The sequence below is a fragment of the Plectropomus leopardus genome, chromosome 8 (genome assembly GCF_026936395.1).
Source record: "Plectropomus leopardus strain MGB_pleo_1.0 chromosome 8, ASM2693639v1, whole genome shotgun sequence".
Classification (NCBI taxonomy): Eukaryota; Metazoa; Chordata; class Actinopteri; order Perciformes; family Serranidae; genus Plectropomus; species Plectropomus leopardus.
This window is the reverse complement of record NC_142183.1, coordinates 37811521-37883609: the sequence shown is the minus strand read 5'-3', so window position 1 is coordinate 37883609 and position 72089 is coordinate 37811521. Positions and strand designations below refer to the sequence as shown.

Below are 72089 nucleotides of genomic sequence, written 5' to 3'. Positions count from 1 at the left end.
AGGGCTAGGCACACACTGCCAGAATACTCGGTTATGAGATATTTAGATACTGGGTTAAATAGATAATGCAGCAGTGGCCATCACTTCTGCAGAGTGCTGTAGAGTGGCAAAGTGTCTCTGAGTAGTGATTACCTAAAGGCTGCAGCTTTGATCTGTGAGTGTTTAAGATCACTTATGACTTATGAATGACACAACCATCAAATCATACCAAATGTTGAGTGAAGTTCAGTCTGTGCCTCTGTACCTTTTGAATGTGTCTGTTTGTGTCACCTCCCTCTGTGGCAACGAGGTGGAGCAGTCTTCATTCAGACAGATAATAACCCTAACCTAACCCTAACCCCTAACCCTAACACCATCCAGCAAAATGCTGAATATGCCTTAACTCGTGCCACAACAGACTGTGACTTTATATTCCAGCACACTTCGTTGGCTAATCAAATATGTGCAGGCACAATTCCCAGTAGACGAATTTGTGATGTGAACTGTGTAAGTGTACAATTTACCTCGTGAGCAGCTCCTCCAACACAGCCCTCTTCAGCTTTTAAAACCACTGTTGTTTTTGTCTGAATGCCAATGTTTTTACCCAATCATTACACTCGTGGCCCAGTGGTTTCCTTTTTTAGTACTGACAGTCAATACATGTCAAGTTGGCAGGTCTTAAGGCTGTCAGACAGTGGTGCTGAGAGAATGAAGGAATAAAAGAAAAGAGTTGGCATGCTGCACAATAGGGAGCAACTCTTGCTGGGATATACGTTGATTGCAGTGATCTCTAAAGTTTGTTAAATGTCTGTCTGTGTTTATATGTTAACCCTTTCATCTCTGTAATATAAATGGTCCTCCAGTGCCTACATTGGTATTTTTGCTTATTGTGATGTAATTTCTTGGATTATCTTTAGATAATTCACATCCCGGAAATCTGTACAATCTAAAATGAAAGGTTATGTAAGTCAATAAACCAGAATTATTACTGAAATTGTTTCATTTAAAAAAAAAAAAAAAAGATCCATGAGATTTTTTAATGTAGGAACATAAACTAAGCACTTCACAAGGTTTCTGAACTATTCACATTATTTATCTATTTAGATATGATCATTGTGATTTATGAACAGAGTGCAAAGACACTATAGTGAAATCATAATTCATTCATCTAGCACCACTGTGCCTCTTTGCACCAGAGGAGAAGGTAATGAAGTGATGACATGAAAGACAAAAGCCTTAGCTTTCTGTTGTAAAAAGAATAGATGCTCTAGCTATTATGGTTGTTATTTTACAGCGTTTTATATGCAGGATTATGGAAACAGCGATCTCCCCCTGCCACATGTTTACATGTTGTAAGATAAGGAAACATGAGGTCATGATGTGATGACAAGGAAGACAGATGCCTAAAGCTGGACATACAACTGCATGATTTTAGAAATAAGGTCGTTTATTCCAACTCATACTGTACGGGTAAATGGTCTGCAATGTAAAGCCAAAGCCCACAACCAACATGCTCACGCTGTACGGTCTAATCGTCAAGTCACAACCTGAGAGCTTACACTGTACGTGTAAAAACAGACTGTCGGCACAGTGAGAAAAACAAGCACTCACATTAGGAAACTGACTTGTGATTTTGCTTCAACTGTGCAAGAGCCATAAACATAGAATTAATTTAATGTGGAATTAACGGTTAAGGGGTATGAATACACCAATGGACCAAGGTGCAAGGTGACAGCTGAGCTATTCCTGACTCGCTAATCTGTGGCTGAGCAGGGGTGGATTTTGATTTACTGTCCCAGGGCGAGATAGAAGTGACCCTTAACTGACACCAGTATGAATAATCTCTGTCTTGAGACCCCTCACGTGCAACCACTCATTTCACACACATGCACACTGGAACAAAAAACATCACATTTGTTATACAGGCATTTTGGGAAAACACCGTTGTAGCAGTTGAGGTCATTCTGCATAATAATTAGCCATGTGCTTCTGTTTAGGAGAGTGTGTGGCATATTTTTGGAGTAATGGTTGTTTGTTTTCAGGATGACAGACTGTACAACAAATAGGCTGTCAGTCCATTTGTTCTGTTAGCAGCTATTATTGGTAGTTCTGTGGAGAGAGAGGTGTGGGTAAGTAGTCAGGAGTTATGGGGCCATGATGCTGAGGGTAGCACAATGGAACAGTACCCCCAAAACTTAAGATGTCCAGTTTTACATTCCAACATATCTGTTGGTTCCTTACGGCAACGCTGCCGGCATGTAAGCAAGTCATCCCAGTCAGTAAGCATCTGTCAGTCTGGGTCTATTGGCTGGAAACTGGGAAAAAAATGTGTAAGCAAACACACAAGTTGAACAACAATGTTTCTCTGCGCAAAAGAGACTTTCAGATTTTGCCATCTACAATCCATGATATTACCAAAAGCTTTGGAGAATCTGGAGAAGTCTCTGCTATCAAACAGCATGGCTTAAAACCAATTTTGAATGCATGTGACCCTTGATCCCTCAGGATGCACTGCATTAAAATCCAACATGACTGTAGTAGAAGTACATTACTACATCTACAAATGCAAGTTCAGATTCTACCATGCAAAGTGAAAGCCAAATAACAATATCCAGAAACACGACAGACCTTTCTGAGCTCATCTGATATGGACTGACAAAAAGTGAAAAAGTGTGCTGTGGTATGAGGAGTCCATATTTAAAATTGTTTTTGGAAATCATGGATGTCGTGTCCTCAGGGTTGAGGAGGAAAAGGGCCATCCAGACTGTTACCATCTCAAAGTTCAAAGCCAGCATCTATGATGGTATGTGGGGGTGTTAGTGCCCATGGCATCATGGGTAACTCGTTAATTTCTGACATTACCATGAACGTTACCAAGGTACGTATATCTTTTGGAGCAACATACGCTGCCATCTAAACAATGTCTGTCTAATGAAACAAAAAATACGACAACAGAAACCCTTGACTGTTGAGCAACTGAAGTTGTATAAAAAGCAAGGGTGGAACGAATTTCACTTTCAGAGCTTTAGTTAGTTATCATAGTTCCTAACACCTATGTTATGTATAACAGAGGGTTTTGACCTCCAAGCACACTCAGATGACTCAGCACTATTTGCACATACATGAACAAACTAAGATCCCTCTGAAATCAACTGTACTGAGACCACCTGGGCAAAAGTTCTGAGTTCAAGTCTGCAGCACAGTTTGTTTTAATTGTGCATTGTCAACACAAAGGGGAACACATGGGTTCCATGTGACGTCACTGTGCCTTAGCGCCGCAATATTTGTGAGCTGCTCACCACAGCCCTAATTGAGAAGAGGAAGACACGTTACTGACATTAGGACGAAACAGAAATTGACACAAAAAAATAAAGGTCATACAATGTGCCCAGAATATGTTGCACAGTTGGCTGTAAAAACAGTCATTAGACAAAACCTGAGCTGCAGTTTTATTCCATTCTGAAGCAGCTAGATTGGCAGAATAAACAAACAGAAATTTTTAACAAATGAATAGTGTTGAAGTAACTTAATCCCTGTTCACACAGGACTAGAATTATGTGGGGACCTCTGCTAATTAATAATAATTGTGGGGGATGTCTGTGATTTAAATCCCCTGCCAAACAGACATGTCTGTGATGTGTAAAGGGCGGCTGTGGCTCAGATTTATCAGTTCTTTGGTTCATTACACAGTTAATATCTCCTCCTGTTATAATCAAATCCTCAGCGTTAGCAGCTAAAAGAGCTGAAATTTCTTTGAAGAAACCAGTGTCAACTTCATTTAGATGATACAAGTTTAAAAGTGTTATTTTAGTGTCTCCAACTGAACCCACACCCATAACATAGCACCCAATTTTTATCATCAATTACTCTCTCAGATAGGGGACCAAGTGATTTGCGGCATAAAATTGCCACTACTTTTTTTCACATTCTCACAAGATGTTATGTAAACCAGCCCCACCCATTCCCATCTTCACTTTTTGTGTTCATTGACATTTAAATGGATCTTTTGGAGAAAAGCGATTGAGCATTTTTTTTTTCAACTGGTTCATAATTTTCTTCCTCGTAATAGGATGGTTAAGTCTATATTGTAACTAACACAATTCAGTGTATTAATTTCTTCATAACTTTTAACTTAATATATATAGATAAGCTTTTACATTCCTATTTTTAACGTTAACATTCTTGTTCCCCCTTGTTAGTTTTGACACTTGTAAATGAAATTGAAGTGAAATTCCTGGTGATAGCATTATAAAGATGTTTGCCAAAAAAGTCTTAACAATAGAAACAAATGAACTGTGGTGGTTATTGTTTTTTGGAGTGTTTGTGTGGGTGTTTTGTGTTCTTTATCCTGTGTTGCAGGGGCTGGGCATGGCTTCTGGGGTGCTGGAGCTCAGAGCATACGTCCTCACCTGCGCCTCGTCAGCAACCACCTCCCTCACTGCATTTAAGCATCAGCCTGACCCGACCTCGGCGTCAGATGGTTTACACTCCTACCGTGGTAGATTGACCGTCTCTCTCATGAGATTCTCTTTTGTAATTTCTGCGCTTCTTGTTGTTTCGTGTTTTCATGCTCTTTGTTTTTTTGCCTTCCTGCTTCCAGTGCATACCACCTTCGAGCTCCAGAGCCATGCCGCCCAGCCCTCGCCTTCGTGCCCTGCCACTCACCTCTACCCCATTCTCAAATTCTAACCACCCTCTGCTCCACTGACCTCACCACCATCCTGTGCCAACCGACTTGGAGATCCCCAGCTCCCATTCCACGACCACCATTCCTCACCCTTACCTCCTCAACTTCATAAAAACCCTTTGTTTGTGCACCTCGATCCTGTCTGTGTCCGCTTTTGGGTCCACCTCTCACGCACATGGTGTTGACACACCGCAACATGAACAATAGAACATTTTTAAAAGTAAGTTATTACTAAGGGGTGGCTGTGGCTCAGAGGTAGAGAGGGTCGTCCTCTATTCAGAAGGTCAGCAGTTCAATCCCCAGCTCCTCCGGGCAACATGCCAAAGTATCCTTGGTAGTGTGAATGATTACTGAGTAGCAGGTGGCACCTTATACAGTAGCCTCAGCCACCAGTGTGTGAATGTGTGTGTGAATGGGTGAACATGACATGTAGTGTTAAAGCACTTTGAGTGGTCAGTAAGACTAGAAAAGAGCTATACATGTATAATTAATTTACCATTTACCATTTAAAACTGCAAATCACCCTCCACATTTTAGCAAACACAGAGGTCATTGAATAATATTAGTCCCATGCAAAATCGGCATCTCTATGATTTGCTGGTACTTTGGAGTTGTTTGGGTTTTTTGTTTGGTTTTCCTCCTTCATATGCACACCTTAGTGACTGGACCAGGTGCTCGGTGTGTGTTTCCCTTGTCACTGTGCTGGCCTCCTAGGGACTGTTTGTTATTTCTTAGGGGAAAGGAGTGCTGCAAAACGCGTCAGGCATTTTTTTAAAAAAAGGAAACACTAAGGAGGGACTTTTTTCATTTTGGCTTAGGTGAGGGACATACAACTTGAAAAGGTAGTATTTGATAGTTATATTACATTTAGAAAGTCACATTCCGGCCACACCAGTCTTCTGACAAATAAAATACATTCATACCACACCAGCATGGAAGCTAAGCGATGTCCTGCTGTGGACGAGGCCGCAGCAAAACAGATTTTAAGATTAGAAGGCAGAAGAAAGGTAGAAGGTAGATTTATTGGTCATTTCTTAAACCAAAATTAAAACACAAAATTACTTTTGTCCTTGATCCTGCTACATTACTATACTATATTTGAATATTTTCTCCTCTTTAACTCACACAATATGCTTGTGTAAACCAGCAGCTCAGTGGAGTAAAATGCCTGTTTTTCTCAACTGAGTCTGGTGTTTTTCATGTAAGGGCTCCAAATCTGTAAGGGCTGTCTTACAGCAAGGTATAGTGGTGGAAATATTGAAAATATATCATACACTTAAACTAGTTTTTTAGATAGAGTCAAAAGGCAAAGTTTGCTCAGCGCCATTTGATTATATGTACGTGTCGCAGTGGTTTTCTTCTACAGTTATAATTGTATTGCGGTCTATATAAAAACTGCATAAATAATAGAGATTTTTTGCAACTAGCTGAAAGGGGGCACATCTCCAACTGCCAGGTGTAGTGCACATAATTGTTTCCCTCCTGCTTGTACACTGGGACAAGGACAGTGGTCCAATTAAATGGACGGACCGTAGCTTGATTTAACTGTGCATGAAAACATACTGAATTATCATAAATATGAGTGAACTACAAAAATGGCTTATCCAGTGTGCATGTGCTGCATGAAACACAGACGTGGGGATGGTTTCTAAATTACATGAAGTCCCCTGGTAATATTAGTCCAATGTAAAGAGAGCTCTGTCTCATTTAGATGAGCTGTGTTTGCAGTCATGACAGTCAGGGTAAGTCTGCTGTCGGTTACAAATATGGCGCTGGGCAATGCAGAAGTTACATATTCGGTACCCATGGATATGGCTGTCTGCACAGACATTAATGACATTAATGACAACAAATGCTGAAGAAATGCTGCTGCTATTTGGTTTCTGTACCACATCGTGTATCTAAAAATGTGTCAATTATGGCTAAAGCGGATTTTGTGAGAAAGGAGAATAAGAATCTACTTCCCTGCTCTTGTAAATGTGCTCAGCTTGATTTCACATGAGTGGAGTCCACACTTCAGATGCCTTAAGCAAAGACAGACAGTGTGCTGGGTGGAAAGAGAGAGATGGAGAGAGGGGAAACAGTGGGCAGAAAGATAAAAGATGGAGAGAAATGCTCCAGTCCCACAGCAGATGGTTATGGAGCCTCTCGGGATGTCACATTATCAACAAGAACTGCAGTGGCTTTCAAATCAAAATGCAGTTTTCTGAGAACTTCCACTTACGTCATGGCCGAGGCAGACGCATGAATTCTTAGCTCCGCTGGACCCTTAAATATTTAGCCTTAAAAACATATAGAATTGGCAAATGAATACCAGACTGCAGGATAAGAATTCCAGCAAGATGAGTTTTAACCACAGAACAAACAACAGAGACAAACAAAATCAGGCCCGAAGCAGCTAACGCTAGTGCAGGCTACACCATTGAAAGACAACAGTGGAGGTAGCTGTGAGCCGGCGATGCTAGCGAAGTTGAGGAAACTTCAACAGGAGAATAGTGCAGTGTTTCCTCTACACTCATTTAGAAGTGGCGGCCCGCCACTAAATCCTACCCGCCGCTCCTTCAAATGTCGTTTTTTTTTTTTTTTTAAATTGCAAATACACCACCGCTGCATCACAGCACAGTCCTGCACTGCGTTGGGTGTCGCGAGTGCTGAGACAGATAACTATCTTGCTCCATATCTACTCTTTGGGGTAGATACCACTGCCCCCTCCCACCCCCCAACAGAACTAATTGGTGCTGACGTTAATTAGCTACTCGCATCCAGGCATCAGGTCGGAGAGTCAGAGGAGTGTCGGCTTGAAAATAGCGTGCAACTTACTGGAGAAAAGGTAGACTTATTAGAAAACTTATAATAGATTTTATTCGTTAAATAAACATTCGCAAAATTTTGCCAGCTAAGGTTACGTAGCTTAAGTTAATTGGGCCCGGTGCCAACTCAACTCAGTGTCGCTAACGTGAGTAAACTAATTGATAGCATTAAGCGATATACACGCCATGATGTAACTGCTGACTGCATTTTCAGATGAGCTTGTTCAAATATTTTTCAAAGAAGAGAAAGACACCTGATGAGGATGGCACTAGTCAGGTATCATTAGCCTTTTTACTGACTCAAATTATGATGGTTAGGTAAAAAATTATGTTCAGACTTGTAATCAAATGTGACGTGAGTGTAAATTATCTAACGTTAATGTTTTATGTAATCGTATAAGACAAGTAACAGACAGGGAGGAGCAGTGGAACAAAGTGAAGAAGAGCAGAGTACAGGAGGGGGAGTGCCGAGTGAAGGAGCAGGAGAGCAAAGTGATGGGGCAAGAGAGAGAAATGAGAGTAGAGGAGAAAAACATAAAGGGAAATCAGAACTCAGAAATTATTATTTATTGTTTTTATTATTTTATTGTTGAATTTTTGTTATTACATTTTATTTTTACATTCAGCCTTTAAAAAGCGTCATTTGTTTACGCCGCCACGGCTCCCCGGAGAGCCTGCCCCCGCTGCTGAAAAAAATCCTAGAGGAAACACTGTAGTGTCCCTTTTAAAAACATGAAAACCTCCCTCCACAGACTAGAATAGTCCATGGGTGAAATAAAACAACAAATGGAGATACTGGACAAAAGAGTGACTGAAATGGAGAACAGAGTGAGTGCCACAGAGGATAGGAGCATGCAACAGGAGAGAATGTTGGGCTACCTGCTAAGGAGAGACGCTAACCTAGCAGCGAAATGTGATGACATGGAAAACAGACTACGCCACAACAATATCAGGCTTTATGGTGTGCCAGAAGGAGCCGAGGAGAACAACATGGTTAGTTTATCACTGACTTTCTGAACACCTTGCTAGAGCTACAGGATGATGTAGATTTTAAACTAGAAAGAGTGCACAGGGCACTCATGCCGAAGCCGAGGGATGCAGCTGTACCCCCAAGGTCTATTGTCTATTATTGCACGGTTCCTGGACTTTAAGGTGAAATGACTTTAATCTTCAGTACCAGGAACACTGTGGTGTTTTGAACGTTATGACTGTTTGTGAGTGTTTGGGAGGTTCTGTGTGTGCTTGGGTTTTCTTTTCTGTCTGGCTGTGTTGCAGGGGCTGGGCGTGGCTTCCAGGTGCTGGAGCTCTGGGCACACTCTCACCTGCACATCATCTGCAATCAACCTCTCACAGCTTAAATACCCGGACTTCACATCTCCTCTGCGCCAGATTATTGCCTGCTCCACAAGTGGTAGATTGGCCGTCTCAGTCTGAGATTCTCTCTGTGTTTTTGTTTTTCACTGTGGCTGTGGCTCAGAGGTAAAGTGGGTTGTCCTCTAATCAGAAGGTCAGCAGTCCAATCCCCAGCTCCTCTGGACAACATGTCGAACTATCCTTGGGCAAGATACTGAACCCCAAATTGCTCCTGATGCTGTGTCATCGGAGTGTGAGTGTGTGTGAATAATTACTGAGTAGCAGGTGGCACCCTGTATGATAGCCTCGGCCACCAGTGTGTGAATGTGTGTGTGAATGGGTGAATGTGACATGTAGTGTTAAAGTGCTTTGAGTGGTTAATAAGACTAGAAAAGTGCTTTACAAGTATAGTCCATTTACCATTTACCACTTTTAGTGCCTCTTGGATTTTTTGCTCATTGTGCTTCTTTGTGTTTCCTCCAGTGCCTCTCGTCTCCATGCTCCAGCGCCTCACCACCCAGCCCCTTGTCTTCGTGTTCAGCCACCACCTCGGGATCTTCACTACCCTCCACCTCAGTGAGAGGGTAGACCGCTCACCCGACTTGTAGAGGAAAAGAAAGAAAGTAAGAGAGGTAATAAAAAAGCTGAAAGAAAAGAACGTGAAAGCCCAGTCACCATACCCAGCCAAGCTCAAGCTCTTCCTGGACAATGGCGTGAAAGTTTTCTCCTCCCTTCTGGAGGCACAGGCGACACTGAAAGAGCTTTGTACTGAAATGACAATAGAGGATCAAGACATGTTGGAAAGAGAGCTGAGGCAGGATGGATGGACAACACAGAAAAGTCAGAGCAGGAACCAGCAGCCGGACCCACCAGAGGTCAGGGCCATCATTCATGGGGATGACAAGAAACTGAATGGATGGGACATGGGTAATATCAAGAGGGATCTAACCATGATCCATATATGGACAAAGAGTGTAAGAGACAATCATTTGTTAATTATAATGAAGAGATCATCTCACATTTAGGCTAAGGACATAATTGACTTCACAACATTTAAATGAGTGCCAGGGTCTATGCTGGTAGGAGGGTGAATATGGGCCATGCTTACTCCTCGGAGAACTCTGCCAACATGGCGTCGTGAATTCGACCCTGGGTCAACCCGGAGGACCGTTGCACCAGCACTTGGTGCTTTTCACCCAGAGAGCCATGGCTTCCTGCCCACTGGAGGCCGGGAATGGAGAGCCCCTGACATCATTATGTGGAAGAAAAATGCTGACATCATTTTATTTCATAGGCAATCTACTGGACTATTGGAAGTTCATAAATGGTAAATGGATTATACTTGTATAACGCTATTCTAGTCTCACTGACCACTCAAACCACTTTAACTCTACATGTCACATTCATCCATTCACACACTGGTGGCTGAGGCTACTGTACAAGGTGCCACCTGCTACTCAGTAATCATTCACACTACCAAGGATACTTTGGCATGTTGCCCGGAGGAGCTGGGGATCGAACTGCTGACCTTCCGATTAGAGGACGACCCACTCTACCTCTGAGCCACAGCCGCCCCTTAGTAATAACTTACTTTTAAAAATGTTCTACTGTTCATGTTGCATGTTTGTCCCAAAAGTGGACACAGACAGGATTGAGGTGCACAAACAAAGGGTTTTTATGAAGTTGAGGAGGTAGGGGTGAGGAATGGTGGTCGTGGAATGGGAGCTGGGGATCTCCAAGTCGGTTGGCACAGGATGGTGGTGAGGTCGGTGGAGCAGAGGGTGGTTAGGATTCGAGAATGGGGTAAAGGTGAGTGGCTGGGCACGAAGGCGAGGGCTGGGCGGCATGGCTCTGGAGCTCAGAGGTGGTATGCACTGGAAGCAGGAAGGCAAAAAAACAAAGAGCATGAAAACACGAAACAACAAGAAGCACAGAAATTACAAAAGAGAATCTCATGAGAGAGACAGTCAATCTACCACGGTAGGAGTGTAAACCATCTGTTGCCGAGGTCGGGTCAGGCTTAAATGCAGTGAGGGAGGTGATTGCTGACGAGGCGCAGGTGAGGACGTATGCTCTGAGCTCCAGCACCCCAGAAGCCATGCCCAGCCCCTGCAACACAGGATAAAGAACACAAAACACCCACACAAACACTCCAAAAAAACAATAACCACCACAGTTCATTTGTTTCTATTGTTAAGACTTTTTTGGCAAACATCTTTATAATGCTATCACCAGGAATTTCACTTCAATTTAATTTACAAGTGTCAAAACTAACAAGGGGGAACAAGAATGTTAACGTTAAAAATAGGAATGTAAAAGCTTATCTAAGTTAAAAGTTGTGAAGAAATTAATACACTGAATTGTGTTAGTTACAATATAAATAGACTTAACCATCCTATTACGAGGAAGAAAATTATGAACCAGTTGAAAAAAAAAAATGCTCAATCGCTTTTCTCCAAAAGATCCATTTAAATGTCAATGAACACAAAAGTGAAGATGGGAATGGGTGGGGCTGGTTTACATCACATCTTGTGAGAATGTGAAAAAAAGGAGTGGCAATTTTATGCCACAAATCACTAGGTCTCCTGTCTGAAAGAGTAATTGATGATAAAAATTGGGTGCTATGTTATGGGTGTGGGTTCAGTTGGAGACACTAAAATAACACTTTTAAACATGCTCCAAATGAAGTTGACACTGGTTTCTTCAAAGAAATTTCAGCTCCGAGGATTTGATTATAACAGAAGGAGATATTAACTGTGTAATGAACCAAAGAATTGATAAACGCCAACTTGAACAAGGACCAAAGTTCCAAAAAAGAAAAACATTATGTAACATGATAGAGGAGCTTGGACTGGTAGATATACTGTATGGCACCACATACATTCTAGAGAGAGAGATTATACGTTCTTTTCAAAAGTGCATATAAGTTACTAATTGATTTTTTTCTGTGTATCAAAAAGGGATGCCTATAAAGTCAAAGAGTGCCATATTGAACCTATAGCAATATCACGCCATGGACCAGTGGTAATATTGATAAATTAGGACAAGAATAACAGTTTAAACACTGGAGAATGAATGTCTCACTCCTAATCCAGAGGTAGTCCAAAATATAAAAAAAAAGAATGGGATAACTTTCTTGAACATAATGATGATGGAGAGGTTTCTTTGTCCACTTTATGGGAAACTTTGAAAGTAGTCCTTAGGGGTAAACAAATAGCACTCTCTTCCAAACTAAAATAAGAAGGAATCAGGGAACAGGAAAAATTAGAAAAACTCATACAGAAACTAGAGCAGGAGCACAAAAGGACAAGCAATGATAATAATTTAAAAGCTCTTAATCAATATAGACAATCATTAAATGATCTTTTGACGTATAAAGCAAAGGGTTACGATTTGCCAGCCAGAAATATTATGTATCCGGTAATAGAGCTTGCAGAGCTTGCTTAAAGTTTACTGCTATTCCAGTTACGCAGAGCTGAAGCAAGTCGAATAGTCTCTAAAATGATGGATTGCTCCTAAAACGACAGTGTCTCATCCTAAAGACATAGCAGATGCTTTTCTCTGGGAAAATTAAACTACCTAAATTAACTGAAAGGGAGTCCAAAACAATGCGGGACCCAATCACAAAGGAAGAAACTGAGGAAATTTGAAAAATAACAAAATGCCGGGAATAGACGGGGTCTCACTCCTCTTACAAAGAGTATTTAATTTTGTTCTGAATACAAAAGATCCACCTAAAACATGGTCTGAATCATTAATTATTGTGATTCCCAAAGAGGGAAAAGACCCCACAACCCGTGCCTCATATAGATAAGCTTACTCTGCAGTGATGTTAAAATTCTAAGCACTATAATGGCAAAACGGAAGAAGTGCATCATAAGATATTCAAACCAGATCATACCGGTTTTAACCCCAGGAGACAGGGAATAAACAACATTAGAAGAACCTTAAATATAATTTTAACTGCAAGACAGAACAATAAGACTTCAATGCTTTTGATAGAGTTGACTGGCTTTACTTGGAACATCCCATCCATCCATTTTCTTCCGCTTATCCGGGGTCGGGTCGCGGGGGCAGCAGCCTAAGCAGGGAAACCCAGACTTCCCTCTCCCCGGCCACTTCATCCAGCTCTTCGGGGGACCCGAGGCGTTCCCAGGCCAGCTGAGAGACGTAGTCTCCAGCGTGTCCTGGGTCTTCCAGGGCCTCCTACCGGTGGACGTGCCCTGAACACCTCACCAGGGAGGCGTCCTGGAGGCATCCTAATTAGATGCCCGAGCCACCTCATCTGGCTCTTCTCAATGCGGAGGAGCAGCGGCTCTACTCCGAGCTCCTCCCGGATGACCGAGCTTCTCACCCTATCTCTAAGGGAGAGCCCAGCCACCCTACGGAGGAAACTCATTTCGGCCGCTTGTACCCGCGATCTAGTTCTTTCGGTCACTACCCAAAGCTCGTGACCATAGGTGAGGGTAGGAACGAAGATCGACTGGTAAATCGAGAGCTTTGCCTTTCGGCTCAGCTCCCTCTTCACCAAGACAGACCGGTGCAGAGTCCGCATTACTGCAGACGCCGCACCGATCCGCCTGTCGATCTCCGTTCCTTCCTTCCCTCACTCGTGAACAAGACCCCGACGTACTTAAACTCCTCCACTTGGGGCAGGACTTCATCCCCGATCCGGAGGGGGCACGCCACCCTTTTCCGGCTGAGAACCATGGTCTCGGATTTGGAGGTGCTGATTTTCATTCCAGCCGCTTCACACTCGGCTGCGAACCGATCCAGTGAGAGCTGGAGGTCGCGGCCCGATGAAGCCAACAGGACCACATCATCTGCAAAGAGCAGAGACCTAATCCTGAGGTCACCAAACCGGACCCCCTCAACACCCTGGCTGCTCCTAGAAATTCTGTCCATAAAAGTTATGAACAGAATCGGTGACAAAGGGCAGCCCTGGCGGAGTCCAACCCTCACCGGAAACGAGTTCGACTTACTGCCGGCAATGCGGACCAAGCTCCGGCACCGGTCATACAGGGAACGGACAGCCCGTATCAGGGAGTCCGAAACCCCATATTCCCGGAGAACCCCCCACAGGACTCCCCGAGGGACACGGTCGAATGCCTTCTCCAAGTCCACAAAGCACATGTGGACTGGTTGGGCAAACTCCCAAGCACCCTCAAGGATCCTGCCAAGGGTCCAGAGCTGGTCCACAGTTCCACGACCGGGCGAAACCGCATTGCTCCTCCTGAATCCGGGATTCGACTATCCGGCGGACCCTCCTCTCTAGTACCCCCGAATAGACCTTACCAGGGAGGCTGAGGAGTGTGATCCCTCTGTAGTTGGAACACACCCTCCGGTCCCCCTTCTTGAAAAGAGGGACCACCACCCCAGTCTGCCAGTCCAAGGGCACTGCCCCCGATGTCCACGCAATGTTGCAGAGTCGTGTCAGCCACGACAGCCCCACAACATCCAGGGCCTTGAGGAACTCCGGGCGGACCTCGTCCACCCCCGGGGCCCTGCCACCGAGGAGCTTTTTGACCACCTCGGTAACCTCAGCCCCAGAGATAGAGGAGCCCACCCCCGGGGTCCCCAGGCCCTGCTTCTCCAACAGAAGGCGTGTCGGTGGGATTGAGGAGGTCTCGGTATTCCTTCCACCGATCCATTAACGTCCAGTCGCGGTCAGCAGCGCCCCGTCGCCACCATACACAGTGTTGACGGAGCACTGCTTCCCCCTCCTGAGACGCCGGATGGTGGTCCAGAACCTCTTCGAAGCCGTCCGGAAGTCGTTTTCCATGGCCTCGCTGAACTCCTCCCATGCCCGGGTTTTCGCCTCGCGACCGCCGCCGCACTCCGCTTGGCCTGTCGGTACCTGTCTGCTGCCTCCGGAGTCCCACAGGCCAAGAAGGCCCGATAGGACTCCTTCTTCAGCTTGACGGCTTACCGCCGGAGTCCACCAGCAGGTTCGGGTGTTGCCGCCCCGACAGGCACCAACCACCTTACGGCCACAGCACCGGTTGGCCGCCTCAGCAATGGAGGCATGGAACCACGGCCCACTTTCCGGACTCAATGTCCCCAGCCTCCCCGGGACATGGTCGAAGCTCTTCCGGAGGTGGGAGTTGAAGCTCCTTCTGACGGGAGACTCTGCCAGACGTTCCCAGCAGACCCTCACTATGCGTTTGGGTCTGCCAGGTCTGACCAGCGTCCTCCCCACCATCGGAGCCAACCCACCACCAGATGGCGACCGGTTGACAGCTCCGCCCCTCTTCACCCAAGTGTCCAAGACATACGGCCGCAAGTCCAACGATACGACTACAAAGTCGATCATTGAACTGCGGCCTAGGGTGTCCTGATGCCGCGCGCATATGGACACCCTTATGTTTGAACATGGTGTTCGTTATGGACAATCCGTGGCGAGCACAGAAGTCCAATAACAAAACACCACTCAGGTTCAGATCGGGGGGGCCATTCCTCCCGATCACGCCCCTCCAGGTCTCACTGTCGTTGCCAACGTGAGCGTTGAAGTCCCCCAGCAGAACGAGGGAGTCCCCAGAAGGAGCACTCTCCAGCACCCCCTCTAAGGACTCCAAAAAGGGTGGATACTCTGAACTGCTGTTTGGACCATAGGCACAAACAACAGTCAGGATCCGTCCCCCAACCCGAAGGCGGAGGGAGGCTACCCTCTCATTCACCGGCGTAAACTCCAACGTGCAGGCACCGAGCTGGGGGGCAATAAGTATTGCCACCCCTGCCCGGGCGCCTCACCAGTGGCAACTCCAGAGTGGAAGAGAGTCCATCCCCTCTCAAGAAGACTGGTTTCGGAGCCCAAGCCATGCGTCGAGGTGAGGCCGACTATATCTAGTCGGAACTTCTCAACCTCGCGCACCAGCTCAGGCTCCTTCCCCACCAGAGAGGTGACATTCCACGTCCCCAGAGCTAGCTTCTGCAGCCGAGGATCGGACCGCCAAGGTCCCCGCCTTCGGCTGCCGCCCAGCTCACATTGCACCCGACCCCTACGGCCCCTCCTATGGGTGGTGAGCCCACGGGAAGGGGGTCCCATGTCACCTCTTCGGGCTGTGCCCGGCCGGGCCCCATGGGTAAAGGCCCGGCCACCAGGCGCTCGCCATCGAGCCCCACCCCCAGGCCTGGCTCCAGGGGGGGGCCCCGGTGACCCGCGTCCGGGCGAAGGGAACTCTGGACCATCGGTTGATGTCATCATAGGGGTCTTGTGAGCTACGCTTTGTCTGGTCCCTCCCCTAGGACCTGTTTGCCATGGGTGACCCTACCAGGGGCATGAAGCCCCCGACAACTGAGCTCCTAGGATCACTGGGACACGCAAACCCCTCCACCACGATAAGGTGGTAGCTCAGGGAGGGGACTTGGAACTTGGAACTTGGAACATACGCTTGAAAAAATGGGATTTCACTCAGACTTTGATAGTTGGATTAGAGTGCTTTCTTGTGGACCCATATCAAGAGTGAGAGTGAATGGACACACATCTAATGATTTTCGTCTGAAAAGGGGAACCAGACAGGGGTGCCCCTTCTCGCCCTTATGTCAAAGTGGGATAGTATAATCATCAGCAAATGTTACTCATGTACTCAGCCCTGTGTGATTTATGATTTATTTTACTATTTATTATATTGAGTTTGGCTATGTATTTTGTTGTGTGATATGGTCTGCAGAGTCTTATTGCATGACTTATGGTGGTTACTGCATGATTTTTATTACTGCATGTTTGGGACATTTTCTTTTAACCTGAGTTAATGAGAAACAGCTGCTTGCAATTGGACACCACACCCCTCGCATCGAGGATTGGACGGTGCGCAACAGCTTTGTGCTTTTAAGCGACTGACACAGGAAGAGGGGGAGGGGGGGGAATAACACAGGAAGAGCGGCGGAAACAGAGGAGGCACAAATGGAGGACGCACGTGAGCCACAGGAGGAAGACAGGGAGACAGACGGAGCAGTGCGGCGAGAGGACGGCACCCTGGCAGATTGGTTCAACGCCTACTAATGAACTAAGTAAAGGAAAGCGACCACGTCTTCCTGCCAGAAAGTTTATGCTGTTGCTAGCCCTGTGGCCTTGAGCTAGACCACACCTGAGACCCCTCCTTTCTTTCCCCACAGCCGCTCCACGGGGAAGAGGGACAGCGAGACACTGGAGCGAGACGCAGCGTGTGAGACGCCAGAGCGAGACGCCAGAGCGAGACGCAGCGGGCGAGACACAGCGTGCGAGACGCAGTGAGCGAGGCGCAGCGCGTGAGATGCCGGAGCGAGACGCAGTGTGTGACGTCGGAGCGAGAGGCGGTGGGCGAGACGCCGGAGTGATCGTAGGCCAGAGTAGCTGCATGGGATAGGAGCCAACCAGCCATACCCGTGCCCCTGAATCATCCTAAAACTGCAGTAGGACAGTGCCTCTTTCTCCAGTGTGCCTCCCCCTGTTTATTGAACTGATTTTTCTCTTTGTTTTACTTACTTTTATTTTTTTAAAGGGACAGCTCCCACGGAGTTTTATTTCTTTTAATTGTTTTATAAGTCTCATATTGTTGTTTGTTAAAAAATAAATGTTTTAGAACTTACCTTTGCCCCCCTAGTTTTTTTTAACAGTGGAAACACTTTTTAAAGTGCTGGTATTAAATATAGATAGATATTGAAGAACCTTCACAGACCTTTGTGTGACACTTACTGTTCACAATTAGCGTAGAATACCTTGCAGAAATGATAAGAGAACACTAAAATACTTGGAATAAGAGATGGAGGAGGTACTTATAAAATATCACTGTATGCAGAAGATGTTATTCTGTATATTACCGACCCACTAACCTCTATACTGACACTCTTAGATTACTTGTATGATTTGAGGAAAGTATCCGGTTACAAAGTCAACTAAGCTAAATCAGAGGCCATGATGCTAGTTGGTACATGGCCGTCTGAGGTAGGGAAAAAAGTTAGATTAAATTGGTCAGCGCAGGGATTCAGATACTTAGGTATCATGATCACTCAGGATACCTCACTGTTATATAAAGCAAGTTATGGTTAATTAATTTTTACAGATTAAATCTTACTTGAAAGATGGGAGCTACTCCCTCTCTCACGTCTTTTTCTCTCAGGATTGAAACAATCCGGATGAACATATTGCCCAGGTTAATGTATCTCTTTCAGGCATTACCCATTTGCACACCAGCGTCTAATTTCAAAATGCTAGACAAAATGCTAGACAAAATGCTTACCGCATTTATTTGACAGAAAAAAATGATTCGACAAAAGCTATTATTTAATTAAAAAAAAAAAAACAAGGGGGCCTCAATGTTCTTGACTTAAAATCATACTACTGGGCTGCACAACTTTGTGGTATGGTTGAATGGGTACTACAAGATGAGGAAAAAAACTAGCCTGAATTGGAGAAACAAGCATGCCCATCGGTACCTCTTGAGACCATCTCATTTCTGGAACAAAAGAAATGGAGGGAGGTGCCGGAGCTTGGTCCGCATTGCCGGCAGTAACTGCACTGATGAACTGCATTCAAATAGTGTGGTCCTTGTCAGAAAAAAGATGGGTGCACCTTTAACAATATCAAGAGCAGCGAAGATTGCCAAAAATATTTATTTTTTGCCAAATAAATTGGATGCTGGTTTTAAGATGTGGGCAGAAGGGATTAATAACTGTTAACCAAATGTTTGATGGAGAAACCCTTAAGTCATTTAAGCATTTAAGCGGTTAAGCAGGATAAGTTTGGTTTGCTGTCCAATGATTTTGGTAGATATTTACAATTAAGAAATTAATTAATGTCACATAATGAATGGAACACACTGAAACAACCACCCACATCCATAGAACAATTTCTAATACGATGTATAGAAGAAAAACAGTTTCAAATATGTACAAATATCTACAAGCACACTTATCGGGAAATTCTCTGGATACAAAAGAAAGATAGGAGTTTGAGATGAATGTTATTACTGAAGATGGAAAATGGGAAAGAGTTTGTGAAAAAGGACATAAAATCACCGCCAGTCTTATATTGAAAGAATTTAACCGGAAATTAAAATTGAGGTACTTTTAAACTGCTATGATTACATCAAAATACGACAGAAATAGATTAAATTTGTGTTGGAGGAACTGCAAACAAGTTGGAGATCAAACACACATTTTTTGGAACTAAAAAACTTCTGGCTGGGGATTTGAATAGAAATTCAATCAATGCATGAATATTGATTTACCGTTGGACCAACCGTACTATATAATAGGTTTAGTTCAGGAGGGTGCTATGGACAAAAAAAGTTCACTTGTTACATATCCTCGTACTAGTAGCTAGGAAAATGATAACACTATCTTGGCTTAAACCACTACACTCCACCCTTCACCAATGGCGAGAGAGGTTAAAGCAAGTATACCTGATGGAAAAGATAACAGCAAAACTTTGAAACTTTGCGAATGGATTTGTTCTTGACTTTGTGGGCTCCTGTAATTATCCACCTTAAACTGCCAAACAGACAAGAAGGAGTGGCTTGAGAAGAGAGTGAGAAATAGGAGGGGAGGAGGGAAGGGATAGGGGAGAAGGGCTAAGGGAGAAGAAGGAAAGGAAAGAAAAAAGGGGGAAAAAAAGGAAGAGATGGGGAAAAAAAGTTTTGTTTTTTTTAATTATTTTTATTTATTTATCATCTCGTGGCATCTGTTTAATTTCCTTTTTTCTTGCTACCTAGTTTGCAAAGAACATGCTCTTGTTGGTGAAGATATATTGTGTGTGTGTGTGTTTATGCGGGTACATAGCAGGTGCACCAATATGAGTCCATTATTATTTATTTCTATTATCAGCGTATTATTAATTTACTATTACTTTTATTTGCAATTTCATCTTATTTATTTATTTATTTATTTTTGTGATGTGTATATGTATTTAAATGTGTATGTGTGTATGTATGTATGCATGCATGCTTATTTGTATGTATATGTATATATATATATATATACATATATATATATATATATACACATATATACATATATACACACACACACACACACACACACACACACATATATATATATATATATATATATATATATACACACATATTATTATTTTATTGTATATATATATATATATATTTATATTTATATTTATACAATACATTGTTTTATTTATACTGTATTTTATTTGTCAAGCACTTATTTATTTTGAGGCCTTCGTCTTTGTCTGTCTGTCATGGATCAAAGCCATGAAATTATGGATATATAAATGTTTGCCAAATTGTATAAACTTTATTTTTCCTTTAACGTACATTGTAATCCACTATGTGCATAACTTTAAATTAAAAAAAAAATTGTCCAAAAAAAATGCAATACAGGGAGTATTGCATTTTTTTTGGACAATTTTGCTTCTGCTTCACTGCTGCTATTTATCATAGCAGTAGCTAATTATCTGAATCAAAAGCACATATTTTATAACCGTAAGAAACCCAACTTTCAAACAATATTTCAATATCTTATCATAAGGGGTGATAGTAACTATATATATACAGTCACTATTAACTAGTTAGAAGTCCAAGCCAATTAATTCATAATCTAATTTTACTAGTAGCAGTTCTAATCAAGGATATCTACAGTTCAGTTCTCATTAGTCAAAATGTTTATTAATGGAAATGTTCATTATCTCTCTCTCTTTCTCTCTCTCTATATATGTGTGTGTGTGTGTGTGTGTGTGTGTGTGTGTGTGTGTGTTAAAAACTTAATTAGAACCATTCAGGTTTCAGTGTTGGCTTTATTCAAACTCAATATGATGATATAATGATACCTATAACTCAATCTTCACTAGTCACACTGTTAAAGGGGAACAGCACCTAATTAAAGAATTCCACTTTGTTATTTCCATGGAGGAAAGTTCAATCAATATTTGTGAACATGAGCTGCTCTTTCAGAGCCAGAAACCAGAGCAGGAGGTCTCAGACTTGTGATGTCATAGGGTTTAAAGTCACTCTATAGATTTGTGGACCCACAGCATGTTTGTTTTCTTTCATACACACATACAGAAAATTCTTATTCCAAAATATGTAGACAACTTAGAGATGACGAAGATAGATTTTCAGTCACAGTAACTGTTGTGGTGGTGGTGGAGGGCTTTCTCTTCTGAGCTGTCAGTTTCTGAAGTAGATTATGAAAGCTCCATGTACTTCGTGGTGCAGTAGTGACACTTAAACTGAAACTCAACTCGATTTGAAAAATTAAGCCCAGTGACAGTTCAATCAATACCTCGTTCATAAATGTTTCCATCAATGAGACTCCCCCCATCAGTAAAGTCACTGTGGTGCTCATATTTTAAATACATGAATAAATAATCATAAATGACCTCAGCACTATCCAAGACAGTGGAGCGCCCTTCAGCCTAACACTGTTTTGTTCCAAATGTCCACTGTTATTTACAGCATAGTTTCACAATCCAATTTATTTACTTAATTCAAGTCAACATTTGACAACACCTTTAAAAAGCATCTGACATACAGTACAATCTTTACTACACTTCACAAGACTGAAAAACATGGATTTCACAGTCTTTGCTCCTCAGTTAAAAGAGCACAGCCGCATGGTTAACAACCCAGCTGTGCTGCTTTGTACCAAAGCAAACCAAGAGGAACAGAGAGGCAAAAGATCTGACATGTGTGAGTCCAGCCTTCTGTGGACACACTGCTGCTGAGGAGACAGTGGACAAAAATAGATGAATTGAAACTCCAAACGAAGACTTTCCACCGTGCCTATAACTGGCACTGCAAATTCATTTAAGAATGTCGTGTGTTTCTGTTGCAGCTCCAGTTTCTGTGACAGATGTCCTGGTTGTTGATGTTTGCTAGCTTATGAAATTTGCTTTTGTTAAGGCCTTGACTAGTTCATATCATGCTGATACATTATATATATATACATACATAATTTTAACAATGGAGACAACATATGTGCACACTCCTTCAGCCCCAAAAAACAGTAGCATAAATTTGTATTTTAATGCATACTTTTCTCTGTAGACTATAGCTAAAAACATGTATGTGTGGTGCTCTGTGAAAGCAGAGTGAAGGGGAAGGACCCAGGAGCAAACACACAGACATTAGATGAACAATAAACAAAGTTTTAATGATAATAATGAAGGGAATGGGGGATGGGAAGCCTGGGAGCACGTGGCTCAGAGTGGCTGAGGTTTGTCCGTGAAGAGGGAGAGCATGAGGCTTGTGGTGGCTAAGTGCTCAGAGAGTCCATGAGGAAGGAAGCTGGAGGTGACTGAGTCCGAAGGCGAGGAGCTGGGCGGCGAGGCACTGGAGCATGGCGAGGAGAAACACTAGAGAAAGCACAGAGAAAACATGCGTGAGCACAAAAAATCCAAGAAGTCACTAGGAGTGAGAGTAGCAAAAAGGTACAGAGAGAGTCGGCCGATATACCACTGGTATGGCGGAAAACAATCTGACGCCCGAGAAGAGTGCAGCAGGTGACTCTATACTGCAAGGAGAGGTGAGTGGTAATCAGGCACAGGTGAGGAAGTGTGTGTAGAGCTCCAGTGGTCAGAGGCCATGCCCAGCCCCTGCAACACAGGGAGAGAAACAGCCAAGCCATCCAGCACACAAAACACCACCCCACCAGCCCCAACAATGTACCAGGCACCACAGTATGCTGTGTTTGTTTGCGGGACTGTACAGTATCTTTATTTATTTTATTTGTTTCTATTCAACCCATACATAATCCAGAAAAGTCCTGTTTAGATAAACTGTCTCTTCTTATTTATTTATTTTTTTTAAATTTTATTATATATATTTTTTATTTCGACCATGTAAAAAAGGAAATAAAGAAATATAGCACAAAAACAGGCTAACAAAAAGCAAAGTAATAATTACAACACTTAAAAACATAAAAGCAAACCCAAAAAATACAAAATGACCTGCTTCACTTATTGGAAAAGGAGTGAGAAGAAGTAAAAAATTGCATTCAATCCCACCCCTTCCTCATAAGTCATTGATTTTATTTAACTTGTTTCCTTAGCCATTTATACCTATACTATAAGTAATTAAATATATACATACAGCCAATTTCAAAATTAAATGTCTAGAATTTTTCAATATTGTTTACACAAAAAGAGAGAGATAAAGCAGGCAAAGAATAAGCAAAACTGCATCCCCGGTAAACACCCTGTGATTGTCAAAGCCCCTCTTTATCCCTGTACCTTGTGAATTTTTTTATACAGAATTTTAAACTGATTTATATCTGGACGTTGCTTTAGTTCAACACATAAACTGTTCAATATTTTAACTCCACAGACTGATAAACAAAAACTTTTTCTAATGGTCCTAAAACCATGTGATTTAAAATTAGATGTTTCTCGTAAATTGTAACCACCCTCCCGAACACTGAACAGTGTGGGCAGTGGGCACAGCCAGAACATATGCATTAAGACGGCTGGATGGCCCTTGCAACGAGGGCATAGTGGGTTAGCGGTCAGGTAGATCTTTGCAAGCCTGGCATTAGTGAGAAGGGCCCTCTGTACCAATTTTAACTGCATTAGGTCATGTATTTAACTGTTTAGCGGACATGGAAGAGGTATGTATCAAGTTCAATAGAGAGTTCCATTGGTTATCTATAAGGACTGCTCCTAGATCAGAGTCCCAGGTTCTTTTTAAATTTTCATTGGAGTACAGGTTAATTCATGAGTTCATAAATCCGGGAATTCAAACCTTTGCAATCTGGTTTCAAAGGATATCATCCACATGTGATTTTGTCGGCATTCCTGGAAATGAGTCAAATGTCTTTTACATAAAGCTGCTGACCTGCAAATAACAGCAAAAGTGGTTCTTAGGTGGGTCATAATTTTGAGATAGCTGGGTTGCAAATGTATTATATATATAAATTATAAATTGCTCTAAGCCCTTTGTTAGACCATAGCGTAACTGCAGGGCATGGCAAGAGGGATGGAACGTGATTTGACTTGACGGAGATAAGAAAAAGGCTCAGTGGAGCCAATATTCTTAATGAGTGGCTGACTAAAATATTTGAGCTTGTTTGTGTAGCTTTTGCCAAGAGAGGCAAAGCTATACAAACAAGTGAGCTCAAATGGTGCCGGCTTGGTGAAAACTCAAATTGTACCCAGTCTGCCTTTTCAGTGATTGGTTTGTCTTCAGACCAGTGGATCAGGTTCTGAATGTTGCATGACCAATAACAAAAAACAAATTTGGGCAACGCAAGGCCTCCCAAGCGTTTGGGACTCTAGAGGTGACTAGGTTTATTCCCCCATATGAAAAGAAAAATACTTTTATCAAGAATTTTAAATTCTTTTAATGAGTATGGAGATATTATGGAAAATATATAAAACATTAAGCTCAACAATCATTTTAATCAAATTAACACATCCCACCAGAGACAAAGGCAATGAGGCCCAATGATTCATATCCTGCTTACAAACACGGAGGAGAGTGGTCATTTTTTTGTAAAAGTCGTTAAGAAGGAGTGAGTGACCTCAATCCCCAAATATTTAAAACCTTCTTGCACCTTTTTGAAGGGGAAAATGCTGGGGGAAGGGCATGTGCCTCAGGGTTCAGAGGGAGGAGCTCACTCTTTTATAAATTTAACTTTAAACCCGAGATTTTGCCAACTTGGCCTAGAATGTTTAAAATACAAGAGACTGACTGAGTTGGATTCGAGACATACAAAAGCAAATTGTCCACATAAAGAGAGACTTTGAATTCCTGCCCATTGCAATGTATGCCTCTAAAACCGCCACAGAGCCGCTGTGGAGGTTCATGGCTAAAGTAAACAGGAGAGGGAAGAGTGGAAACCCCTGCCTTGTCCCCCTGCCTAGAGGAAAATAGTCAGATCAAGTGTTATCAGAGATCACAGAAAGTCTCTTTTTCAAAAGACAACCGGTCAAGACAGCAGCATAAAAAGAGTTACAGATAAATAACAAAACCACAACAAAAATATAAAAGATACACAGTAACATGCAGAAATATTACAAACACCTAAACACAATGAAAAGTACCAACCGATGAATTTACTCTTGTACTTAGAGCTATAAAATCAGGCAGAGACTAGTTGTTGCAGTTTCAAATCTTTTTGGAGACTATTCCAAGAGAGGGGAGCGGAGCACATAAAGCTTTTTCCCAGCTCAGTCCGTGCACAAGGAACACACAATAAGACTAACTCTTGAGATTGCAGACTGTGGCTACAGTCAGATATCTGTTCAATCAAAGTGCAAATGTAAGAGGGGAATTTACCTAGTAAGGCTTTATAAATGACCAAATACCAATAACTGAGCCTCTGGTCAAAGTAAGGTCAAAGATGGCCAACTATTACTGGAATTAAGTGTACAATAGGCCAGTTTCCATTAACCCTCAAGCATATTGAAATTGTGAATATTAAATACATCTAATGGGAAACATAAAAAAAAAAAAACAAAAAAAAAACAACACTTTAATCGCAGAAGTATTTACGCTCCCATGAGGTGATTCGAAAAAGCCATATTTTGCAAAACTGCAATGGAAACACTTTTCACTTTTATAGGTCACGCGATGCTATGGCTATGTACTTGTCAGAAGGAACTGGCTCCCTCGGACATGATGCACCAGGAGCTACAAGAGGTGTTATTGAATTGCATAACTCTTTAAAAGTTGAGCGAATCATCTGAAAGTTTTAAATCCACAATTCCTCTGTGAAATCTTGGATTATCACCTCCCAGAAATCCCCCATATGTGGCCGCTCCCACACATATGGGACTTGCCTTTCCATTATTACTCTCATAACACGCCTACGTGGCCTTGGATTGGAAATAATGACGACTAGTGGTGGTGGCTGCAATAGAAATAAAGCTGCTAATGTTTTGAACATCCATCACCATGCTTCCTGGAATGTTATCACCAGAGGAGAAGTTGCATAAAATCACTCAACGGAAACGCAGTCATGTCGCAATTGTGTTTTACAGCATTTTGAAAATATCACTTAAGTTTTGTAATGGAAACCCCCCTGGTGATGAGTGATAGCTTTACAGTTTAGAGCAAATCTCAATGCGCTCTGACATGCAGCATCTAACATATGCAAGCAATGTCCAGATGCATTCATGTACAACAGATTACTGTGATCCGAATGTGCAAAAACGTAGCAGCGACCTGTTTATTTCTGGCCTCAGAGGAGAAACAGGACTTATTTCTGCAATAAAACCTTAACTTCAGCCTCAGTTTTTTTTCAGAAGATAATCAACCTGAGGTTTAAAAGAAAGGGAGCCATCGAGCCAAATGCTAAGATATATGTAATAACAGACAACTTCTAACTTATTTCCCTGATCAGTGAGAATATCAGGATTGTTCAAAGGCTTTTTCTTGACATTAAAGTAATCAATTACAGTAGTTTTCTCAGCATTTAAAACTACCTTAAACTGTGAAAACTAAATCTGGATTAAGTTAAAGTCTGCAATTTAGCCACAGCCTCAGCAATGACTGAACCTGCACAACACATCACAGTGTCATAAGCATAAAAATGACAGCTGGCAATGAACCAATCCCAGTCTAATCATTAGCAGTATACAGCACACCTGGTCAGAACCCTGGTGGGGAAGCTCCACCCCCTGGAAATGATAGTTTTTTCTATACTGACTGGAGAACTGTGAGATGTACAAATGGAAGCACTATTTCCTATAAATTACCAAAAATATAATAAAATAAATGATAAATAATAAAAAAGAGACAAAACCAGCACAAAGTCTGTGTGTCTTGCTCCTATAGGACAGGTTGTGGGGCGTTTTGTATCTAGGCCCAGGGGTCCACTGTCTCATGATCCGTCCATGCATGTGTGAGAGCATGTGAAAAGTGTCAATTGTGTGAGTGTCAGACTCAGTTGAGATTTGGCAGCCTTGCAGGTAAAAATGATGACATTTCCGAGGACAGGTCTGGCCAGGGACATGCAACCAAAACACCGGGACTGTCCATGGAAAACAGGGTTGTCTGGTCACCCTATTATTGTCCCACATTTGACTTATTGGGATCACCTTTTCTCAGTCTCTAATTTCAAAACTGACAAGTTATAAAGCCCTGGGATAAGTGCAATTCTCTTGCTCCAGTTGAGACCTCTTTGACTCAAGCAGATGCACCTTTGCCCCAGGGTGCCTAAGCATCAATGGATAATGTGTATAATCAGTCTGCCTCAAAAATTATATGTATTCAGTCTGGAAACAGTGTATCACTGTTTCTTTAGCTTTAGTCCCCCTATCATTTCATCAGAAAGCTTGGAGACTTAACGAAACCTTTACTTACCTTTACTGTGAAAACTTTTTTTTTTTTTTTGCATTATTTATTATTTGTGATTTGGGAGGAGAGAATAAAGCCTATATACAGCACTGACAGGTCAACTTTAAAATTCAAACTTGCTTATTTTAACATCCAACAGTCAGGGAGCAACATCAGCAGCTATATAGAGATGTACTTTTAACTTGCACACAGCATTGGACGCAGGACCCCATTTATTCCTTTGAAAGCTGCTCAGTGGCTCAGGAGGCCAAAAATGCTCTATGTCCGTGGGATGAAAATACCTGAATCTTCTACATTATGGGGCCCATAGAGCAGGCACACTGGAGACTTGCGGCTCCTGACCGTGGCCAAGTGTGCTAGAGCGGATAACTTCCAGTTTAGTGCTCCCCTCACTTGAATTAAATAATTGTTTAATCTTGCAGCTGTTCTGGGCTTTTTAAATGTTATCTGACCCAGTGGATTAAATCTTAATAGTGGAAAGAACGATTTTGCAGGTGTTTGGATGCTCAGAAAAAGGTATCCATTGAATTACAGACATCTCTTTCCCAATATAAGTCAATGGAGAAAAGTCTTCTGGGCCCCACGGCATCACGTGACAGATCCAGAAGGTGTAATTCTACTTTTGGCTACTATGTAGAAAAAAGTCCAGCGCTGATCCTGGAGACTTGGTATTCACTCATAAAGATGTGGATTATTAGCTACCACATGTTTAGCAAAGCCCACCATGCTAGCTTTGCTGCTTTGCAGTGGACTTGTGCGTCTATATATTATTCTCTTCTGCGTCTGCTGTCGACATTCCAGGTAGCAGCTACTATGGCATCAACACAAGCACATGGTGGGATGACACTGCACGTGGTTATGTTTAGACAACACCAGTACATGGCAACCTATGCTGCCCTAATGGAACATTTGTGCACCTTATATTAGGTGGGAGGGTTTCAGCTTAACACTGTCCTACCAGATATCCATGCAGACATGACAGGTTCCATTGGGTCGCATTGTCTAGTGACACCATCCATACGCATTGTCTGCAGCTTCTGTCCGGTTGTCCGCCAGCATATGATAACACCTGGATGAGTTTTTTTTAACCAATTTTTGGTTTTTACATTTTTACCTTACATATATCAAATGTACCATCTGGCAGCTTAATTGAATGACTGAGGGTGTTTTCACACAGGAATTGTTTAGGTCAGCCCCATTGAAGTTTTGGCCCAAGCGTGGTGCTTCTGGGCTGGTGTGAACACAGCAGTCGCACTCTGGTGCAGACCAAAACGGCCGTAACGGCTACCAGCGAACTCTGGTGCGGTCCGTTTGTGGTGTGAAAGCACCCGACCTTCATCCGCCCCAACTATCTTGTGTACTCCATTAATTTGAGCTAAACAGGCTCCTGAGGTAACGTCTAATGAGGAGGTCACAGTTTAGGAGGATTAATCTGTGTTTCCTCCTGAACTGTCAATGCACATTCTGCGACCGCAGTGAATAAACACAATATTGTTAAGCTGCAGCCGCACTTCACTTTCAATCTGTATTGTTTTTTGTACATATAAAAAATAACAAATACAACAACCAGCACCAGGAACAACATGCGTAGTTGTTGTGGCTCCATTGTGCACATTTATTTCTCTTTATTTCTCAGCACTTCTTTTTCTGGTTGGGACGCGGGAGTCATGGAAACATGACACTCCTCCAGTGGTGTGGCGTTTGGACCAAAAAACAAAGTAAAAACAAAGGTGTTTGAAAGCGAGCTGCACTAGCTGAAAACTGAAACAATGTATAACTTTCGCATCTGGTGCACACCAAAAGGACCACTCTAACATATGTGAAAACTGCCTGAATGTCTCTGGATTGTTTTGATGATTCAGTGGTTAAACTGGTTAGTTGAGTGTGAGACTGATGGATTGGTTAGTAAGCTGACTGATGAATGAGATAATATGAGTTATGGTTTATTGGAGTTTATTATTCATACGTTGACAAGAGTTGCAGCTCCTCTACAAGTATTACACTGTGAATTCTAACAGGATTTTTTCCTTTGTGAAAACTATAGTGTCCCAGCTGCAGTGCGATGACTGCTGGTTTTAATTAAAAAGGGAATTATCACACCTTTCAAAATGTCACTGCATGATTTATCTTAGACCCACTTTTTACAACTCTGTCAACATCTCACAATAGTAATTTCAGTTCTATTTACCTCCCTCAACTGATAATTCATTGCCTTTGTCTTAGACCACCCACTTTCATCAGCCATTCATGTGTTAATGTGCTATTTAAATTTCTTTTCACACAGTAGTGATTCCTGCTGTATCTATGAGACCTAATTGTGCATGCTGTTACAATCCTGACTGAAAAGTTGTGCTCTCCTGGCAATTGTAAGAAAACACAATTTGGGCTTTTGTAAAGCTGAGACATGACTTGCACTCATATTTGTGCTGGGATGGAGCGAGTATTACAGCAGTGTTTAGCTCACATGACATCCATTTGGCTAAACCTTGAAACCCTTCATTACTGCATTACAGCAGTCTATGCTGGGTAAAGTGTTATGTCAGGGTCAGCACTTCAGAGAAAACAAGTGTGAATTGTTAACCCACGACAGCCCATGTCTTTTTCTGCACTGAAACTGAATAATGTTTTGTAAAAAGCCTCAATGACTTTAAAGCATCATTCAGTTAATAAATCCAGATCTGATAATCATTTCATAATTTGTTTGTGAGCATGAACTGCAGGTTTACAAACAGAGGTTTAGTCATACTTTATCACAGCTTAAGGCAGTGTCATGACAATAAATAGACAGACCTGAACAATATTTGTCTGAGTTTTAATATGCCGTTAGAGTGCCATCAGTTCTTAAATAGAAAATGTCCCATTAAACAGAATGAGCCTGGAATCTGTCAGAGCCACTTAACACTGTTTCCAGTTCACGTTCTTCAGAGCTGTGCATTAATACAACATCAGAGGTTAGATGATGACACACCTGCTCTCACGAGTATTGAATTAAAACTGACCTTTTTCAGCAACAGAGCCTGTTAATAAAACAGAAGTAAACTGAAGGCTCTACACTGTGGCTGTCCTCTCCACATTGTCAGCCAAAATCTCTTTCAGTTCTGGCAGACTCTATCTCTCTTTCTCTCTTAAGTCTGACCCTGTGGCCAAAGTTACATACACACTAGCATTCCCATACAGTTCCAAAAATGACAATATTCTGAATTAAATGCATTTCATAAAACAGCATATTCCATTGAAATATTCAGAATTATGCCGGTTTTGAATTGAGAATTTTCAGATTAAGATATGTGGGCTTTGCCAGCTCATTCTCATTCTGACCTTGTCAAATACCACCGCTTTGACAATGCATTCAGCGTAAGATCCCCACACCAAAGAGCACCTTTCACATCCACATAATATGCCCCTGGATGGCATCAATTGAAAACACTCCTGGACAGAATGGGTCCTGTCGTCATATGCTGCCGAATAGCACCTGCCAAGCGCCCTCAAATGATACATCGAAGGGTGGCGTCACTTGAGACTGCAGTCAGACAGAACCTGTTGCGTGCACATGAAACATGGCAGGATGGTGTCAGATTGAAAAGCTGCCGTAATAACATAATATAAGCAGCACAAGGGCACGTATAGCGTGGGCGGAAGGGGCAGTGGATGAGTCCAACAAACCCTGGACTTTTGTGTGGGAGTTTGATGTTTTCTTCCAATCTGAATGTGAGAAGGGTTTTTCCAACACCTTACCATGTGCCTCCTTCCCTTAATCCCAAGCATTCATGCTAACATTTGCATTGGTTGCCATGTGCCGTTGTTGCCCAAACATAACCAAGTGCAGTGTCATCCAACTATGTCCTTGTGTTGACATCATGGTAACGGCATCCCAGAAAGCAAAGAGCAGACACAGAAGGATACCTACAGTGTAATGAAGATGCAAAGGTGATGGCATGAGAACATGTTGACTACCGCTAACTGAAGCTGCTGGCTAACACAGTGTAAATACTGTGTAATGACCTCAGTGTGTCTTGCGGTAATGTGCGGATACCACTTATGCCCCACGAAAGCTGCTCGGCCTTGCAGCAAATTTTTACCAGTGGTCACTGGGGCCCTGAAAGCATTTTTCCCATTGATCACCATTATAAAAGACACGTCCGGAAAACAGTTGACACTTCACAGGACACTTCGAACTGCAAACAAGGTCAATTATGATCCTTTCTTTCATGAAATTTTGAGCCATGGGGGCTTTATATTTGTTAAACTCATGTAGAGCTGAGAAAAGTAATTTCATAATCTGTGGTGTCATCACTTTGTAACATCTATGCGTGGGAGGAACAGTACTGCACATACACACTGTAAACTTCATTGTTATGCAGATGATACGCAGTTAAATCTATCGATGAAGCCAGAAGAAACTGATAAGTTATCTAAACTACAAGTGTGTCTTAAGGACGTGTGAACTTGATAAGCCGCAGTTTCCTGATGTAAAAACTGAAGATATTCTACTTGGCCTCAACATCTCAGAAACTCTTCTTCTAAGGATATAGTTTATCTAGATGGCATTGCCCTGGCCTCCAGCGCCACTATAAGGAGTATTGTATGATCAAGATTTGCCTTTTACCTCCCATATTTAAACAATTTCAAAGACTGCATTCTTTCACTTGTGTAATATTGCAAAAAAATAGGAAAATCCTGTCTCAAAATGGCACAGAAAAATGTGTCCACTCATTTGTTACTTCTGGCTGGATTACTGTAATTCCTTATTTTCAGATTGTTCAAACAAGTCCCTAAAGACTCTCCAACTGGTTGAGAATGCTGCAGCACGTGTACTAACCATTACTACTGACTAATGTGTAGGTGGTGCTGTGGGTGATTGTTCACAACATCAGCCAATCCAGGGTCCTTTTTAATTGTGAAGTACGGTGAGAAGAGGAAAAGCCCGCTCCTCCTCCAAAATGTTGTCAAAAGCCTCCATCTTCCCATGTAAAGGCAACTGGCTTTCCATCAGAGATCTGACAGGATGGATGAAAGAGGAGACATAATACTTGCTCTTTTGTAGTTGCTCTGTATTTCAAAGTGTTAAAATCTTTTCCCAGTGCTGACACAGTGTGTAGCAAGAAAGATGCTCCTTTGTAGATTTTGTTTATAAAATCCCAGACCTCTCTGATACGGAAGCCCGAAGTCACAAAGGAATCGCGTGTGAATGACCGCCAAGTGGCAGGAGACTGCCCACAGCAAAACATCTAGCATCAGCCTCAACACTGGATACCAAGCTGAGGCCAATGAATGCTTCCACTGAAAATGCTGGCAGGGGACTGTTGTAAAAGTATCTTGGCTGGTTGGTCTCGAAGGCCTGGGTTTTTTTTTCCACAGCTTGCATTTATGCAGGTGCATCATGGCTGCTCAGAGATGGTGGTGGTGCTGTTGCTCCCTTTTCTATTTAGCTGCGTCATATTTAACCGTAATGAAGTCAAGTCAAGTTAATCTATTGTAAAGCTCATGATCAAAAGTCCCAATTTGCCTCAGGGCTTTGCATCATACAACATCCCTCCGCCCTCGGACCCTCACAGCAGATAAGGAAAAACTCCCCAAGCCCTTTATACAGGCAAAAAATGGAATAAACCTCAGAAAGAGCAACTGAGAAGGGATCCCTCTTCCAGGATGGAGAGATGAGCAAAAGATGTCTTGTTTACAGAACAGATCATCTTAATAAAATTACAGTACTATGACAAAATGATGCATAGAGGCAGAGACAGAAAGGAATGCCAATTTAAATTTGAATCTGGCTGAAATTATTTGAATCTGCCATAGAGCTAATTCTCCTTTTTAGTAGTAAGGTGTGGGGTCCTGTTTCCTAGCAGAATTTGGCCCAGCTGATCAAACAGCCAGTTGAATTTAGTTGAATTTGAGTTTAGACACAACTGAAAAACATGTGGAAGCACTGGATGCATATTTTATCACATATTATGATCTGATCATGTATATTATACCTAATATATCCTAAAATCTCAGACCTCTGGTCTATGAAAGAAATAGAACAGATGCCAAAACTATTGCTGTGAGTGTGACCCTGCTGCAGAGCTTGAGACTGCGGTGCGTCCAGTGTGAACAGTCTGACTGCTGAACAGGGTGCTGAAAGCAATTGGTGGGCACTCCATGGAAAATTAGTGCACTTCAAGGTCCCTCTGCATCCAGTGTGAACCCAGCAAGCAGAGAACACTTACTCTACCTGAAAATGTTAATTGTGTGAATTGGCCATTCACTTAACAAGAATTGTTCCCTAAACCGTATCATTCATCCTGCATTTCCACACATGTGCAGCACATGACATCTGCATCATCTAATATTTGACACTTTCTTACATTTACTTACTTTTTGCATTTAGTTAATTCCTTAAATTTTACAGTACACTTAAACTGACATCACAATGGGTGGCCTTCACTCAGGGACGGGTTTTGCTATGGGCAATGTGGGCGACCGCCCAGGGCGCAATCTATTTGGGGGCGCACGAGCACCCGCAAAATAAATAAATAAATAAATAAATAAATAAAAATCGCAAGTTTTCTACCGCTCATTTCCACGTCACGTTAGTGGAGTAGGTGCGGGGCGCCCTTACTATCATGTCAACTTTCTGCTGAGAGTCATGTCTACAGGTTGTGTGCGTCAGAAGAAAAGGCAGCAGGGAGACAGGAGGGCGATCAACTCACAACTGCAGAGGTTGTAAGCAGGTTGAGTTTAACTCTCAGAGGAAAAGCAAGGAGGGGGGTGAGGGATAGACTGACCTGTTATGATCCCAGCTGCTTCCAAATAAATTGTATTTCATTCATAAAATTAACATAGATACTTTTACATTTATTGCGCTATGTGAAAATGTAAAAACTGCCACAACTGTCGGGTTTTTACTGGAACTCACTTTAATGTCTGACCGCATTAAATCCGTCAAGCGTCTACATAACTCTCAATACGCAATACAGAGCTTCCGCTCAGAACTACTTCCTGTTGCAGTCCTTTCAACATAAGAGCATGTTGGAATATGCTGAACATCACCACATGGGCGTTTGACGGAGGGAAAAGGTGATGATGTTAAATTGAGTCAAGGGTGTATCATGGACAAAAGACCAAAGAAACCATCAGATGTCCAGTTCAGAAAGAAAGGGAAAGAAGAAGAGGAGAAACGCTCAAAAGATAAAAGGTATGCAGGTCGAGTGACGTTAATTGTACGTAATGAAACAGTAGCTTATACGCTATTTATAATCCTCTTGCTAATATGCTGCTACTTAGCCACAGAAGACGACTGTATTTGGTTTTTAGCTTTGCTGAACTAGCAACTATTAAAATTTGAGGCATTATGCTTAGATAATACGATGTTAATGGATGACTTTTTTTTGGGGGGGGGGTTCGCCCAGGGCGCAAAACTACCCAGGACCGCCTCTGCCTTCACTACATTTCCTTCCTGACAGGTTTTGCCTGCATTCTCTCTGATGTCGAAATGATGATATATTGAGATTGATCCAAACTCCTGATATGCTGCCAGCTCTGTCTTTGCTCCATATGATCACCTCTTAAACTTTCTCTGTGACAGCTGTGAACAAAAGAGAGCAGGGAGGGAGAAGCTGCCTTTCTGGCTGAATGAACAGACAGCAACCATCTTTCCTTTTTTTATATCACTCAACACAACAAAGAGTCTGCTCTCTGTGCAGTTCAGTCCCAGAGGGATGCATTTTAGGGCAGCAGGCCTGAGACCCATTTGCGACCTTCCTTGAATGCAGGCCGGGGGGTAGGAATGGACTGGAACGAGGTCTTGAACTTGAGATCAGCCAAGTTGGCCACTTTCTGCTGTGTCTTCCTGTCTGTAACACACTCAGGCTGTGTGGCTTTGTGTTTCTCACAGTCTGTCTTCTCTTTTCTTTCTTTTTTTTAGTTTTTTAAGTTTTTCTCAGTTTGCTTCACACATTTCCTTTGTAATGACTTTGCCTTTGCCTTTGTTTTTTTTTATTTTTTTTTTATTACTTATCTTTCTTTTCCTGTCCTAACCCATTTTGGGCATTTTCACAATATTTTTGAAAGAAATCAAGCCATTTTGTTTAGGTTTCAAAAAGTTCAAAGAGGGGGCACCCGGTGGCTTGGTGGATAGAGCAGGTGCCCCATATGCAGAGGCTGTGTCCTCGCTGCAGTGGCTTTGCTGCGTGTCACACCCTCCCCCTCTGTCTCCCTTTCACTCTAAGCACCGAACGGTGCGAGGACCCCTTGAAACTGAAGGAATTGTTATTATTATTAGGACACGGGCACCAAACAGTGTGAGGACCCTATTGAAATCCTTGGAATTATTATTAGGGCCTGACCACTGATAGCAGGGCGGCCGCGAAGGTCCTCATAAAACTGATAGAGTTATTAGGGCCTGGGCACAGAATGGTGCAGGGCCCTATTGAAATCCTTGGAATTATTAGGGCCCGAGCACTGACTGCAGGGTGGCCACGTAGGCCTTCTTAAAACTGAAGGAATTATTATTATTATTATTATTATTCTTATTATTATTATTATTCTTCTTATTAATATTATTATTATTAATATTATTGTTATTAGGGCCCGAGCACCAAATGGTGCGAGGACCCTCTTGAAACTGAAGGAATTATTAGGGCCCAAGCATCCACCTCAGGGCAGCTGCGAAGGCCCTCTTTCAACTGAAGGAATTATTATTATTATTATTATTATTATTATTATTATTATTGTTATTATTATTAGGGCTTAAGCACCGAATGGTGCAAGGACCCTCTTGAAATCCTTGGAATTATTGTTTATTAGGGCCCGAGCACTGAACGGCGCGATTATTATTATTCCTTGAAATGAATTTGCTTTTAGAGGGCTTTAATATGCGCGAAAACTCATGAAACTTTGCAACCTTGTCAAAACTGACCACAGGAAATGACATGAAAATCATGTGTTCTTCTATGATGTATATTTCCTACAGATTTCATGATTGACTTCAAATGTGGTTTCTAAGACCTTAAGACCTGTAACACAACAACTGATGTTTTCGTCAAACTATGTGGGCGTGGCTTGGTTTCCAACTTTGATGTTTCGCCATGACACAATGTTGTTACTCAGCCAAACATCATCCGATCTGGTCAAGTTTTGGGCAGATCGGATGATGCAGGTCCACGCCGCCAAACAGGAAGTTGTTGTAACTTCACTTTGCATCAACCGATTGGCCCCAAATTTTACAGGTGTGATCAAGGTGCGGCCCTGAATACATGAAATTGTCAATTAATTAATTAATAATTAATTAATTAATTAATTAATATTAATTAAAATAATCAATAATTACAGCGCCTCCAACTGGAACAAAGGAGGTAATCCTCTTAACACAACTATACTTTGATTTACATGACCTTTACATGGTTTGGTGTACAAATTATGTAGACCAAGATGACTTACATTTTGTGTGGTCTCTAGCTCCACCTTGTGGCCACAGGAAGTATTACCCCACATGAAGTTGGTAACTGAAGAATTGAAACTCTCTGCCTGCTTGTTCCGACTTTCACTGAAATGACAGATAATGTGACATCAAAAGCTTTTCAATTTCTGACTCATCATACCATGTGGGTGTGGCTACGTTTTCAGCTTTGATGTTTCGGCTTGAAACAGGAAGTTGTAGTAACTGAGTTAGACATTGTCCAGTCTGCTGAGTCTGAGTTCTCATGCTTGATGAGAGTCCCGACCTGATCACATCTGCTTGGCTCATTTGACTTACCGGCATACTGTTACCTAATGGAAACAGGAAATCACATGATTTATATTTTTAAGGTGCATCCCCTTACAGATTGACCACATTCAGCTCAAACTTGGTAATAAAGCTCCTTAAAACCTCCATGATGCCTCCTTGTGAAGATCATATGTTTTTAATGAACGCCGTTGCCGTGGCATTTGCAATATTCGCCACCAAACAGGACGTTGCTCTAACATCAGTTTGCATTAACTAATTAGCTCAAAATTTTTTTACAGGTGCAATCACATTGCAGCCCTGAACACATCAACATGTCAGTTAACCATGATACTCAGTGCGCCACCTACTAGCAACAGGAAGAATACCTTGTAACACAATTATCGTTTGATTTACATGGAATTCACATGCTTTGGTCTACAAATGATGTAGACTAGGATGACTTAGATTTTGCGGTCTCCAGTGCCACCTAGTGGTCAAAGGATAATACTACACTGTGTGAAATCTCTCACTCAGTGGTCCAAACTCTCTGCATGCATTTTCCGACTTTCACTAAAATGAAAGATCATGGGACATCAAAAGTTACTCAGTTTATGATTTTTTTTACTCCATGTGGGCGTGGCTTGGTTTCCAACTTTGATGTTTCGCCATGAAACAGGAAGTTGTCGTTACTCAGCCAACCATTGTCTGATCTGCCCAACACTTCTCATGCTTGATAAGAGTCCTGGCCTGAACATATCTGCATGGCTCTATCGAGTTATCATGATAGGGCCACCTACTGGAGACAGGGAGTTATATGTTTTATATTTTGATGTGCACCTCCTTACAGGTTGATCATATTCAGCTCAGACTTGGTAAGAAAAGCTCTGAGACCTTGATGATGCCTCCTTCCCAGCCAACATTTTTACGTAGGGCCCATGTGGGTACAAAGTGGGCAAAATAATGGGCCCCATATAGGATTGTCAGATCACACCCATATGGGATTGTCCGCGGGTTCCATGTTGGCCCCAAGCCAATTGCCCATGTGGGTTTAAGGCAGGATTGCACCAGGTTTTAGGTGGGCCCCAGCTGGGCAAAACAGACAATACCCATCTTGGTCCCAGCTTTAAGTTCTATATGGGACCTACATGGGGACAGTATGGGCTGAAATATGGGTTGCAGGTGGGATTGTCCGCGGGTTCCATGTTGGCCCCAAGCCAATTGCCCATGTGGGTTTAAGGCAGGATTACACCAGGTTTTAGGCGGGCCCCAGCTGGGCAAAACAGGCAAGACCCATTTTGGTCCCAGCTTTAAGTTCTATGTGGGGCGTACGTGGGAACAGTATGGCTGAAATATGGGTTGCAGGTGGGATTGTCCGCAGGTTCCACGTTTGCCCCAAGCCAATTGCCCATGTGGGTTTAAGGCAGGATTCCACAAGGTTTTCGTTGGGCCCCAGCCGGGCAAAACAGACAAGACCCATCTTGGTCCCAGGTTTAAGTCCTATGTGGGACCTACATCGGAGAGGATGGGCTGAAATATGGGTTGCAGGTGGTATTGTCTACAGGTTCCATGTTGGCCTCATGAACTGGCCATGTGGGTTTAATGCATTATTACACTAGCTGTTAAGTGGGCTCCAACTGGGCAATATGCAAGACCCATTTTTGTCCCAGCTTTTAGTCCTATGTGGGTCCTACATGGAGACAACATGAGCTGAAACATGGGTTGCAAGTGGGATAGTCTATGGGTTTTACATTGGTTGCATTCTTGCCTGATGTGGGTTTAAATCAGGATTATACACAAGGGATAATGTATAGTTCGGAGGTTATGGAGAAATAAACCCTGACAGGGTTGGAGGGTGGGTTCCATACATCCTGAAGGGGTTTATTTCTCCATAACAACCGACAAACTACACATCATCCCACTTATTACACGGCTTGTGATTAAAATAATTAATTTGAAACATAATGTCGATAAAAATTCAACTTTTCTCGATTAATAAATTGACAAATCAGAGTGCAGCATCCAATAGAGCTGTGTAATAATAGGTGTTAAGTACGCCCCAACTGGGTTAAACACATAAGGCCATCTTGTTCCCAGCTTTAAGATCCATCCAATCAAAAAATAAATTATTAATCACCAACCAGTTTGAGACAGGCTCTATCTAATTTTAAAAATGGCCACATTCTCTGATTTCAACTTTTTATTTATGAGTATGTTCTGTTTTTCAGCTTCATATTTTCAACAAAACGATAGATGACAGATTTATTGATAAGGAAAATAAAATTGCAAAACAAGATAGTCTTGAAGTTAAAGTTTACTTTGTTTAAGAAGTTTTACTTGTAATTACGCAATATCTTAACAGGGTAACTGTACTTAAAACAAACTGCACTCATTCGCCACCACTGCTTGTACTGTTTAATTTGACACTAGCTGTCTGGATGCCCATCTTCCTTCTCTGTCTCTTGCCCCAGTGAACCACTTCGACAGTGCCGTCTCTGCTTCCTGCTGGTTCACCTGTGCCGTCAACGTGTTCTTCTTGAGAGCCTCTGTAAAACAAAGTTGGTTGACAGTATGAGCTATGAACATGATGCTCTTCAAACACCATTTAGAATTAAGTAGGGCTGCCCCGACACAAACGTGCAGGCGCACACACACTAAGTGTGTCCAGCTTGAAAGAGCTCCTGTGTGTCGCTGAATGTGTGTATCAGTGACTGAAAGACGTCTTCTCCATTTATCTGTTCGCTACAGTGGATTCATGTTAATGTGTATTTAAAGTTGTGGAAAAAATCGGGGGGCGGGGAGGTTAATAAAAAAGTCTAATCTACGGCTGTCTTCAACTAAGGATTTTTATAGTCGAATCTGATTCGACAGATTTTGCCCATAGTTGACTGATCGACGAAGAATGCTGCATGCACGACTGTCTCGTCTTTCGTGGCTGTAGCAATGATGAGTATGAGTGTGTGCTGTGAATTAACGAGTGTGTATGGAGAATGAAAACGTTAAAGGTTTGTTTTTTTTCAACCTGGGTTCTATGTTTACATATTTAGATGTGTGAATGATTCCTACTTATCGCGGGTCTTAAAATCAATCCAGTGGCTCTCCTCCGCCAGGAACCGCAACATAATCCTGTAGGGCAAATGCATCTGGCAAAGTTACGTCCACTAAAAGTGTCTGTTTTTGTCACTGACATGCTCATGTTGTTATGCTAAGAGTCGGAAACAAAAGTGACCGATAGTAACCTTTACTTGACCCTGAAACAGTCTCGTTCACAGTAAAGTGAGCAACTACTGCGTTGTATAGGGACGTGGAGGTTGCTAGGAGAGAGTTTGGGAGAGGAGATCGTTGTTTACTGAGAGGAACTGCAGAGGATTTATTCACTGACATGCTAATATTGTTATGCAAAGAGTTGGAAACAACAGTGACCTGTAGTAACCTGTCCTTGACCCGGAAACAGTCTTGGTCACGGTAAAGTCTCGGTCTGAAAACATCGCGCAACAACCTGCATTGTATAGGGACGCGGAGGTTGCTAGGAGAGAGTTTGGGAGAGGAGATTGTTGTTTACTGAGAGGAACTGCAGAGGATTTATTTCCAAATTCATAGCAGAATATTTGCCCAATGTCACCGACATGGATGAGCAGTTTGAGTATGAAGACTGTCCGCATCTTTGAGCCAGAATATACGGATGAAGAGCGAGACAGAGAGAGGAGCAACAGGCGGGTGAAGCAGCTGCTGCTCGGCTAAGAAGCTCTGACATCGGGTGGTGTTGGTGCTGCGACCCCATGCTGACGGAGGAGGAAAGCCTTTACTGTAACGAGAGGGATTTGTATATGCCCGATACCGGTGGTGATGTTTCCGGGGACGACACAGAAAGTTCCCCACACTGTGTCACTGCGTCAGAGGATTTCGCCTCTCTCATCAACCAGACTGTGCCATTTTATCATGAACCCAAAATAAACTGGAGGAGGCGACCAAGACCACAGGGACCAAACGGACAACTATCTTGGGTGAGTATTGTAAATACACACAGAAACGCAACTTGTTTACTCAGTAGTGTATGCGTTGTTTGTTCATACTTCTCATATGTATAACATATGAGACATACATCTTTATTGCACACTCAATGATCCGCACGGCGAACTGCTTGAACAGGAGTGTTAGCATCTAGCTAACTGTAGCTGAACGCTGAGCGAAGTGCGCCACGACATGTTGTTGGCACAAGCAGGGAATGCACAAACACGTGCTGTTGCTCTGTGATATATTCTAGATTATACACAGACATTAATGATCGTCTCAAAACAACGATCTCCTCTCTCAAACTCTCTGTAGCAACCTCCATATCCCTAAACAACGCAGTAGTCACGCGAGGTTTTAGACCGAAACTGTACCTTGACCTTGTTTCCGGGTCAAGTAGAGGTTACTATCAGTAACATAACATAGCATAACAATGTTAGCATGTCAATGACAAAAACAGATACTTTTAGTGGACGTAACTTTGCGGGATGCACTTGCCCCGTATGATTACGTTAAAACTGCTGTTTCTGTGTCACGGCTCCCGGCAGAGGAGAGCTGCTCGATTGATTTTAAGACTCGCGATAAATACGAATCATTCACACATCCAAATACAGGTATGTAAACACAGAGCCCAGGTTGAAAAAAACCAGAGTTACTCTTTAAGTTTCATTGTGGTGTGGCCATGATACGGCATCAGTGCTGGTATAGATGGCTCAGGGGCCGAGCACCATGGACAGCACTATTTTGTGTGTGTGTGTGTGTGTGTAGGTGCTGTCTTCATCACTTGTGTCATAGTCAGACATTTTTATGTTAACTGATGTTATCTGAGCAGTAAACACCGTCAAGCAGGTGATGGAAACGTCCACAGCTGTTGACAGGCTGCTGCATACAGTGAGAGAGAAAATAACGCCAAGTGATTGTGAGGTCTGACTTCTTCGTGGACAATGGTTTTGTGATGCAAATGTATTACTCTTTTGAACACATATGGTAATGAGAAGCAAAACGCTTTATATTTGTGACCCCAGCCAACTAGCCAGATAGCATTTCATCAACACCAAAACCAGGCCAGAACTCAGCTCACAAGACGCAGTAAGGGGAAAGTTATTGTTGATGCACGATTCTGCTGATGGGGATTTCATACAGCTTCCTGTCAAAAGACCCCAACTATCCCTTTAAAGCTACAGTTGGTAAGTTGACGAAAGTGAAAGTTAAGTCCGCAACTTGGTCGGAAATTTCAAGACAAAACACCATCAGGTGCCTTTATGAACCTCTGCCAAGAGCCCCACACACACGCAGACACACGTACACACATGAAGACACACATGCAGACACACACACACAAAGCAGCCATAACGCACCCACAGAACACGTACCGTATCCATAGCAACTGGAGACTCCAAAATGATATTGCATCTCTTTCACCATGAAACACACTCTTCTTGTGTTTGTCTGCGTGTGTGGAGGGAGGCAGGGGGGCTGACAGAGGTGAAAAGAGCGACCTGACGGTGTATCATCCTGAAATTCCCGACCAAGTCGCTGACTTTAGTTTCAGTTTTGTCAAGTTATGACGTTGTGTACGAGCTGCAATCGGCTAATCCTCCTGCACCCTCTACCTGATTGGTGGAGAGCACTCAGCCCAGTGGATTTTGGCAAATGCGATTACAGGCTGTAGGTGGAGCCAGAGGAGTTGGATTTTGTCCTAAATTAGCCATTTAATGTCCTACTATCAGAATATATTGACAGTTCCAGCAAATATGACTGAATAATTGTTAATAATTGTTACCTCCTGGAGCCGTTAGGGGCCACTGTACGCCTTGTAAAAAACTTAGAAGGCACTGAGACCCCTGTGTGACATCACATGATATCTATGAATATATTGATTTAAGCTTTAGTATTATTACTAAACAAATTAGATGAGCAGTTCTTAAGATAGTGCAGTCCAAAGAAAGTACAAAGAGATTCCTTACATTTTCATCTCAGGAGACATTTTTCCTCTAATTTCCTTTAACTTTTCTAACTGACGGAGATCCATCAGGGCAACAGAGAAATTATATCCCTACAAATGGAATGTTAACTTCTCTAACTTACTTACTTACCATACACAACGTTGAAAAGACACAAGTCCTTAAACTTCTTTTTCCCGTGACGGCCAAACATGTTATGCTCCAATGCCAGCTTGTTGGACAGAATGTACTTCATTATTCGCCTCGTTGCATCATCTACACTTGTGCCCGCTATATCTGCCACCATGGCAACCTAGGGATGAGGGCCAAAAGGAGAAAAAAAGGCTTACAATAACTGCTGAATCAATAAGCTTCAAATATTTAAAAATTCAACAGCAAAGTTAACTAAACATTTGAAGTAACACAGGTTCTGACGTTAAGGATTTTTCCTGCTTGCCCTGCCAGGCAAATACTTCCCATGTAAATTCTTACTTGCCCTGCCATTACAAGATCAGGATTTTTGGGGCTGATCACTGATTAGTGAGTTCAAAGTAAACAGACCAATCACGATCCAATCACTTGAGGGAGAAATATGTCTACTTAAATAACTTCTTTATTTACTGTTATGTACCGTTTACTGAATATCAACAAAAGTAAAAGTGTACAGTAAAACTGTTTCTGTGCTGCCAATAAGATTCAATTACGATTATTGAAGTCTCAATTTGATGACCAACTGCTTATTAATGATTATCGATTCATTTTCAGATTATTGCTGATTACTGATTTGCCATTAAAGTAACAGTATCCAAAATACACCACAAACTTAGGCTTGCACCATTAAAAACAGTCAGCTGCTGAATTACTTAACTTCTCTTTTATTTAGTTAGTTAATTAGTTACCTCAATTATCTTTTTAATTAGGCTCATTTATTTTTGTTTTAGATGAAGACTAGAGAAAAAAAAGACAATGTCCAGACTTGCAAATTTTTTTTTAGGAGTTTTTTTGCCTACAAAACAAACCCTCAGCTTTGGAACTTAAAAAAATTAACACAGTAAAATCATCATTTGTAAACATTAGTCACACATTATCTGTCCTAAAGCTAAAGCTGGCGTGACGCTATGGATGGAGAGAAAATAGCCAAGGGGACGGAGATGGAAACATTTTATTATAGCCTACAACGCAGCTGCTCTACAAGAGAACAAACCAAATTAAAAATCACGGAGTAATTAGAACAGCAAATCAACCTGATTGAGGCAAAGTGATCCGTTGTTTACGTTTAGCTATGTCTCACTATATGCATGATGTAGATGCGTGTAGTTCCCCGTGATGTGGCTCTGACCTCGGGAGACGGAGCGGAGAGGTGTCATGGGCTATTTGATACGTCAGTTGGAGCTGAACGGCCACGGAGACGAATGAAAAGGAGATGAGTGTGTGTGCCGACAATGTGCAACCTGTTCTCATGTTTAGAACTCCTTCAAGGACAGAGACAGGAAAGGAAATACAAGAACGGGGGAAAAAAGAGAAAAAGAATCTGATTCGGCGCTTGCCTAACCAGGAATGTCCACGGAAGTTCTGCTTGCCTAAAGACTTTTTTTACTTGCCCCAGGCAGTCAGGCAACTGTTAATGTCGAACCCAGCTGTAGCCTTTGTGGGTCATTCTCATGAAACCTTGGTTTCAGAGATTTCAAGCATGTATTTTTAAAAAGAATTGTGTCAACAAATTTCCTTTTTAGGCATTAATAACAAAGTCTGAAGTGTTTATTACTGTTTATTAAAAAATATTTCCTAACAATTTAACACCTTTTTGAACCTATTTTCCAAAACATGTCCTTAAAAATCTCATTACCGCAATGGATTGAAAACCTCAAGGCCATTAAGAAAGCCAATTATTTTTCAAAATTTTAAAAGTTGATAATGAACAGTCATGCACAACTACTTGAAACTCTGCAATATCAAATATTTTTAAATTTACATTTTTATCTGTTTTTAACTTGTTTCTCTCATTACCGCAACACCTTTTGCAATCTGCAACCTAATAGTTTTTATATTTCATTGAAACCTGACATATTTTTTAAATGATTTGGCAAACTTTAATGAACTTAACATGTATATTTTGCACATGCATTTAAAAACAAACTACTTTTTTTCTATTCATTAAGTTAACGTTAAATGAACACCTGTTGCGGTAATGATACATACATTTCGGAAATGAGGTTGCTGGTTTTGGTAATGCAATAATATAATAAGTATATTAAGACTGTTGGTTAGAAACATTATACAATTTTAATGTAGAAAATTATTTAGATACATAACATACATAGGCTAAAACAGAACAAAAACAGCATGTATAAAAACAACAGATCAGGGCTAAACAGAGCAACATTAGAACGTGCTAAAAACATGCAAACCATTTCATTACAGACATTTCATTACAAAAAATTATTGAACACATGGGGAAAAAACATCCATGTTTAGGTGCAGGGCATAGTTTTCTCAAGAATGAAAATTCTGTCCTCATCTACTCCTCCTTGTGCCAGTCAAAATACAAGTGCGATTTGTCCATAAAATACACAGAGAGGCTGCCAACACTACTCGAGAAAACTAGTCACCACTGATTTCAGTACAGTACAACTATAGTCAATGGTGACTAGTTTTCTACTAGAAATTACTGAGATGTGGGCCCGTCTGAGATGAAGTGGAGGTTCCTGGCATTTGGATGCTCCTCTCGTATGCCCCTCAGTACTGGGTCAAGGTGAGCCCATGTGGCTGTGGCGTCATGCTGCAGACACGCTGAGAGTGATGCAAATGACTCCACTTTGCCCCCACCAAGATAGAGAACTCCAGTATGGAGAGTGACCTGTTGATTACCACCTCCAAAGTGAGTTTCTTTTATTTCCCTGGTGTATTTGCAAGCGTAGTTCTCGCTGTAGTCTATGTGAACAACTACGTCATTTTGGGTCAGGGTCTCTCTCAAGCTCCTCAGTCTTTCAAACTGGTGCCTAACATTGTATGTATGTCTAGAGAAGTTTGGGAGATGGTCCTGAGTGAGCTCCACCAGCTTTTCAATTGAGGTATGCCTCTTTTCAAGAAAAACATTCCTTACATCCTTCGCCTCAGTGGACCCATCTTTGTATTTCTTGGTCAATGGCACAGATTTGGTTACCCACGCGTCCCATGCAATGATGTTTCCTTTTGTGGAAGAATCCAGTGTTGTAGAAATAACTTGTCTTTGCATTTGCTGCATGACCTGTACATGCAAGACGAGTTATCCTCACTACAGACACTGGCCAGGATGGCGTCCCTTGGGGATGATGTTTCAATAACCCCAAGCTGATGCAGCTTCTTTGTTTTCAGGCCAAAGTTTTTGTGCGTTTTGCAGGCACATGTTTCTCTATCAGACACTGTTCTCTGACCAATCCAAAAAGGCTTGAGTTTGAAGAACTGAGCCTTGGATTTTCAGACAAAAATCTTTTATTAAGATTGGCCATTGTGTCCATTAGGGCTCTCCTCCGGAATGCCTGTCCCTTTTTCCGAATTTCTCCTGATTTCCCATTTATCACAGTGGACACATCATCTTGGTGAAGGAAGCTGCTTACAAGAGTGCTCATAAGTCTCCTCTGGCTGCTACTGACGATGTGATATGTTTGCTGATGACGCCACTTTTTTGTTTCCTTCTGGGCATCTCTGCCTCTCATGTTGATGGTTACCTGCTTCCTCTTGGCCACCATCTCCAATCTTTTGAGTCTTTTTTTGAGTTTGTCCATCTCTTTTGTCCTTTCCACAAGCCTCTCTTCTGTGGAGTGTAATTTTGACCTCAGTTTTTGTATTGTTTTCCTTTGTCTCTTCTTCGTCTTGTCTTCTTTTTCTGTTTTTTTGTTTTTCTGTAATTTCTTTGGGATAGATGTTTTAGGAGATGAAGTTTGGGAATTGTCATCTACACGTTGAGGCTTGTCTCTTGGGGAAGCTTCTGGAAGATTTGCAATTATTACATTTGCTTCCTCATCATCCCCGCTCACTGGAGTGATATCCAGTACAGCTTTTAGCTGTTTCTTTTTGTTGTAATACCTTTTTGAGTTTTCCCGCCACTGCTTTTTCTTTTTTTCATGTTGTTTTTTTTCAGAGTTTTTTTAAGTAGGCCATTTTGCTTTGGTTTTTGATATCTGGAAATGGAAAGGAAGCATGACATGAAATGAGTGTCTCAAAACATGTCTCAACACAAATCTTGGAGTACGTCAGACCCACAGGATAGAAGAGATTGACTTACAGTGTGCGTGTGCGTATGCATGTGTGTGTGCGTGTGTGTGCATGCGTGTGTGGACTTCCTCACACTGTAAGGTACTGACTTCCTATAGACACTGTATGAGATAAGGGCATTCTGTACATTAATTACAAACACTTCCTGGGGACCCCAGGAACTCCCTAAAGGACCCCTGGTGTTCCCCAGACCCTATGTTGAGTGAAACGGGTGGTGGTAGGACCCAGATGCAGTACAACAATAGCCTCTTGCAGTTGGTAATAACTTTTATTGTCACCAACACAGAAATAGCTCAGCTTACAGACAAAGAGTTCGTTCTTCGTCGAAGCACTAGCAGTGTCTCCTGGGATCGCGTCACTGAATGAAGAAATGAAGCTTGTACCTCAGTGGCTGGCGGGAGGAAACCCGTAGCTCCAATGCAGCCGTCTCCACGTGCTGGAACGCCGACTGGGATCGAGCTGAGGATGGTCTGGAACAAGCAGGGGTTCGGTAACCGGGAAGTCCGTCCGCGGGAGCAACAGTACCGACAGGGATCAGGCAGGAGGATCGTCTTAGCTGAGCGAAGGAGTCTTTACCAGGAGAGCCGTCAGTTTTCCGAAACTGGAAACGTGGTCGAGAACAAAGAGCAGGTAGGTCCGGGGGGAGTCAGGCGAGGAGGGCAGGTCAGGAACAGGCAGAGTCGGCAACGGGTGATCTGACGGAGAAACGCTGGAAAGACATGCATTACGCAGAGGAACAATCTGGCAATGTGTGTGTGTCCTGGAGTGTCTTAAATACTGCATTGATTGGTGATGAGCTGCAGCTGAGGGGAGAGCAGGCTGCAGCAGTGGGCGTGGTCAGCAGGTAGAGTGGAGCAGAGGGAGGGTGTGTGTGTGTGTGTGGAAAAGTACTGGCAGCAGGTAGGAGGAAACAGACAGCAGGTCCATGACAGTTGAGAACTACTGCTATAGACTATAATATGCTAATAATACTATAATAGGTTATAAATATGCCAATTACTCTTTCTGTAATCTCTCCAATCCCTAACCTCTCTCTTTCCTTCCTTCAGTATTCTTCCAGCAATTCTGGGTCATTGCAAATGTTTTGTCTGTGCTTGGACAGCCTAGCCTTCGCTAACGCTTTCTTTTTTTCACTGGCTGACAGTCTGCAATGAAACAGGACATAAAGCAAAATGTCACAGTTGTAACACATAAGATAAAGAAATATATGTATGTATACATAAATAAGAGTCATAAGATAGTCATAACACAGTTATAACACAACTGTAACACGGTTGTAACACAGTTAAAACAATATAATAACATAACAGTTAGTAAAATATAATTTAAATTAATAATTCATAATATATGTTATAGTCTATATGCAATAGACTACACTTCTCATTACCGAAACAGAAGTTCTCTCTACCGCAACTGGCCTTCAATTGTTGCGGTAAGAGAGAACTGTGTTGCGGAGGATGAGGAACATTAGCATGTTTAGCTAGCAACAGAGAAGCCATGATGACTAAGCAAATTCTTACTCTGTGCACATAAATAGACATTAATAGCGTTTATTTTCCATAGAAAATTTTAAATAAAATGTTTTTCTAAATATAGAAAACTAGCTGTATCGGTAATGATAATCAGTACTGTCGTGTGTGCAGTCTGACGGGAGAAAATTTTAACTTGAGAGGAAAAAAAGATTTTCTTACCTGGTAGCCATCTTGAAAGCACTGGCCCATGAGTTGCTTTATACAACATACAACTTTATTTAAAATTCTCTTGGCATGTGTAAACAGTCCTTGAAATATGTTGCGGAGGATGAGAATGTGAGTCATGGACACTTAATATTTCCTCTATTTTTTCATCATTATTAAACATTAATATTTAATTTATTGTTTTTCAGTCACTTAAAAACATCCATTACAGCAACCATTATTTTTTTTTCAGATTACTTTTATTTTACTCTGTTAAAAAAACAACATAACATACATTCAGACAGACCTGGATGCATTGCGGTAATGAGAATTTTGTCAGAAAACACAATACAATATAAATATAATTAATTTCTATGTTGAAATCACTTTTTGTTCAAGGTAGAGATCATTATTAGCTTTATTGTAATGTTTTGTTAAATGACTAAATTGCATGTTTTATAACTAAAATTATTGCTGCCATGGTATTTCAGTGGTTTCATGAGAATGACCCTTATGTAATTTACTGTAATTTGATAAATGTTTTTATTTTGTAGGCTAATGAAAATCAATTTGGAAAAACAAAACTTTAAAAAAGACAAACAAACAAAAAAACTTACAACAGCAGACATTAGACTGCGGTTCCCCAGTTTCTCCTCGAGAGCCTCAACATCTGCTTAAGTTTGCAGCGGGAAGACCACTCCATCAGGAACCTCAGTCATTGATGCATCTTGCTTCTTCAGCAGTACATTTAGCATCTTACCATGAACCTTCTGGGTCTCCTTAATTTCTTCAACAATTGTAAGAAGTTTAGAGAACATGGCTTCACAACTGGGGCCTGCAACCCTCTGAGCAGTGGAGCTTATGCCTCGCTGGGCAATGGGGCTGGTGACCTGCTGGGCAGTGGAACTGGTGCCTCGCTGGGCAGTGGGGCTGGTGATCCGGCTGGTCATTTTCTTTGCTGCTAGCCCAAGGAGATTTTCTGGGGGAGTTGGTGGAATTTCCTCCTCTGAATCAAAATGCTCACTTGATTCGAGTTGCTTGCTTTCCCCGTACCCTAGATACGTTAAAATGAGGATATATGAGGTAAACCATACCTACTGCCTCTATATTATGGAAATTACTTTAAACCTATATTCTCCCACAAACACCAACTTTCTCTTTATCAAGCCATCTTCGGTGTCTGTCAGGTCTGATCTATACTCAGCTTGATGTAGCTTCACCCTGGCCTCTGCATAAGTGGCTGTAAAATACAATGACACAAAATAAAAGGAGTTAAGCAGATATTAAAAAAGAACTAGATTATAGGAATTTAAAATAGTTGTCGTGTATCACAAAATTCACAATTTGGATGACATCACAGTTTTGAGTCACAATTCAGTTCATTTTTCTGATCATAGACAGTTATTACGGTACCATGGTAAATAAAATATGATTATTTGAAAATTCATTCTTTAGAAGTCACGAGTAATAGCCAGTCAACACAGACATACATGCACATACAGATGTCTAATCTGCAGAGGGATGGTGTGGTTGCAGGTATCCAACCAAACAGGAGAACACCCACAACGATCATGTGTGAGAACTGAAATCAACTGAATTGAATGAATTGAGTTTGGTGTGATCCTGCTTGTTTGGAATGACAATCTGCAGCTACACCAGCCCATGACAAATTAGCTCGGGGAAACCTATAGAGAAAAATTAACATGAGAAAAAGAATAAGTTGGGGACAGAGGCTTTAAATTAAGTAAAGCAAATAGAGCAGTAGTAAATTAAATTTTGAAAAAAGGAAAAAATTTAAGTTACCTGCATTTCCCAGCACACGCACATTACACAGGATTCAGTTTTCAGCTGGTGGTGTGCCCTCTTTCACAGCCTTGGTCACATTTAGCAATCCGGCTGGTGGCCACCAGCATAGTTTTCCATCAGTGCCCTCGAACCACTCCGATGGAATGATGTCCACCTGCTTGCAGCCATCATGATCAGTTTCGTCGATAAACTCCACCACACTGAATGAGGCCATCCTGCAAAGTTAATCATTTTATGTGCTGTGTAGCTGAGGCAAAGCCACAAACATGTTCTTAAGACGCAATAATAGCAGTGGTTTTTTCGAAGTCTGTTACTGGAGCCCTGGCAAGCTGACCAGACAGTTTTGATTGTAAACAAACTCCAAGACATGTCGAGTCAATGGGGTAGTTGAAAAAATGTGCCCCTGTCTCAAAAAGTTAATTCACTATATGTGTTTCTGCACAGGAATGCACAATATTCCTCACATCTGCAACTATTCCTCCTAGTTCAAAACAATTGGAACCACTGGAGTTGGTGATTGTTGTGTCTTTGAGTGAAAACATCTTATATTGAACACCCTGATGCAAGGAAAAATCGGTTGGCAGTGGCCCAGATGAAGGGGCTGTTTCAGTTCAACACCTTCAGGCACGTCTTTTGACATGTGAGGAAATAATTGCCTTTCGTAGACACGTCTGACAATTTGTTGCACAGGACCTTGTGGTCTTCTCACCATTTTTTTCAACTGTCCCAAATAGTTCTCAAAAGGGAAACATGAAACTGAATCTAGAGGGCCATATTTTTCAGCATCATCTGCTAAATGTATAAGATGGTGTGTATTGTTAACCAGAAATTTCGTCCCATATATCTTAGCAAAGTCAGTAACAAATAATCTTACAATCGTGTGAATGTTGATGGGCTGCCTCTTTCAAGAAGCTGTAATATGCAGCTGTGGCCTATTTTAGGTCAAATAGTTGAACTACCAAAAGCAAAAGTGTTTATCATAGGTATATATGCGTGTCGGTCCGTGTACATCGCGGCCATTCGTTTTCCTATTTTGAGATTTCAAAATAAAAACGAAAAATAAACCGTTTCCCGTTTTTTTCTGTGATAATACAAAATGAAAAATGGAAAACGGGCCGTAATACATTATCCATTATCCGTTATCCGATTTAATTAGGTGCGTTTGTAAATGGAAATCAAAATTAAAATACACCCGTGGAAAACTTATTCTCGATTTCCTGTTCATTTTGGTTCCGTGACCCAGAAGTTGTACCACGAGCTAGCCAGAAAGAGAGGGCACGTCATCAGAGGGCGTCAGAAAACTCAGACCCACCGGGCTCACACTTTTAAATATGTCTCTGGATGGATATGCAGATTTTCTTGTGGAAAATAGAAGAAATGGAATGTCCTGTTGTGATGTCGCTACTGCGTTATGTACCCAGTTTGGAAGGAGACGGGGTTTTTCAGAGAGGAATGTGCTGAGGTGGTGCGCTGAGCACGGGCTTGTCAGGGACTTTTGTCCTGATAGCCAACTTGCAGTTGAAGTCGCTCAAGGTATTGCTGAGGTAAGACTGTTTTTTTTAAATTATCCACCGTACATGATCACAGTTTTTTTTAAAGTGTATAAATGAATGATACCCCTATAAAAACTTGATCACAGGTAAGCATAGAAACACGTAGGCTATCACATGGTTGTGCTCAAGGGTGTAGGTGTAGATAATAAGCTAGCTTTTGAAGACTGACTTTGTACCATCTTTTCTTGGATGAATAATGCAATATAAAACTCTGTTAAACACTCAACTCTCACCTGCTCCCATAGTCCATAACGTTACAAAGGAAAGCACAACAGAACTGACACTAATGTTTTAATTGTCATAATCATCACAATCTTTCCATGCAGTTTGTGACTCTATGTATTATGCATTCTATAGAGTTCAGATGTTGGGCACCACAACTTATTGAACATATAGTATATTCTCTCCTCCGCCTGCACCTTTGCAGTTATTCCTTCAACATTTGCCTCAGCTTCCGAAAAGCGAATGGCCATTGTCATGGAAGTACTGAGCTTGCCATTCACTATTTCACCAATATGGACTGACCTGGGTATAAATCACAGATGGTTCAAAATCACTATTGAGTTAATCCTTTAAGAAAATCTGGTTAAATGTCTGACTTGAAGGCAGTGTTCTTTTTTTTGTAACAGTAAATATGTCATAGGATAAAAGTTTAGCAGCAGGGATCAGCTGCATATTGTATGTACTGTACCTATGGAATGATTTTGCTGGGAACTTGGCACCAGCTCATGGAATTCCATGTGAAGTTGCACTTTCATTAAACGTAGAAGCAGAAGATGATGAGGCTCGGTGCATGAAGTGAAAAGAGGGGACAGCAGCAATGGGTGGAGGTGCTCTGCTTGCAGGTGGCTGGCTTTGCTCTGGCTCTCCATGGACCTCATAATGCATGCAATTGTTAAGATTGAAGGTGGAAAAATGCCCCGCTGCCTCTGGCAGAATGGCTCTGTTTGCATCATCTGTAATGTACAGACTACTGGCACTGACCTGTTTAACCGGATAGATTGAAAAATGCAATTTATTAAAAGTAACACAAATGCTATGTCCATGTCATTACAGTGTAACATGTTCACACATAAGATAAAAATGTATCCCCAAGTTACTTTTGTTTGTTTTTTTTTCCTTTTTTTGAACAATTAGAAACATAAACTCTCAATGAGGACAGTATACACAGATTGAAATCAAATACAGCACAAGAAACAAAAAAGGTCATTCATGCAAAGACAACTAAATACCGCACCACAACAAATTAAAGTGCATCCAGGCTACAGTGGGAATTCAACCTATCAGAAGACAAGCCTAAACAGTAGACTATATAGATGAGGACATTTCAATACTTATGACTTTGCCTCCCAAAAATATCTATGTATATATTTACACTGTTATCTATGAAGTTGACTTTTTTTCTCCAAATCTGTATGACATTTTAGTCATAATCTAACAAATTTCTTCTCAAAATTATACTGTTATTTACATGCACATATATCCCCAAGTTACCCTCCTCACATAGAGGAAGTAGCCGAGGCTAGATTACTAGCAATTGAGGTGAACAAACACCAACTAGCCGCGACGCACAACTTCAGCACAACTTAGATCCTATACTAGTGGACTCTAGTTGATGACTTACCTGAAAAATTCTGCATATCTTGTCCACAGACATGTCTTCCTCCTGAATAGTGAGGCGCTTGCCTGCTCGATAGAGCACAAAAGTAGCACTGTCCATATCCACTTTACGTGTAAAATAAAAGAGAGAAGAAGTCAAAAATGAGTTTTGTTTTTTCTCTCCAACCACAGCTTCCAACTAGACCAGTTCTGAGTTCAGTTTAGGTTTCATGAGTCCAGCCATTGTTACTATTACAATGATAGGAACTTCAGTCAGTACTAAATCTGCTTTATATATATATATATACATATATAAACACAGGGCTCTCAAGTGTCACGCATTGAACGTGACAGTCACGCTTTTCGGTCTTTTGTCACGCACTCCCGCCACACATTGTATTTCTCACACTGAGAAAAAATACCGGTAATTTTCTCTGTTGTGCCATTACTATGAAACCGGAAGGAATCAAGCACGTCTGCTTTGGAGTCGATTACCATAATGCCCATCAAGTCGCGCTGCTATTTTTTATAACAGTGGAACAGATAGGAATCAAACTGAACAGCCAATCGCATAGCTTGAATAGCATTGCTGTAAGATTTAGATTTTTTCCCACCATAATAATAATAGTAAGCGTTTTGGGACGTTTCTGTCACACACACACACACAGACAGGTCTGTGAAGATGCGCCCGGACTCTACCTCTGATTGGCTGGTGTTCGTTGCTGTGTCTGACTGTTGTCTAGCAACGAACACCAGCCAATCAGAGGCAGAGCAGGAATCGGGAGCAAGAAAACGGAGGAAGTACGGTATGACAGTGATTATTTAAAGTTTAGAGTTTCATGGGTTGGTTCTAAAGATGCCCAGCAGCCACAATGTGTTATTTGCAAAGAGCTGCTCGCTAATGACAGTATGAGACCACACAAACTCCGGCGCACTTCTGTCTGTCTGTGGAGTCCGAGTCCCGCACCTCTACAAAAAGGCTGTCAAAGTGCTCATCCCCTTCACCTCCACCTACCTGGGTGAGTGCGGATTTTCCGCACTGACCATGATTAAAGCAAGTACCACTCAAGTCTGCAAGTGGAGGATGCTGTGCGTCCCCGCATCAGGCGTCATTGCGCATCAAAAACACAGACTCATTGTTCCCATTGAAGTAGAGGTGAGCAAAAGATTTGTCTGCTTAAAGCAGCGTCCTTAAGCTCCCCCAAACATTGTAGAAAGTCCCGTTAGTTAAAAATAGTAATCCGATGTTGAAATCCGTGTTGAAATCCGTAGAATAAAAGCTTATTAGTGAACTAAACGAGTTGCCATAAGTGTACATTATGGTGTGTTCAAGGTCGGCTCAGAAAAATGCCAATTAGGCGGTGGTAAACAAAAAAGTCATCATGGTGTGTTCAAATGCAATTTCAAGAAAAAGAAAATGTAGGTAGGCAACAATAATATAGCTGTTTAGTGCACAGTAATGATAAAAGTAAAGCAAATATTTAAAGGAATATAAAAAATTATTTTATCTAGTAATAGATAATACAATTACTTTATCAATTACTGCATGTAAAAGTGATTACACTTTTATATGCAGTAATTGATAAAGTAATTCAATAACTTTTTAGTCAAGTAAAAATAATTTGCATGAATAAGGAGTATTTTAAAAATGTGATTAATCATGATTAATCACAGCCTAAAACTGTGACTGTTAGATAGCATGCTAGGTTGCTAACAACAACGCCGTCTTTACCTGGTCACATGGCTGCTGCGGTAATTCAGCTTGCATTTTTGCATTCGAAATTGTTCATCACAGTACTTAGATAGTAATGGTTTAATACAATTATTATACAGAAACAGATATGCCACTCACCAGTATCCAAAGCACACTGCTGGACTGCTGCTCTCAGTGCTCTGTGCTGCTGTAGCTGCTGTTCCGAAAAAAATGAAATAAAAGCGTGCACTGTGACCGTTAGGTTACGTAGGCTACGTCACCTAAACTAAACAAGAGTACCTTCCAATTAAGATGGCTGACAGCATAAATCCAATCCATGCTGGAAGTCTCAAGCGGAAGTTAAATAATCGCCGCCAAAATAAAAGCTTACAATCCATGCTGGAAGTATCTAAAGATTTTTTTTTTTACAACGATTTAAAAAAGCTATAGATATAAATTGCACACCGACACCCTGAAGACATATTTTATTTATTTTGGTCTTGCCCCCTCTTCACCAGATTATGGAAAGATATTTGCAACTTGATTTCTACCTGTATTGATCCACATTTTTCCCTTTGAAAAATAAAACCTTACAATTCTTGCCGGAAGTCTCAAGCGGAAGTTAGTTAATCGCCACTAAAACAAAAAATAAAAGCTTAAACGGTATAATTGACTAGTTAATTGTCTTGCCACAACTTTATAGGCTACTGTAAAACTCGGAAGTTAGTTAAAACCCTACAATAATCACTAAGTTATAATGTTAACGTTTCATGGATTTAACTTTAATATCAAGGTTATGAATACAAATGTGAATATTGTTTGTGTGGTGGGACACACACAAGCCCTTCTTTTTTTTATTTAACACAAGGAGGTTATACAGAGTGTTAACTGAAAGTGATCATAGGAAATAACACAAAATGCAAAAATCAGCTTATTCAAATTACAGTGCAAACACAAGGAGTCATGTAAAGACACCATTTCCAAACCATATTCAATTGTGAGCAGAACATTAGTTAGGAAATTACTAATCATAGGCTATCGAGTAGTTTGACTGTGATAAACTGCATGAGCAGTAGCCTAAGTCTCAAACCAGTGGGCAGTCAGTCAGTCAGTCAAAAAAGTAGTCACAGAGTTATTAGGAAGAAATATAAAGCCTGTAGATTTTAATCAGGGTCTTATTCAGAATCAGAATGTTTCACATGTCTTATCATGTCTGTATTAATGTTAATTATGAAAGTTAGTCCACCATTGTTTAACTGGGATTTTGATAATAGGATGAAACAATAAACGGAACGCATTTAAAAACAAACAAACAAACAAAAACACAGCAAATGCTGTCTAACCTATACATAATTCTTCCCCACAGTCATGACTTTCTGATTAAAGTGGGGCCCATGTTACTGAAGCAACATGGGCCCCAGATATTATTACCATGTTCCACCCCATGTTTACTTTGCCCCATTATATCCCTTTTCGGGCCCATACAGAAGGCCCACATGGGTTTACTATGTAGGACCCATGTTACTGAAGCAACATGGGTCCCAGATAGTGTTACCAAGTTCCATCCCATGTTTAATTTGTCCACTTACATACCTTATGGGGCCCATAGAGTAGGCCCACATGGACATACCATGTTGGACCCATGTTACTGAAGCATCATGGGTCCCAGATAGTGTTACCAAGTTCCACCCCATGCCTACTTTGCCCACTTACATCCCTTATGGGACCCACAGAGTAAGCCCACATGGGCTTTCCATGTCGGACCCATGTTACGGACACAACCATCCATCCATCCATTTTCTTCCGCTTATCCGGGGTCGGGTCGCGGGGGCAGCAGCCTAAGCAGGGAAACCCAGACTTCCCTCTCCCCGGCCACTTCATCCAGCTCTTCCCGGGGACCCAGGCCAGCTGAGAGACGTAGTCTCTCCAGCGTGTCCTGGGTCTTCCCCGGGGCCTCCTACCGGTGGGACGTGCCCTGAACACCTCACCAGGGAGGCGTCCTGGAGGCATCCTAATTAGATGCCCGAGCCACCTCATCTGGCTCTTCTCAATGCGGAGGAGCAGCGGCTCTACTCCGAGCTCCTCCCGGATGACCGAGCTTCTCACCCTATCTCTAAGGGAGAGCCCAGCCACCCTACGGAGGAAACTCATTTCTGCCGCTTGTACCCGCGATCTAGTTCTTTCGGTCACTACCCAAAGCTCGTGACCATAGGTGAGGGTAGGAACGAAGATCGACTGGTAAATCGAGAGCTTTGCCTTTCGGCTCAGCTCCCTCTTCACCAAGACAGACCGGTGCAGAGTCCGCATTACTGCAGCCGCCGCACCGATCCGCCTGTCGATCTCCCGTTCCATCCTTCCCTCACTCGTGAACAAGACCCCGAGGTACTTAAACTCCTCCACTTGGGGCAGGACTTCATCCCCGATCCGGAGGGGGCACGCCACCCTTTTCCGGCTGAGAACCATGGTCTCGGATTTGGAGGTGCTGATTTTCATTCCAGCCGCTTCACACTCGGCTGCGAACCGATCCAGTGAGAGCTGAAGGTCGCGGCCCGATGAAGCCAACAGGACCACATCATCTGCAAAGAGCAGAGACCTAATCCTGAGGTCACCAAACCGGACCCCCTCAACACCCTGGCTGCGCCTAGAAATTCTGTCCATAAAAGTTATGAACAGAGGCAGAGTCCAACCCTCACCGGAAACGAGTTCGACTTACTGCCGGCAATGCGGACCAAGCTCCGGCACCGGTCATACAGGGAACGGACAGCCCGTATCAGGGAGTCCGAAACCCCATATTCCCGGAGAACCCCCCACAGGACTCCCCGAGGGACACGGTCGAATGCCTTCTCCAAGTCCACAAAGCACATGTGGACTGGTTGGGCAAACTCCCAAGCACCCTCAAGGATCCTGCCAAGGGTCCAGAGCTGGTCCACAGTTCCACGACCGGGGCGAAAACCGCATTGCTCCTCCTGAATCCGGGGTTCGACTATCCGGCGGACCCTCCTCTCTAGTACCCCCGAATAGACCTTACCAGGGAGGCTGAGGAGTGTGATCCCCCTGTAGTTGGAACACACCCTCCGGTCCCCCTTCTTGAAAAGAGGGACCACCACCCCAGTCTGCCAGTCCAAGGGCACTGCCCCCGATGTCCACGCAATGTTGCAGAGTCGTGTCAGCCACGACAGCCCCACAACATCCAGGGCCTTGAGGAACTCCGGGCGGACCTCGTCCACCCCCGGGGCCCTGCTACGGACACAACATGGGTCTCATATAGTATTACCAAGTTCCATCCCATGTTTGCCTTGCCCACTTACATACCTTATGGGGCCCATAGAGTAGGCCCACATGGGCATACCATGTTGGACCCATGTTACTGAAGCAACATGGTTCCCAGATGGTGTTACCAAGTTCCATCCCATGTTTACTTTGCCCCATTATATCCCTTATGGGGCCCATAGACTAGGCCCACATGGGCTAACCATATGGGCCGCACGTTACAAAAACCACATTGGGCCCACACAACCTGTCTAACTCCAGCCAATGCCCACTTAGCCCACTCCCATCACTTGCAGGGCCCACGTAGTTATCCCACAAGGGCTTCCCATATGGGCCAAAGTTGAAGGAACCATATGGGGACCAAGAAACTATACTCAATTCCACCCCATGCCCACTCTGCCCACTTATATCCCTTATGGGGCCTTTTGAGTTGGCCCACATGGGCTTTCCATGTGGGGCACATGTTAAGTGACCCATATGGGACCCACATAACTTGCCTACTTCTGTCCCATACCCACTTAGCCGACTCATATCCCCTATGGGACCCATATGGGCTGACCATATAGGCTTCCTATATAGGACCCATGTTACTGAAACCATATGGGACGCATATAACTTGCCTACTTCTATCCCATGCCCACTTAGCCGACTCATATCCCTTATGGGACCCATATGGGCTGACCATATAGGCTTCCTATATAGGACCCATGTTACTGAAATCATATGGGACCCATATAACTTGCCTACTTCTATCCCATGCCCACTTAGCCGACTCATATCCCTTATGGGACCCATATGGGCTGACCATATAGGCTTCCTATATAGGACCCATGTTACTGAAACCATGTGGGGCCCAGACAATTTGCCCAGTTCAAGCCCATACCCACTTGGTACCCATGTTGCCCCTTTACAACCCATATCGGGCCCACATGTACATGTTGGCTGGGTTGCTATGTCAAAGGTTTTTCATGAACATCATTGCCATGTCAACATGGTCTTCCAAACAGGAAGACAGGTGCAATCAAGGTGTAGCCATGAGCACATCAACATGTCAATTAAGTATGATAATTACAGCGCCACCAACTGGCAAGGAAGTCATCCTCTTAAAACAGCTATACTTTAATTCTACAAATGATGTAGACCAAGATGACATGCATTGTGTGGACTCCAGTGCCACCTAGTGGCCAAAGGAAGTATTACCCCATATGTAATATCTAACTGAAGGGTCGAAACTCTCTGCCTGCTTGTTCCGACTTTCACTGAAATGAAAGATCATGGGACATCAAAAGTTATTCAAATTCGTCACACCCTGTGGGCGTGGCTACGTTGTCAACTTTGATGTTTCGTCCTGAAACAGGAAGTTGTTGTAACTCAGCCAGACATTGACCATTGTCCACTTGACTTATCGGCATACCACCACCTACTGGAAACAGGAATTTACATGCTTTATATTTTTAGGTGCATTTCCTTACAGGTTGACCACATTCACCTCAAACTTGGTAACCAAGATGCTGTAAGACCTTCATGATGCCTCCTTGTGACGTTCATATGTTTTCAATGAACGCTGTTGCCGTGGCAATGCAGTATGCAATGTCAGTTTGCAATAACCGATTGGCCCCAAATTTTACAGGTGTGAATAGGTCGCGGCCCTGAACACATCAACATGTGATACTCAGTGCACCACCTACTGACAACAGGAAGTATGTCGTGTAACAATATCCATGTAACAATATTTACATGGAATTCACATGGTTTGGTCTAAACATGATGTAGACCAGCATGACTTAGATTTTGTGTTTTCTCCAGCGCCACCTTGTGGTTTTATGAAGTACTACACCGTGTGAAATATCTCACTCAATGGTCCAAACTTTTATGTATGCATTATCTGACTTTCACTACAATTAAAGATCGGGGCAGTTGGAGTCACGCCAGTTACTCCGAGTTGCATGGGGGTGCAAGGGCCCGTTCATTGCTGTTTGCAGCTTTAATTATTATTATTAGGGCCCGAGCACCGAATGGTGCGAGGACCTTATTGAAACTGAAGGAATTTTTTTTTTTTTTTTTTTTTTTTTTTGATCAAGTGAAGAATTTGATATTTTACGGGTTACTTGTACGGGCTCAAAAAATGGCTCAAGAGCGCCACCTAACAGACTTCAGTGAAGGAGCCCCTCCGGCCCGTTTCATTTAGACATATAAAAATTTGGTGGTGTATGGAGCATCACAAGACAAACAAAAAAGTCAGTGGCAGCCATACTCTAAACCCAACAGGAAGACCCCCATTTTAAATTAAAAAAAAAATGTCTAGATTATAAGGAAGTAGATTATAACTCAGTTGTACATCTTCAATAAACTTCACATACTATACATACTACTACCCTGAACACATCTATATAACACTTTTATACGACTGTGAAAGAGCCACCTATTGGCACAGAAAAGAAAAAGTTTTACACTAGGAGGTTCAGCTCCTGGAAGGTTGACTTGATTGATCTCAAAATTGTGTCAAAAAACCATTAAAATGTTGGTGATGATGGAAAATGATTAGAATTTGTTTTTGTTTATTGTGACAGTACACCTTGTAGAAACAGCATGTATTTTCTTCATGTGCAAAATATGGTTAAAAAGACATCATTAGGTGGAAAATAGTAAAACAGACAAATTTCAAGGCAAAAGCCCACAATGACACCCAGATTTAATACAATGCAATGTTTTTATGCTTTAATGGCTGTGGGATCAAAAATTGCAGTTTACACATTTTGTTTACACAGTGTATTTTAGACACAGTAAATGTTGCTGTAAATCATTGACATATTTCAGGCTGTGATCAAAAAAGCTACTTTGCATATAGGACATTTAAAAACAATTCAGTTTGGTTTTCTCCCTATAAAAAATAGTGACAAAAAACCTGGCATTTAAAGGGTTAAAATTATGAAAAGTAATGAATATTTGATATTTATGATTAGGACTGATGTTGGTAAAAAAAAAAAAAAAAAAAAAACCTCAATGAAAGCAGAAAATAATATTAATGTGTAATATTTTTTAAAGCTTGATTTTGAAAAGCACCTTTTGTGTTCACAGCGATATACGTAAGTGTGTGTGATATTTAAGTGGTCCCTAAGGGTTAATTACGTTGCTTTCACAGCTAGTTGTTGTTGATGTTGTCGTCGTGTGTTTTGATTTTGTTGAGCTTTATGGCTATATGGTTATTACTTTTGGGCCTCTAACATCTCAGAATATGAAACTGTATACTTATTTGCCTTCTGTCCTTGGTTGCAAGCCCTGCTAATTGCAGCTCTTATTTTTTTAATCCTTTGTCTCACTGAGGTTTGAGTAATTTGGTAAAACCCAAAACACCTGCCATTATTCTAAAATAGCCTTTCAGCAATTGTGCTGCCTAAATATCAGCAGGTACCTGTTTCTGGACAGAATTAAGCTGATATGAGCTGTTTTAAATGGGGGCCATATTAGATATTGGGAAAATCCTTGAGGGTCAGCTGCTTCTCGCATCATATGGTTGAATCAACTTGATTTTTGCCCCAATGTTATGTTGTTTTATGTTGACTGAATATGCAGCTTTTTGTTTTGGGGATTTTAGTTTTTTTGCGGCTCTGTTTTTGCTATGTATTTGCTGAGAAAAAATACTCGATACACACAATATTTATACATTTATATTTTTTATATTTAAAACTTACATATTAGTTTTATACATTGTATTGTCGTGTAAGGCACAGTTTTATATTGTACACACTTATACACTTTATACACACTGCACATTATCCATATTGTAACTGAAATATTCATATATTTGCACTAATGTTTTATAACTGTATTTCTTGGCATTTTTATTTTTACACCTAACATACTCAGCATATTTTTCATACTTTGTTTTTTAAATATTTACATATTGAACCAACTGGATACTACTATATTTTTATTTTTACATTTATATTATTACATGCTTGTGCTTGTACATATTTAGATATTTTACATATTTATTACACAGAGATATGTACATATATATGTACATATCTCTATGCTGGCATCAGAGCGACTGTAACGAACCACAATTTCTGATTCTGAATATGTAATGGAGAATTTTTATTTATTTATTTATTTTTTTCATTTAACAAATTGAAATACCTGTTGTCCTATTGTCATGGAAACCTATACCTATAATACCTATCGTCAAAATGACATCAGGTCACTGTAACAGTAAATATCTTTAGGATTTTTTTTGATATTTCTAAAGCTTATCAAAAGTAATTAAAAGTCTGTGCAAAACTACTGTTTGTCTGTGGATCAATATTGAGTGCTAATGTTTTGCAGTAGAGGGAGAAATTATTATAACCTTACTGTACATGCTCAAAAGTTGAAAGATAAAAACTGTTTCCACAGCCTGTTGACCATCACTTTGATATCAAACATTCTTCGCAAGACGAACAAAATACTGGAAAACAATGTAGAAAGAAATTACAGTCTAATGTGTGACTGCATGACCCGTCGATGTTGATGAAGCATGATGTGTCCTATGAACTGAGCAGGAGAAATTGTTGAACAATTGGCAGTTTCTGAAGTTTCTTGGGAGTTGATGACAAATTTTGTGATATTTTTCTATTATATTCTATTTTTTTTTTAAATTGACTGAGAAACAAAAAGCACAAATCTCATGTTAGAATTACAAGACTGCCTTTAAATCAAACCTTCCCGTCTCAACAAGTGAGCCCTCAGAGCTGGGGAGGCTGAGCTGGAGGTTTTCTAAAGTCAATGAAAATCTTCATGTCACTATTATTTATTTATTTATTTATTTTGTATGACAGTTTATTTCCACTCCTTTTTCAGTATCAACTTTTTGTCACCATTTTGTCTAGGAGGTTAGGGGGCTCCATAGGAATGAGGAAAGTTAATTTTCCCTGTAAATAATGCCTTTGTCTGTCCTCTCTGTGTGTGTCTCTCAGGTCAGGAGCATATAGGCATTGATTCCCAGAACGAGCAGGAGGGGAAGGGAAAGTGTGAGGTAGAGTCAAGCTGCAGCTTTGACTCTACCTCACACACACACAAACAGAGAGAGAGAGAGAGAGAGAAAGAGAAAGAGAACCATAGAGAGACAGTCACATTGCGCTCTTACTCCATTGTTAAACTACTCTCAGCACCCAAGGACATAGTGACAGTGACGGTGGTGCAGTCAGTCAGAGTTTTTTCACAATAAGCAACATTGAAATACATACTGTTACTTAAAAAACAATGCCCTCATCTTCCTGCAAATGAACAAGATGACCTAAGGTTCCAGGGTACAGGAGGAGAGGACTATGAACATGCTGATTTTATTGTATTTAGCAATTTTTCAGAACCTCTCAGTGGCATTGTGGCATGTTTAAGCAGCAACAAGACACACATTTAGGGACTTATTGTGATCATCAGGGAAAAAGGAGAAACATACTGTCATTTTTTCCTGTGTTTGTAGCTGTGAATAAGTCTGCAGCAGCGCTGTAAGTGGCAGATCACATCACACACACACACACATGGCTGCCAACTTTTCAGTAAAGTTTGGAGTAAGATTTGGAAGGGGATTTTTTGGTGGTGGTGCTGCGCGCGAATGTGTCATGCAGCATTTTTTTCCTTACACAAAGCATGGCATAGCCTGGCTTATTTTGTGTTGTTTTGATAGATAAAAAAAGTCTTTATTCTTTCTAGCATTACAACAACAAATAAAAACATATGATTCATACACAGATGTGCATTAAAAAACATTAGAGTGAATGTCAAACTGCACGTATTGAACTGAAGCGCAATAACTGTGGGCCCCAGCATCACTTATTCTACAGCCCACCACCACTCCGGTAAAGAACGGGTGAAATCAAAGCAAGGCAGATAGACTGGGGCACCAGGCCGCCAAATCACTAAATCCGCCCCTGATAAAAACAGAAGCAACAAAGCGCAGCTAGATGAGAGATGGAATGATGCGTCGTCATGTTAATAACGAATGCCATCTAAAGTCTGACTGAAAGTGACACTAAAACAAAGTCTTCTGTAGAAATCTGAAGAAGTCACTTTCCCTGCTAAACACTTTACTGTTCAGATGCTATGAGGAAAAACTCTGCTGTCTGTCTCTGTCTCTGTTGCTGCGCTGGGCTGTCAGGCTGCTGCGATCTATCAATCAGCTGTGTGATAAGCAAAATGTGCAGGGCAAATTGTTTTCATTAGTGCCTTCTGTTTTTTTTTGTGAGTGGTTGAACTAAATAAAATTAATTTCTTGGGCTTATTATTATTATTATTATTATTATTATTATTAATAATAATAATAATAATAATGATAATAATAATAATAATTTCTTCAGTTTCAAGAGGGTCCTCGCACTTTTCGGTGCTCGGGCCCTTATAATAATAATAATTCCTTCAGTTTTAAGAGGGTTTTTGCACCATTCGGTGCTCGGGCCCGTTCATCGCTGCTTGCAGCTTTAATTAGGGCCCGAGCACTGAGCAGTGCGAGGACCCTCTTAAAACTGAAGGAATTATTATTATTATTATTATTAGGGCCCAAACACAGAATGGTGCGAGGACCCTCTTGAAACTGAAGGAATTATTATTATCATTATTAGGGCCTGAGCACCGAATGGTGCAAGAACCCTCTTAAAACTGAAGGAATTATTATTATTATAAGGGCCCGAGCACCGAAAAGTGCGAGGACCCTTTTGAATCTGAAGGAATTATTGGGGCCCGAGCACCGAACGGTGCGAGGACCCTCTTGAAATTATTTATAATCAAAATTATTATTATTATTAGGGTGCCTTATTAGGGAACCTATTACTATTCACCACAACACATACCCTGCGAAGCGGTGCAGGCACATGCATTAGTACAAACTAAACGCTTATACTAGTACCCCCAGACTGTCCCAGTGCAGCATAAGTGGCCCCGCACTAGTAGTCAGCCGTCGCTATCTGTTATTCATCATACTTAACAGGGTACCTGCACTGCGTAGGTCGCTCTCAAAAGGAGGGGAGAGCCAAAAAAATCCCCATTTTACGCCAATACAAATTGAGATGAAAAATTCCTGGAAGTTGGCTGACGCAAACTTTTCTTTACCCTGGGATTTGGGATATGAAACAGATATTTTTTTCAGACAAAAATGATATGACTGCGTTCGTGACAACCTCCTCTCTCTCACCGACGTCATATTTTGACTATTTGGTGAAAGGTATGGTTGCTAAATGGACCAGTTTGACAGGGAGTTTTCCATTAAATTCAACTGCCTCCAAGGAGCTGAACTAAGAGGAGAGGGTGGACAGGATCGGTGCAATTGGGCCATTTATTACCATGGCAACGGACACTTACACACACACACAGAGCCATCCTGGTGTGTGCATGACTTTTCCAATGTAAACTGATGCCTGGTCCACTTGTCCACTAGTAATTAATGGTTAACTGACCCTTTATATTGCCATCATTGGCCCTTGTGGCCAATTGAAGATGCCACGGGCTATTGATTGTGGCCCCTCAGGTGGAGAGGGCCCTTAATTTGCCCTTGTGGGCCTCCAGGTGGATAGGGCCCTTTATTGGCCCTTGTGGCCTATTAAAGATGCCAGTAATCAAGCCCACTTGTGGCTCCTCCTTCGGAGAACCCACAAGTGGGCTATTGATTGGCCCTTGTGGCTCCTCAGGTGGAGAGGGCCCTTAATTGGCCCTTGTGGCCAATTGAAGATGCTGGTTAGTAATCAATGGTCCATTTGTGGGCCCTCCAAAGGAGGGGCTTGGCCCTTGTGGCCCCTCAGGTGGAGCGGGCCCTTAATTGGCTATTGATTGGCCCTTGTGGCCCCTAAGGTGGAGATGGCCCTTAATTGGCCCTTGTGGCTAATTGAAGATGCTAGTTAGTAATCAATGCAATGGCCCTGCTGGCCCCTCAGGTGGAGGGGGCCCTTAATGGTGGGCCATGTGGCCTATTAAAGATATCACTGACTGATTAATGGCAATTAATTTCCCCTTGTGCCTTGTGGCCCTGTGTGCAAGTGTTGCCACCCCCCTTTTTCCCTCACACACATTAGTAGCTCCTTACTAAGCTTAATACGCGGGAAGAACATGGCTCAGTGGCAGGCACCCTCCAAAATTTCTGCTGAAATGTTCTCGTTTTTAATATTCTTATTCTTTTTCATCCGCCTAAAACTTTGAGCCATTTCTCGTCCCGCAGTTTTGCGGGACATACAAAAAATACATCAAAACGTGTGACTCGACCGGAACTGATGTGCTTTGTCTTTTTTAAGACTTTCACCCTGTGGTTTTCCCGAAAATCCCAAAAAACTACCCCAAATTTTCCCATATAATTACATGGAGGGCCTTGAGAAATCGATGTAAAAACAGCTACGTAGCCTGGTCCACTTGCCCACTAGTAATTGATGGTTAACTGACCCTTTATGATGCCATCATTGGCCCCTGTGACCCGTCAGGTTGAGGGGGCACTTAATTGGCCCTTGTGGCCCCTTAGGTGGAGAGGGCCCTTAATTCGCCTTGTGGCCAATTGAAGATGCCAGTAAGTAATCAATGTTCCAAGTGGGCCATTGATTGGCCCTTGTGGTCCCTCAGGTGGAGGGCGATGCCAGTTAGTAATCAATTGTCCACTTGTGGGCCCTCCGAAGGAGGGGCCAAGAGTGGGCTATTGATTGGCCCTTGTGGCCCCCCAGGTGGAGTGGACCCTTAATTGGCCCTTGTGGCTAATTGAAGATGCTAGTTAGTAATCAATGCAATGGCCCTGCTGGCCCCTCAGGTGGAGGGGGCCCTTAATTGTGGGCCATGTGGCCTATTAAAGACATCACTTACTGATTAATGGCAATTAATTGGCTCTTGTGCCTTGTGGCCCTGTTTGCAAGTGTTGCCACCCATTCTCCAAAATTTCTGACGAAATTTTCTAGTTATTATTGTTATTTTTTATTTATTTATTTATTTTATTCTTTTCTCTCAAATGAATTGCCTTTTTTAACATATTCAAAAAGTCATGAAACTTTGAAAATTTGATATTTTTATGGTCTCAATTTTGCCGTATTTTAGGCCATTTTCAGTGCTTGCAATTATTAATACGTGTAATTGCGTGCTTTCTTCTTTGATGGAATGCTCCTACTGATTATATACGATTGACTTTAAATCTGGTGACAAAACCTTTACAACATTAATGATGCCTCCTTTTGAAGTATAGGTTTTCCATGAACGCTGTTGCCATGGAGACCCAGTGGTGGCCACCAAAAAGGAAGTTGTTGTAACTTCACTTTACATCGACCGATTGGCCCCAGATTTCACAGTTGTGGTCAGGCTGCAGCCTTTAGCACATCAACATGTCCTTTAATATAATACATGTATCACAACTATCCTTTGATTTTGATGAAGTTTACATGTTTTGTTCGACAAATGATGTTGACCAAGATGCCACAGATTTTGTGTGTCCAAAGGAAGTAATTAACCATGTGAAATATCTCCCTCAAGGGTCGAAAGTCTTAACATACTTTTTCCAGGTTTCACTGAAATGGATAATTGCTTCACTCAGAGTCCCTACAGGAGCCTTGACTTGCGTGGGGGTGTGAGGGCCCATTAATCACTGCTTGCGGCTTTAATTAGGGCCCGAGCACCAAACGGTACGAGGACCCTCTTGAAACTGAAGGAATTATTATTATTATTATTATTAGGGCCCGAGCACCGAAGGTTGCACAGACATCAGGACAGGCAGAAATGTGATATTTTATGGTTTATCTCTATCGGCTTAAAAAAATGACTCAAGAGCGCCACCTAACAAATTACAATGAAGGAGCCCCTCCAGCCCGTTTCATGTAGACATACAAAAATTAAGCGGTGTATAGCATCACAAGACAAACAAAAAAGTCAGTTGGAGCCATACTCTAAACCCAACAGGAAGTCCGCCATTTTAAATTGAAAAATAATTTGTCAGCAATTTTCTGATGTTTTCCAGATCCAACTAGTCCTACAGTTTTCATTGAATTGACTTCAAAATTTATAAATACCATCTTCAGGTGGGGGCAAGTTTAATTTGTGACCCATTTTTGATTTCGTTTAACGGTGTGGAAGTTATGGGGTTGAGAAACTTTCATGTGTCGTGGACAAACAGGAAGTAGTTTTTATCTTAGTTGTACATGATCCAATCTGCATCAGACTTCAAGTTTGATGAGAGTCCCGCCCTGAACACATTGCACCTGTTGGCACAAGTAAGACAAAGTTTTACACTAAGAGGTCCAGCTCGTAGCAGCTTGACTTGATTGACCTCAAAATTGTGTCAAAAAATCATTAACATATTAGTAATGATGGAAAATGAATATTGAGCGGTTTCGTTGAATGACGTTCTCATGACGCCACAGCGAATTTCGATGTTGCGACATGACATCAAAAAACGTCATAACTTGACCCCTGAACAAAATTTCACACATTTGATGAGAGTACATGCCTGAACACACCCAAAGTACAATTTTGAATCACAATCATAGCGCCACCTAGTGGTCACAGGAAGTTCCTTTATTTACACTTGATGTTTACCCAAGAGCAGGTTAACCCCAGCTACCTCATATTCAGTCATAATACTGCAAAGACTTTCATGATACAATGAAAAAAAAATACTTTTGTGATTTCATCACAAGCTGTTGCCATGGTAACACACTATTCATAAAACAGATAGCACTTTTTGAGGGGCAAGGCATGTACGAAAATTTGCTGAAAGCTTTTATTTACATCAGAAATCCTAGATTGTGATATCTGATATGTTTTTTTTGCATTCATGTGCCAAAATGGCTCTTGAGCACCCCCTAGAAGATTTCAACAAAGCAGCCCCCGCGGACCATTTAACCTAGAGCTACGAAACTTAGGAAATGTGTGTACAAGACCAAGACCTATAAAAAAGCCTTTGGAGTCATGCCCTAAACCCAACAGGAAGTCCACCATTTTCATTTTAATTTTCATATTTTTTGTAATTCTAGCCTCTGTTTGAAAACTATCTTGTCCTACAGATTTCATCTGATCGACTTCACATCCGGGCTATAGTATTCCCTAAAGTTGGTGATGTTAATTTGTGACCAGTTTTTTATTTCATCAAATGCTGTTGATGTTCTGTGGCGTTCTTCGCCATAAAACAGGAAGTTGTGTTTGAGGGGCTAAAGATGCTTAAAAACTCACAAAACTTTGCATAGACATCAATAGACCTATAATGCGTCATTTGATATGATTCTTTTTGCTGAGATGTGCCAAAATTTGCTCTGTAGCGCCACCTACTAATTTTCAATGAAGCAGCCCCCGCGAACCGTTTCACCTAGAGCTACGAAACTTGGAAAACATGTAAAAGCCCAAGACCTACAAAAAAGCCTCTTGGAGCCATGCCCTAAACCCAACAGAAAGTCCAGCAATTTTAATTTTATTTAAAATTTTGGGCAATTTTTTGCCTTTTCTGCTAAAGCCCGACTGATTTTTCAGTGTACCTATATTATCACTTGATATAAGGCAAAATGGTGCAAATCAGCCTCGGCTCATATTTTTTCCCATATGCGCTAATAGGAAAACTCTGTTTACAGACCATAAAATGCAGGAAATGATGCTGGGGTCTTTTAGAAATAGGTGTATTACATTGTTTGTCCAGCAGATAGAGCTCTTACTCTTACACTCTCATTGTTGGTCCAACTCTCAGCACTGTAAAAGCAGCAGAGTAGAGCAAATACAGTCCTTTTTCACACCTCTGAATGCTGCAAGGTTTGACTCTACCACACACACACACACAGAAAGAGAGAGAGAGAGAGAGAGAAAGAGAGAGAGTCAAAGTGCTATCTTACTTAATTGTTAAGCTACTGTCACCACTCAAGGACATTGTGACAGAGAGCAATGCAGAACAATGGACGGTGGTGCAGTCAGTCAGAATGTTTTTACAGTGAGCAACATTGAAATACATACTGTTATATTAAAAAAACAATGGCCTTTTGTTACTGCAAACGAACAAGATGATCTAATCTTTCAGCGTTCAGGAGGAGAGGACTACCAACCAGCTGACTTTATTGTATTTAGCAATTTTCCAGACCCTCTTTGCAGCGTTATATTTAAGCAGCAACGAAAGACACATTTAGGGACTTATTTAGATCATTAGGAAAAAGGAGAAATATACTGTCATTTTTTCTCATATTTGTTGCTGTGAGTTAGCCCACAACAGTGTTGTAAGTGGCAGATCACAATGCACACACACGCAACACACACACACACACACACACCTAGTAAAGGGACTAAGGGCATCTCCAGCCTTAGCACTACATGGAGGAAGTACTAGTTCACTGCTGTGCGCAGTGTTGCCCTTTCTCAGAGAGACACGGCCGCATCAGTCGGCGTCCAGCATGTAGCCCCGACGTGCGCAGAGGTGCGAGGGCCCGTTCATTGCTGCTTGCAGCTTTAATTAGGGCCCAAGCACCAAGGGTGCGAGGAACCTATTGTAATTGCTTGGCTTTTTATTAGGGCCCGAGCACCGAACAGTTCGAGGACCCTATTGTAATTGCTTCGTTTATTGTTATTATTATTATTATTTCATCAAATGAATCGGTTTTTTGAGGGTTTATCATACTCAAAAACTCATAAAACTATGCACACTGATGGGGACTGGTGAAATTTTTTGTATTTTATAGGTGTCATTTATAGGTGTCAAAAAATGAGCTCAGTAGCACCCCCTAAATGTCAGCCCCGGCAAACCATTTCATGTAGAGGTATGAAAATTTAGAGGTACATAGAACTTGTCAGGAGAGACAAAAAATCCTCTTGGAGCTATACTCTAAAATCTCTCAAATCCAACAGGAAGTCAGCAATTTTGAAGTGAAATGTCATTTTTTTCGATTTCATGGTGATGGAATTTGAAACGAAAGTCCTACAGATTTCAAGGGATTGACTTTAAAATGTGTAAATCCCACCTTCAGATGTGGGTGACCTTAGTTTGTGAGCAGTTTTGGTTTTTGATCAACGGGGTGGAAGTTATGGGGCCAAGAAGTTACGTGTTTCACCACCAAACAGGAAGTAGTTTTTAAAACTATTGTACATGATCCAAAATGCCCCAAACTTCACATGCTTGATGGGAGTCCCCTCCTAAACACATCTATGTGATAATTTTCATCCATACTGAGAGTGCCACCTATTGACACAAGAAGTTTTAGAAGAAGTTTCACACTAAGAGGTCTAGCTCCTAGCAGTTTGACTTGATTGATCTCAAATGTGTGTCAAAAAATCATTAAGATGTTGGTGATGATGGAAAATGAATATTGTCCTTTTTTGTTTGTTTTGTCTTCCTGTGACGCCATGGCGAATTTTGATGTTGTTGACATGACATCAAAAACTGTCATAACTTGACCCCACATGGTCTGATGTTAACAAAATTTCACACATTTGATGATAGTCCAGGCCTGAAGACACTTGTAGTGCAATTTTAAATCACAGTCATAGCGCCACCTAGTGGTAACAGGAAGTTATTATTTTTTTTTTACCATTTAGTGTGTCTCCTGTAGCAGATACACCCAAA

At 41.8% G+C, this 72089-nt stretch overlaps 1 pseudogene; it reads right to left on the bottom strand.

Moving 5' to 3' along the window:
- Window positions 1-21985: 21985 nt before the first annotated feature.
- On the bottom strand, window positions 21986-50669 carry LOC148189043 (uncharacterized; annotated as a pseudogene).
- Window positions 50670-72089: the final 21420 nt, after the last annotated feature.